The 72,089-nt window shown below is 35.9% G+C and overlaps 4 protein-coding genes and 1 long non-coding RNA gene across 6 annotated transcripts in view; 4 read left to right on the top strand and 1 right to left on the bottom strand.

Moving 5' to 3' along the window:
- LOC110722130 (DUF21 domain-containing protein At4g14240-like) overlaps positions 1–7,276 on the top strand; it is a 9,698-nt gene extending 2,422 nt beyond the window's left edge. The window contains exons 4-13 of the mRNA XM_021901382.1: positions 1–59; positions 1,856–1,939; positions 2,111–2,182; positions 2,629–2,696; positions 3,505–3,592; positions 3,742–3,815; positions 3,899–4,268; positions 5,714–5,760; positions 5,848–5,929; positions 6,928–7,276. The exon at positions 1–59 is cut by the window's left edge and continues 55 nt beyond it. Coding sequence (XP_021757074.1) covers positions 1–59; positions 1,856–1,939; positions 2,111–2,182; positions 2,629–2,696; positions 3,505–3,592; positions 3,742–3,815; positions 3,899–4,268; positions 5,714–5,760; positions 5,848–5,929; positions 6,928–7,002 — 1,019 coding nt within the window. The 3' untranslated portion in view covers positions 7,003–7,276. The remainder of the gene's footprint in view (positions 60–1,855; positions 1,940–2,110; positions 2,183–2,628; positions 2,697–3,504; positions 3,593–3,741; positions 3,816–3,898; positions 4,269–5,713; positions 5,761–5,847; positions 5,930–6,927) is intronic.
- Positions 7,277–18,843: 11,567 nt separating this feature from the next.
- LOC110722169 (probable F-box protein At1g65740) lies at positions 18,844–20,418 on the top strand. The gene has a single exon (XM_021901435.1). The coding sequence runs from the start codon at positions 18,844–18,846 to the stop codon at positions 20,416–20,418; it is 1,575 nt and encodes a 524-aa protein (XP_021757127.1).
- A 3,542-nt stretch (positions 20,419–23,960) lies between these two features.
- On the top strand, positions 23,961–27,988 carry LOC110722168 (DUF21 domain-containing protein At4g14240-like). The gene is made up of 13 exons (XM_021901434.1): positions 23,961–24,210; positions 24,579–24,655; positions 25,037–25,120; positions 25,210–25,323; positions 25,425–25,508; positions 25,599–25,670; positions 25,813–25,880; positions 26,238–26,325; positions 26,439–26,512; positions 26,606–26,954; positions 27,058–27,104; positions 27,216–27,290; positions 27,796–27,988. The coding sequence occupies exons 1-13, from the start codon at positions 23,961–23,963 to the stop codon at positions 27,986–27,988; spliced, it is 1,575 nt and encodes a 524-aa protein (XP_021757126.1).
- Positions 27,989–55,022: 27,034 nt separating this feature from the next.
- LOC110722129 lies at positions 55,023–58,659 on the bottom strand. The gene is made up of 3 exons (XR_002511542.1): positions 58,601–58,659; positions 55,204–55,301; positions 55,023–55,125 (listed from the first exon to the last, which is right to left on the bottom strand). It is a non-coding gene; the product is annotated as an uncharacterized LOC110722129 (long non-coding RNA).
- A 654-nt stretch (positions 58,660–59,313) lies between these two features.
- On the top strand, positions 59,314–68,005 carry LOC110722128. 2 transcript variants are annotated; one of them, XM_021901380.1, is made up of 11 exons: positions 59,314–59,704; positions 63,824–64,136; positions 64,230–64,435; positions 65,172–65,264; positions 65,376–65,513; positions 65,641–66,567; positions 66,643–66,796; positions 66,997–67,299; positions 67,387–67,573; positions 67,658–67,765; positions 67,875–68,005. In XM_021901380.1, the coding sequence occupies exons 3-6, from the start codon at positions 64,289–64,291 to the stop codon at positions 66,190–66,192; spliced, it is 930 nt and encodes a 309-aa protein (XP_021757072.1). In that variant the 5' UTR covers positions 59,314–59,704; positions 63,824–64,136; positions 64,230–64,288; the 3' UTR covers positions 66,193–66,567; positions 66,643–66,796; positions 66,997–67,299; positions 67,387–67,573; positions 67,658–67,765; positions 67,875–68,005. The 2 variants fall into 2 exon arrangements, with proteins under 2 accessions (XP_021757072.1, XP_021757073.1); XM_021901381.1 differs by having other exon boundaries at positions 64,222–64,435.
- Positions 68,006–72,089: the final 4,084 nt, after the last annotated feature.

Here is a 72,089-nt window from a genome sequence, read left to right as displayed (position 1 = left end):
TATGGCTTGTACGCATATTGATGATTATTTGCTACCCAATCGCTTATCCTATTGGAAAGGTAAATTTTCTTAGTTTTAGTCACGGCTTCTTCGTAGCTAGGAAATATAATGATTGTGCCAACGTTTTTTCCAAAATGTGCTTATAAAGTGTCTTACATTCCATATTGCAAATTTGCAATCTTTCTAGTCTTGTAAATAAAAAAGAAAATAATTACTTCATCCGTTCACGTAATCTTGCAACACTTACCATTTAAAGAAGTTAAACAAATACTGCGATATCACTATGTTGGGAAATTTTTTGCTAAGAAAATATCAACTTTTACTTCATGGATTTACATTTCTCTTTCTTATTGTAGTTATTACTAATTTTTAATTTTCCTTTGAGGTACTCCGTAAATTTTTAGAAAGGGAGAATTTCGTGAAAATTTATTCTCCAGTTATTGACCAATTATGCACATTAATCACTTAGGTTTATTCTAAGCGATTTATTTTGTTTAGTTTTTATCGTATTTGAACTTTTCTTAACTTATCTAAACTTCCCAAACTTACATTACATTTACTTCTCTATTTTTTTTTTCCTTTGCAGAATGACTTTTTTACTTCTCTATTTTTTTTTTCATTGTAGAAAGACTTCTTTTGAACTTTTTTGTGCGCGCTTATGAACTTATTTTCTTAGTATATAGTTTATTTAGAGAGGATGATATAGTTGATAAACATAGCTTATATCTATGCTATTTGTAGCAGAAATTTAGAGAGGATGATAAAGTTGATAAATATGTTTATGTGGACACCAGAAGTAGTATTATTATAAGTCTGTACAGTGTAAGCCAATGAGCTAAGTGTACCACTTAGTACTAACCATATCTATAAACATTATATACTGTAGCTGGTGGACAACAGAATTGAGTTTAATATGATAAGCAGAATTCATTAGATAGATGTTTGCTGGCAAATTCCACCATTTTTCCAGGTGGATGTAGTGAGGGTTAGAGAAGGGACGTTTATATTTAGCTTCTTATTCTTGTTTTGATAAGTGATGTTTAGGCTACTGTTGACTTCTAACTCTGTTTACCTTTTCTTTTTGGAACATTTAGTTTTCCATGCTAATTTTTCTAATTATTCTTGCTTTCCTTATTATAAATATTTGATTAGTGGAAGAGAAGGCAAGGGAGAAAAATTGTGGCTTTTTAATTAAAAGCATAAGATAAACTAAGTGCTTGTTTGGTTGACTTGGGAATCATATTCCCATAGGAATATTTATTTCATGGGAATTTAATCCTCTTCAAATTCGTAGAATATTTCCTATGTTTGGTTGACATGAAAATATTGCAAATTATGGAAATTTTATGTTGACAAAGGGGGAGGGTTGTTGGGGGGGGAGGGGGAGAGTAGGAGTGGTTGGGTGAGATTTTAAAATATCTATGTTTTGCAGGAATTTCCAATTCCTATAGAAAATGTAATTCCTGCTTTTGCACTTTATTTTGTTGTTAAAGCCCTTTTGTTCACTACATGTGAGTTGTCCCGCATTGGAATAAGAGGGGAGAAAGTACCACCTTATAAGCTAGAGCAGTTACTTCTATCACCAATTGTTGCGTAAGATAGTAGACTGGTTGATTTTAAGTGCGGCTATAGTATGTAACCTCATTTGGGCTTGTAAGTGGATCAAACTCTACTCTTTGTTTGGGTTTTCCATTTCATCTCATCCAAAAATTTCAATTAACCACCCTCTATCCCCAAATTCTCGTGAAGTTTCGATTCCCCTATATTTTGGTCAACCAATTAAGCAGTAAGTGTAAAAGTAACTACCCTTAATTATGAAGGCTATGCCGGAGGGAGTAACTTTTTGCAGTTGTAGGTGTTGGACTGCTTACTAGGACACAATGAAGCACTCTTCAGGAGAGCTCAGCTAAAAGCACTTGTCTCCATTCATGGCCAAGAGGTAATCAGCTGTTTACAAAAATGCTTATTTATGTATTTAATTACAGTATCAACAATTTCTGATCTGTTTGACTTATTTAAAATGCTAAGAATATTTATATGCTTCAATTGTTTTTTTTTTTTTTTTTACCTGGCTTCACTTACAAACTGATTAGATTTTATTGTCTATTAGGCTGGAAAGGGAGGTGAACTTACTCATGATGAGACAACAATTATCAGTGGAGCATTAGATTTGACAGAGAAGGTAGCTGCTGAAGACACCCATGAATCTGAAAGCATTGTCAACTTTTTAATTAAAGTTTCTGTGTGTCAACTTCCTACTTCTGATTACTAGATTGATTCTCCAAAGTGCCTTGGTCTAGTGTAGAATGTCAAATATGTGGGCCTTGCTTTCAAATTTATATTGAGTAGAGAGAAAGAGGAATTGGGCAGTTAACATAATCTACAATTCTTCATTTTCTTGTATTGCTTTTCTTCGCATGTTTTTGTTGAAATTTTTGTATCTCTTTAAACAATCAGTGTATGCAGTTTAAAATGTCTATAATCTCTCTCTCTCTCTCTCTCTCTCTCTCCCCCACCCTCTCTCTCTAGGTGCAATTTTGAGCAATCTCACCCTGCTATATACCTGCTGTACACCCAATTTAATAAGTTCATTTTTATATTATTTAAAATTTTAATTTGGGTGAACAGACTGCTCAGGAGGCAATGACGCCTATTGAATCGACGTTTTCATTGGATGTCGACTCAAAACTAGACTGGTAATGGTGTTTGTTTATCTTTTTTCTCCCTATTACGTATAATTGTCCTCTCATCTAGGCATTAGTAAGTCCAATCTGTCTCTGGACTCTGGTGCTATTAATAATTTTAAAGATACTGCCATATTTTGCACTCTTGAAAGCTATGCCGTTTATTATTTCTTTACTTTATGTTGGATGCTAAATTGCTTTGTTATCACCTACCACATAGCTGATATGAACATTACCTGAGGACTCTACGTATACTATTGGATGATTAAACTAATTTTTAATACTGCATGCAATTGGCATACTTGTTAATATTACTTGAGTAAACTTGCATTTTATATTCTCAATGGTCCATTGGAATTGGCTTAGAAGCCAAGAGAGTATGCTAATTTCTTTCATATAATGCACTCTCTCCTTTCACATTTATTATCTGTCATGTTTAGGATTTTCGGCATTTTTAACAATCTAAGCCAACATAAAATTTTCTCATGACCCCACTCCTAATTTATGTTCTCTACAAATTATCATCTGGATTTATGGCAACATTATTATAGAAATATTCGACAAATATACTGAGACATCTATAACCTTGTGCCTTAATAAGCGTGTTCTGGGAATTTGTGGGCAGGGGCTGGGGGTAAGCTTGTGTTATTCCCACTTTAGTTAGGATTTGAGGTAGGATGTGTCCCTTATATCCTCTCATTTTGGAGTTAGTTGGATAATAAATTGTCTGCAGCCTTCCAATTGCTTTCTCCACCCCCCCCCCCCAAAAAAAAAAAAGAAGTTTTGCAGTTTGTTGATCTGTGTATATTTTATCCTGTAGGGAAGCTATGGGAAAGATCCTAGCTCGTGGACATAGCCGAGTACCTGTTTATTCTGGGAATCCAAAAAATATCATTGGACTTCTCTTGGTAGGTCTCAGAAAGTTGTAGTTCTGAGTTTTTGAAGCATTATCTATACCCATCATATCAATTTACTGAAATAGGTTATTCATGTACTGCTTTCAATGGTCTAAAAGTGTCTTGCTAAAAGAGTTTTATTTTCATTTTTAAATCTATAGGTCAAAACTCTTCTAACAGTACGACCTGAAACAGAGACTCCTGTAAGTGCAGTTTCCATACGAAAAATTCCGAGGTATGCTCTTCAATCTCTATATACATATGCCATTAGTTCCTATAGCATGACTGGGGGAGTGATTTTTCCGGCATTCTTTCCAGGGTTCCAGCAGACATGCCTTTGTATGACATACTGAATGAATTTCAGAAAGGTCACAGTCATATGGCAGCTGTGGTGAAGGCAAAACCAAAGAGTATTAATAATTTACCTGTGGTTGACACTGAGAAATCCAAGTTGAAAGGCACTGATGCTGAGTTCAATTTAGCTACTCCTTTATTGTCAAAACAAAAAGACAATGCTGAGAGTATTGTTGACATTGAAAAAATTTCTAAAGAAAGCAACACCTACAAGCAAATTTCACAACAGGATAATGCATTTCCAAATTTAATGCCACATTCTGTAGAGGATATTGATGAGGGAGACGTCGTTGGCATTATCACCCTCGAGGATGTATTTGAAGAGCTTCTGCAGGTAGCCAAATTTTTTTTGTTAACTATTCTATTTATATATTTATTTACATACTTATCTAGTTATGTATTATTTATTTAAGATTACTGAAGAAACTTGGTTACTCAATATTTAGTACGTAGTATATATATAAAAGGAAGCACACAGTACAATCCTGGAAACAGCTCATCCAAAGCAGGAGTCTCCTTTACAGGAAGATCATCTGAACCTAGGTTGTAAGGACAAGCCTATGATATAAGTATTTTACAACACTACTGAATATATAACTTGTTACAATCTTTCCTTTTGACTTCTAGACATTTATATAGTTGCTTTGCTAGGAATAATCTCTAATTTCAGACTCCAGCACTAGTTCAATATATGACATATTTTGACATAGTTTTTTTCATCTGTGTATCTGTATCCGTCCGCATTGAACACTGCTATACTGCTACATATGGCTGATAAGGGAGCCAAATTGGAGAATACTCTACCATCAAAGCCACTGTCTTTTTACCTTGACCAAAATTGAATATCATCTGAAACCATTTGTAGTTTAGTTTAAGTTAACTTCTAGTAATATAATCAACATTCAAAGAGCAGATGACAGAGAGTCATCAATCAAACTCCACATAGGAAATAAGCAACATCATTCTGGACCCGAATGTTTATTAATGAGACTTGTCCCTCATTTTTTCATTTGGAAACCTTTTCCCTGAATTTTCTTAATTCTAGAATTGTACTTTATGAATGGTATTTGGACTTAGACTTCATTCTTTGCACTCCAATGTTCCTTACTTGGAATTAGACTATATTAGATATACCAGAACTTATCTATCTGTAGTTAAAGGAGTATGTTTTTCTTGAAACTTATATAATTATGAGATTGTAACAAGACCTTAAGTCTTTAATTTGCTAAGTATCGCTTACAAAGTTGATGAGGCAATGCTTGTCCTGTGCCAATCAACCTTGTTATGATCCCCCTGTATTCTGATTGTTCTTACTAGCTGTAATATAGTCGTGGGTAGCTCTTTGTTAATTATTTGCATCAATAATACCAGCAGGAAAGACATTTCTTGCATCACATATTTTCCTCAAGGATTGCCTGCTGGTGAACTTTGTTTTCTATATTCTTTTTTCTGGTACAGATGTGGTAACCAATTGACTTGTAGGGTTATTAAAATTTGAGCCAACAAGCCAAATATAATTTCTTAAAGCTGCAGTTGCAGGCTTGCAGCTATTAAAGTCTTTAACATCTAAAACCAGACCTCCCTCTTATTTGGCCAACTGACTAAGTTTCATGCTTTGAAGGCTGTTTACAATGCTTCTTATGGCCACATTAAGTTAAATTACTTCCTTCTACTGAAAATGGTTCTTTTATCTTTCTTTTTTATTTGTCATTAAATTTTTTTGTATTTTCTATGGAAGCCATAATAAATGCTGTCCTCGTGTTGTTTTTGCAAATGCAGGAGGAGATTGTAGATGAAACAGATGAGTATATTGATGTTCATAAAAGGTATCGGCCATGAACATGTACAATTCAGTGGCAGTTGACTGATTTGGTCATTAAATTGGCACTTACAATTTTACTCACTTCATGCAGGATACGTGTTGCTGCAGTTGCAGCTGCTTCCTCAGTTGCCCGTGCTCCATCTGTTCGGAGATTAACTAGCCAAAAGGCATTGGTAAGTAACCAATTTTAAATGTTGAACGGCCAAATATCTGCACTCAGGGTACTCTAGTTTCTGGCATTTATATCTTCTTAGGTTATAATTTGTACTTGTTTTAAAGTTGATCAGAACCACGTACATTCCAAAAAAAAAAAAAAAAAAAAAAGTCGCCTGATAGATCTATCTTGATTCTTGACTATTGAGGCACCTCCTAAATTCCTCCATCTCTGATAACTTGTACCTGACGCCTGAGTCTGAGGGCCAAAATCCGTCATCTTCACCTCTTCCATGAATCTAAAAGGAAGAGAACTTTCCTTCTGTCCCTCATATTGCTGGAGGGGAACACTTAGTCAAGCTCGCTTTAATCTATTGATTTTATGTAGTGGATTTATTGTGATGGTCACTGTAAAGAGTAATGTGATGCGATTTATAATTGATTGAAAAAGATTTACTTTTTAGGGGCTTTTTTCGCATTGAAAATGTGGATCTTAGTAATTGGTTTATTTGATTTTTTCTAGAATTGTGTTTCATCTCATGACTGTATGGCAGAAATGATGAAATTATTAAGATATCTTAATATTAGTTCAAGTTGGCTTTGCTTTTTGTGCAAGGGAATCTAAGCTATTAGGTATTTAGGTTATTAGGTTGTTTCATAGAGCATGGCTAGAAGCCTATTGCCAAGTTGCATGAATTCGTTGATGAAGGAATTAATCTCTAAGATATACACCGGGAGGTATTGATGTAATAACTCAAAGCTTGTTTGGAAAAGAAGAATGAGCTGTTTTTGCCCTGGTTATTATTTTTTTCCTGCTATATTCTTTAAAAACAATTAATAGCCAAGCATTTCTAAAGTAAATTACTTGCTAGTAGTTAAGATTTAGAAAGTTCTGCACGCTCAAGTGTGTGCAGAAAAATATACGAAAAGATTACAGTAAATCCGTTTTCTGTTTTTCCATATTCCTCTACTTTTTGCGGAATTTGTAACCTTTACTTTCTTAAATGGCGTTTCTCAGGGCCAGGGAGGCTTAAATAGGCAAGGACAAGGCTTGAAGAAGCCCAGTGATGATATTCCTACGTCAACAAAATGATGAAGGACCTTTTATCTGTTGAGCCTGTCTGGGAGAAGGAGATGCAATATTAGACTTGGCATCATTTATTTATGATTCCTATACATATTATCGAAATTAGATTCAGAAGTATGCTGTGTCGTTCAATTTTGTGTCGTTCTGTTTATATTTTTTTCGAGAAAAAACTGTGTTGCTTCCTTTGGTGATTGTAGATACTAGATCAGAGGTACTAGCATGTTGAGTGATTCTTTATTTAACATCTACAACTTTAAATAAAACCAGGTTGTTTTTTGTAGCTTGATAATGCTTCAGCTATTCAGCATCTGTCTTTGTAGTTTATAATTAACAGGCATCAGTTTTTTTTTTTCAAAAATTTTGTATACATCCGGTTTACACTAATATTAGTGTACATCGAACAGTATAAGGGTAACTTTTAGCTAATTTTAGGGTAACTTTTTGTCTTTTTTTGAGTAATTTTAAACATAATACAATTTTTATATAAATCAACAACAAGAAAAGTTTTATAAAGGTAATTTTATTACATTCAATCACTAATAATTGATTTTTAGTCATTTAAAATGTGATTATTTACTAATAAAGCGTAGATAATTTTTATTTGAATTGGATTACTTTAACGCATATTGGGGTAACTTTTATTTATTTCAGGAGTAACTTTTAATCACTTTAGGTTATCTTTGTAATGGATGTACAATAATTATTGTACACCCGATTTTTTTAAAAGTTTGTGTTTTTTTTTTCTAATAAAAGAGTGCGACATATACGCAAGTACACAACCAAAAAACGAGTATATCACTATTACTAGCAAAAGAAGACTACTAACTCTCGTTCTTTAATAAGAGGCCAAAGATTCCTTAAATACACGCACACTCCACTTGAGTGTAGTAGTTACTGCACTCAACACACAAACTGCCCACACAAGCAACAACAGTCACCAAACACTTGTGGATACACCAACCACCTAAGTCGCCTAAAGTCTAAAAATACTTATCAAAATACGGAGTATATACCCAAGATAGATATATCCTAGAGGTGATCAAGGCGGGTTTGGGTTAGGGTGAAAAACTCATTTTTAATTACTAGATATTATGTTAAGGCCCAGCCTAACCCGGCCCGAATTTTGATCACTTCTAATTCCCCTATATCCTAAATTCCTAACAGATTATATTTTTTTACAAAAGTAACAAAACCAATCAAAACAATATGTTCACATTGTGAGTGTGGCCATAAATACTTTTTTAGCTTGCATATGTTCTTTTGGCTTACATAATGTCAGCATCTTGTTCTAATTCAAGCCTTCAATAGCTATAATAGTTTTACAGCTTTTGAAGCAAAATGCAAAGTCTTTCAGTCCAGCCAGTCTGACTGTCTGATTGGCCCGAGTAGGGTTTTTGAGGGTGAAGAATTGGATTTATGTGGTTTATTTCGTGCATAAGACTTGACCACCCATTAGTGGCTCGCCGTCACTTGGGGCACACTGCCTGATGGTGCCATCAAGCAGTTTGTTATGTGGGATACCTTGTTTGTTTTGCATGACAATGTAATGTGCTTTGCTAGTGGGTTGCCCTGGCGTGTCGGTATTGGGATGAATATCACCTTACTCAAGTTCAGAGTAGAGCGTTCCAGTGCTTCCACAATATACGTGACTCCTATCGATGGTCAGCTTCAGCCCTATGAAATTCCTTTCTCCGCTAGAATAACATTCTCCCACTTGATCAGGAGGCTTCCTGCTGATTGGTGGTTTTCGACTCCGATCAAGCTTGTGGTGTTTGTGTCCCTGTGAACCTTGTAGTCTTTTCATTTAAGATGCCCTTTTCATTTTGTAGTCTTTCCATCCCAAATACTTGGAAATGATTATACTAAGCCGGGGACTGAAGAGAGATAAGCTAGTTTTGTGTCTTTCCTCTTATAAATTTCTGAGTAACTAGTTCACTTTAGAGTTTAGTGTAAGTTGTTCCTTTGTGGTGGTCTCTTATGATGTAATTAATATTCCTTATAATTTTACAAATTATACACAAATATACTTCCTCCGTTTTTTTAATCGATACGTTTTTTTAGTCATGTTTGACAATACACAAATTCAACCACTAATATCTTTATTTTTTTTTATTTGACAAAAATTAATATCTTTAATTACCGATAAACAAAAATTATAAAAAGTTGATATTTTGAAAGTATATATCATGACAAATCTAACATGACTATATTTTTTATCACATATAAAGTACAAAACACGGTTAAAGACGGGTGTGTGAATAATGCTAAAGTCGAAACGTGTAAACTAATAAAAAACAGAGGTAGTATACAACAAGATATATCTACTTTACATAAATATATCCTAACAAATTAAATTACAGTAATTGCATTTTACCTTAACACAAGATGAACCCGAACCAAAACTGATTTTCAAGGTCTGGACTAGAATCGGACTTGTTGATTCAGGTCCTGTCTTCGGTCCTAAAAATGATGGTTATGAAGATGGATGCACTAGTGTGCAGATTTTCTTAAAAATTTCTATTTCTTATGATAATTAATTAGTAATATACTAATCAAATTCATTTTTAATATACTAATTGATAAATTTTATAAAACATGTTCACTTTTTAGTACTTTTTTTTTAATTACTGTTTGTTCATTTTTTTTACGTGTTCATAATATTAATACTAAATGTTCATTTTATAGAGTGTGGTGCAATTAAGACCACCTATTGCTTGATCACTATTATAGTATTGGGCCTTTGGCTTCCTAATTCATAAATGTGATACTACCGCTGATTTTTTTTTATAATTGCAAATTTGAAATATTTTATATCTCCTAAATAATACCCTAGAGTTAGGCCCTGTTTGATTAACCTTAATTTTGCTGAACTGAAATTATTTTTACTGAATTGAACTTATTTTTACTGAACTGAACTTAATTTTACTGAACTAAAATTATTTTTACTGAACTAAAACTATTTTTACTGAACTGAAATTATTTTTACTGATTTTCTATTATAATTATTCTTTAAGAAAACTGAATTTTACTTAACTAAACTTATTTTTACTGAACTGAAATTATTTTTCCTGAACTGAAATTAATTTTACTGAACTGAACTTAATTTTACTAAACTGAACTTATTTTTACTTAATATTATTTTTTTTTAAGGTGAAAAGAACAGGGCCTTACAACTAAATAAAATTGATTAATCGAAGGAAGTATATTCAATTTTCACATTGTCTACTTACAAGAGATATCTTCATGTCGTATATGAAGGAAATAACTGATGCTCCAAAAATAAGAATAATTAACCATACAATTGCTCTTAAAGACTATCAATTAAAGACTACGAGTCTAATTCTTTTTTTCCTCCATCTATATATATAATTAGGGGGGCCTCATTTCTGTTGTTCTATTAATGTGTTTCTTCTACTTGTTGTTCTGTTTCTTCTAATTGCTCTGTTCCCAATATTAACATCAAGAATGGAAACACAAAGGTCTTACTCCGGCAAGCAAAAAAGCGTGGATAAATGGAGCAATCTTCCAAGAGACATACTCTTACACATCCTCCAACGCCATGGTTTGAAGCCAGACCTTCACCGTCTTCGTGCTGTTTGCTCGTCTTGGCGAACCGCTCTTTCTCCAAACCCTGAATTTCCTTCCCATCTTACACCCTGTTTCAGGACTCCATCACACCCTCTTTACGGAGACCGCCCTCTTTTCCTCATCGAAACCCGATTCTACTTTCTATCTCCTCTCCCCTCTTCCAGTGTCGATGTCGATGCTGGTGCTTGGGTTGCCAAGATGATTGAACTTGAGCCATCGAAATGGCACCTCCTTAACCCGGTTGATGACGGTTGACCCTAGACTACTTTCACTCGGATCCACCCATTATTGGGAAACTGGGTCTCTATCTGTTGGATTGTCGGGTTCTTGAACTTGATAGACCCATGTACTTGGTTCATCTATCGGACCGTAAAACCCGACCCGAATGTATATCGTACCTAGTTTTGGGTGGTTGGGCATTGAATTCGAGTTATAAGTATGCTGTGTTAGTGCATCGTAAGAGAAAGAACGCGTTGATGTTATGGAGATTGGGTGACAAAGAATGGATTGATATCGAGACTACCCATTGGGGAAGTGTATTTGATATGGCTTTTCATAATGGAAAATTCTATGTAATCTTGTTCAAAGAAACAGGGCATAACTGTCCTAAGTGGAGAATCGGGGTAATCGATCCTCAAAATGAAATGATTTCGATGCATTTCATCGACAGGCCTGATTTTTTGGTACAAAATCAATTGGACAAAGAAATTAATGTCAAAGGGATTTCATACGAGTTACGGTATTTGAAGATGGTGTCGTCGAATGAGGAGTTGTATCTTGCCATCGAAGGAATGTGAGAGGATTATGGTGGAGGGAGTTGCACTAGCAGAATGTTTGTGTTCCTGTTTAAGGAAGAAAAAGAGTGGGTGCGTTTGAAAAACTTGGGCGATCGAGCCTTTTTCCTTGGCTTTGGGCGTTGTAAAGAGAGGTCATTTGTTATCCCATCTTTGAAAGAATATTTACCACAATGGAAGCCGAGTACGATTTGCTATTGGTTTCCTGAGGTCGATGTACAAGAAGGGGTGGAGCGATATGGTGAAGGAAGTAGCAGGCCTGACTGTCCTATGCCAAAGGGACTAGAGTACCTCAACAGTCTGATTTTTCCAACATATGATAAATATTTTCATGTGTTCAACATACAAAAGCAGGTTAGGCTTCTCATGGGCTATCCAAACAAGGACCATAAAATGTATCGAGGGCTGTTCTTTCCGCCTCCACCCTGGGTTAAATGGCACTGCCCTAGCCTTGGGAATGTTGATGTCAGCTTTACTGGTTTGTATATCGATGATCATGATGATGATGATATCACTGAGGAGGAAGAACAACATGCTTATATCACTGATGAGGAACACCAACATGCTGATACCGATGATGAGGAAGAGCAACATGATGATATTGCTGATGAGGAACAACAACATGATGATACCGAAGATGATACTGATGATGATACCAAAGATGATGAGGAGGAACAGCATGATGATGCCAATGAGGAGGATGAAGCTGCTCAAGCATTGATAATGTTGAGCTCAGGTTAAGTGTATGGTTTAATTGCATTTTCACATAAGATAACGCGTAAGGTTGTTTACTAAACTGATTTTGTTGTGTTTTGATTGTGATCTTGCTTGCTGGATCTATGTCATCTATCTAGTGCTAGTGAGTCTATAGACATTGTAGTGTTAGTAGGAATTGGAAATTTGTATGCCAAGGTACTTCATTTTTTCTAGTAATGTAAGAAATTAGTTTTAAGTCTTTGAACATTTACTTTGTATATGTGTCCATGACATTGTTTTTCATTTAAAAGCTTTTCTAAAAAAAAAATGTTATTCATAATATTGAGTCTTCTCCGGATCTTTACTAATCAATTACTAATTAACAAAAGAATTAGCCACATAATCATCTATCAACGCCAAGCTAAGCCACCACCATCGGATAACCTTTGTGGCCGATCATCCTATTTCTCTTCATAATGAGGGAAGATTTTTCAAGTGTTATACTTTCCATTGGCATAATGCTCAATCCTATGCAAGCCTGATTACTGATGCAGGAAAACAATTTCTAAGGAAAAGTGCAACTATACAAGTTATAAACCATGGATTAAAAGTTAACTTAGGAATATTCTTGGAGCTTTGCGATGCATCGACTAGACTATCAATCTACCATTTACAGTATTACGTGTTTACATTTTTAATAAAAAAATTAAAGACAAAATAATGGTCCTTGAGCCAATCATAAAAAGTGATCCAAATTTTCTTTATATTTCCACTGTTTTTCTTAATAATCGCAACGTTTCACTTAGAAAACTGCATACTAGGTATAACATCACTACTTTTGGCTGTAGTTTCTCTCTTTATCTCTGACCTCTCCTAAAAAATAAGAAGTACGGAGTATTAATTTCATTCCTTGGATTAAATTACACGTCTGATTCCCTCCATAAAAAACAGAGACGACTTTCACCAATGCGAGGACATTAATCTGTAGCAATTGTATCCATGACAACATAGCTGAACAGATCAGACAGAGAATTCACTTGTCATTCAAAAGGTGTAATCAGTCATATAAAGATCAGCTGGCAGCATATGAAAGAGATGCAGAACATTACTGAGAGGGTTCTTGATATGATTTTGGAATTGTAACGGTCACCTGCAGCTTCCCAAGTTGGCAGAGTTTTACCGAATTCTTATAAACCATCGTCTTCATCAGGGCCTACGACTCCATCATCTTAATAATAGCATCTTCATTTATGTTGGTTAAATTCACTTCAGCTTCCTCCTGTACTGAAAGACCCTCAACTGTTCCTGTATTGTAACTTTGACCCATGATCACAGGTTATGATCTGGAACTTTTCGTTAGTGAACAGCTAAAATCGGGTGCAGTTTTCCAGTCCACAGAAGGCCAGCTCAGCCAGCTCGATTATGCTCTCTGATATCTGTAAAAAGGGCATTTCCAGAAAGTGCTTCATTATTCTCCAACAATGACAGTCCAGAAGAAAGAGACGAGACTGGCTCCTCAATGGGAACCTTTTCCATATTCTGGCTATTAAGGATGAAAATCTCCCTTTGTAGTTCACGTTGACACCACACTTGCTCACAAAAAAGTCATGAAGACCTGGATAAATAGAGCATACATTTTTAACATTTGTGACAAGCTGCAATGATCAAGTTCGTACTAAATTAGCTTCTTCAATGATCAAGTTCGTACTTTTAACATTTATAACATTTGTTTTGGTTGTTATAAATGAGTATGCAATAGCCGCATAATACAAAAGCAAATGGACAGGTGAAAAAAGCACCGATAAGGGTGATACCGAATGATCTCAAAGATTTCAAAGCATTAGATTGGAAGCTCTTGTAGTTATAATCTTAGAAAGCTTATTGACGAAGAGTCAAACTAATCGGATACAAACATGTGGCTATGGTTTATATGCCTTTGTTTCTCATATTTATTAGTAGTAAATTCTTAAATTTAAGATGCATAATTTAAAGCAAAGTCAAACATCAAACTCACAAAATCACACTGTAGTGGCATAAAACTACACAACTCTAAAAATCACACACAAATGTGTGAAACAAATATAATTATATTACTCATTAAAAAAGTGTCTTGATTATATGATGAAACATCTAAGCCCTCATGCGGCCATGCCTCCTCTAACCCCAACAACAATAACACAAACAATAAGAAACATAGGCATTGAGATGAACGAAACTTTGAATATTTTGAATTTCTGAATGAAAAAGGAAAATCAAGGGAAGTCAATGTACTTACCGAGAACACATTGAAAGCTAGGCTTGAAAAGTTGAAATACTCTTCACGTGACTTCTTAAGCGAGGCACCTGATAAATAAGGACCAAAAGATTCCTTATCAGGAAAAAAAAAAAAAAAACAATCAAAATGAGCAACATTGCTAAATTTAGTACTCAAAGCACAAAATCAGAACCCATTAGATAAAGCCAAACTTGGGGTTCCTTCCCCTTCTTGTTAAATATCTTCACACAGTTGAAAGTTTGAAACCCATAATTTGATTTCTCAATTTATGAAGAATCTGCACCTGTCAAAGTATACTATATAAATTTTAAACAATGAATAACAATACGTACTACTACCTTTGTTACAGGTTACGTGCAACGATTAGACATTTTCCCTCTCTGTTTTATGTCAAATCGTTGCACATAACCTGTAACAGAGGTAGTATATAATCAGGTCATCCCTAATCTGTTCAAAAAAATGAATAACAATGTCAGACTACAGATAATTACAGCAAGGGCAGCTAACTATGCAAAATAAACGAACCCCGAGCTATGAGAGTCCAGTAGAAATCGAAAACAAGATAATAAAAGGCAAATCATAACAACAAAACTAATACTGTTAACCTCCCTTAACTTGTACTACGTATAAAATATAGAGATTATCCCAACTATGGCAAATTGGCAATAACTAATAGTCAAAACTCTAAATTTCACACAAAATCACTGATAATCCGAATTTCAGAAAGAAGTCTTCCAAGAAATGGTGTTAATTAGGGTAACAAATTACCCCAGATAGCTCTGAATAATCAATAAAAGCCTCCCAATTGAATAGTTTGAGCATAAACTCTAATCAATTTTCCAAAATCAAAAGGGTAACAAAATTAAAAGAAAACTCACCTCAAATTTAATCATCAATTTCAATTATAACCAAATATTACTTAAATAAATAGAAAATCTAACAGTTACCCAACAATTCAATCAACCCCACATCAAACAATACCTTAAACCCCCAATTCATAAATTTGATTACCCAAATCTCGAAAAACAATTTGAGAAGAGAGATTACATTCAGGAGGTTGTTGAGGGTGATGAAAATCGGGAGGAGGGAGATTAGTAGAAGAAGCAGAAGATTGTCACATCATAGTAGGAGGTGGGCCCTGGTGAAAGTCCATTCCAGGATGCTGTTGGTGCTGCGGAGGAAGCGGCGGCCGCTGCTTGTACTTCGGCGGAGGATGCATGTGTGATGGTGGTGGGCCATTTCATCTCTGTTGAAAAATTGGAGTGAAACACAGTTAGAGGAGAGAGAGTGAACAACCAGTCTCATAGCTTTTCTTTCCATGCAAGCCATATCATGCCATAGAACAAGGTATTAAAAAAAAAAAAAAAAAAAAAAAAAAAAAAAAAAAGGTAAGTCAACAAAGAAAATGGTAATTTCGTAAATACTATGCACAACTCTAAGGTTAAAAGGGCATACACTATGCCCTCAAAGTAGTAACACATGTTATGGATTTTAAAGGATAGGGATGTATCAATTAGTCTAAGGTGCACCCTTGTGCACCTTAAATAGGTGTATCAACGTAGCCCAAAAGCCTAATTACACACAACCCAATTAAAAAAAAGCCTTAAAACTAAAAAACACGAAAACTGCAATACACCCACCCACACCCTATAAACCCACCCACACCTAATAAATGTAACGTCATTTCCAAACTCAAAAATCTTCTTCTTCTATATGATTTTCTCTCTCCTCTATTTCATTCTTTCACTAAAAAACTGCAAAAACTTCGATGGACATTAGGAAAGAGATGCAAAATCATAAGGATTCTCCTCAAAAAGGCAATTTTATGTAGATTTCACTTAATTTTGTTTGAATTTATATGATTATCACTTAATTTTGTTTGAATATTGTTCGAAATTTATTACTGGAATTGTCAAAAAAATTAGTGAAATCAAACGGATATTTTATGTTCACATTTTGAAATGCATATGTTTATATTTTGAATTCTTATGTTCATATTTTGAATCCGTTTGTAAACTTTCTGAAATACTTATATTCACTTTCTAAATTCATATGTTCATATTTTTTTATGTATATGTTCACCTTCTGAAATGCTTAAATATGTTCATACGCATTCAAAAATGAACCAATGCATATGTTCATATTTTGAATTCATATGTTCGTATTTTTAATACTTATGAATTATGATGCATATGTTTCATAACCATATTATTTTTATTTCTTCAATTTTTTATGTTCATAATAAATGCCTTACATTCATAATAATATTTTATATGTTCATAATGTAAATATTCATAGTAAATATTTGTTGTTCTCATTAAGTCAGTTTATGCATATCTTTTCTCTCTTAAATGCATTTGATCATATTTTTTACGCATATGTTCACCTTTTAAATGGTTATATTCACTTTAAGGAAATCAATGCTTACGTTCATATTTTGAATTGTTATGTTTACTTTCTTAAATGCATATGTTCATATGTTTTATGCTTATGTTCACTTTCTGAAAAGCTAATGTTCACACTTAAGGGAACCTATGCATATGTTCATATTTTGCATGATTATGTTCATTGATAAAAAAAATGCAGAAAATCCAATGAAATTCATACACAAATGAAATTGATCGAAGCTAAAAAAAACAAAAAGCACAATTCATATGAATTCAAAAAATCAAATAAACAACCAATTCCATATTGTAAGTAACATATTCAATCATTAAATCGAAAAAATGAAAAAATAAATAAATAAATAAAAGAGGAAAAAGGAATTAAAGAAGGAAGGAGAAAAAATAGAGTATAATTTGTAAATTCAAAGATTCATATATACTTTAATTAATCGAAATTAAGGCACAAAATCGAAATTCACACAAAAATTCATATTTTAATAACTATTTTCATGTTGTAAGAAACAAATTCAATCAAAAAAGTGTAAAAAAGGGGAAAAATAAAAAAAAATAAAAAAAAAAACAGAGGAGAGAGAAAATAAAAAAATGAAGAAGAAAAAATAAAGGGAAGAAATCTAATGTTCACTTTCTGAAAAGCTAATGTTCATATTGTATTGTTGTTACACCTATTTCTAGGTGCATGAGTGTGCACCTAAGAATATGTGAGGGACGTATAACGGATGAAAGAAAATAGAGTAAACTAAACACTTACTCAGGTCTGTTCCTAGCTTTATGGTGGCCTATGGGCGGAATGAGAAATTGGGGCCTAATTATCGAGTAAAGTAAAAAATGTAACTATTTTTTTTTTTTTTTTGGCTTTGCTTTGAAAGGATCGAATTAATAAAATGCCAAATTACAATAAAGGAAAAAAACAATAAAATTAAAATTAAGTAACCAAATCATCATACAAAACATTGTCTCATCATTTCTATATGCAAATTCACAAGTAATAGCGTCTATAATAATTTGTAATGTTCCAACTCCAATTCAGCAAGCAATGAATAAATATATGATAATTTACAGAAAAGAACATATGCAAAATACCACTTTTTCAGCCAAATTTATCAATTGTTTACATTAAAATGGTGGTAATTTGCAACAAAAATTTTAAAATTGGTGGTCTTTTACAACATTTTTTTTAAAAAGATGGGTTATATGCAAAAAAAAAAAAAAAAAAAAAAAAAAAAAAAAAATTTAAAAGGTGATTTTTTTTCAAAATTTCCTAATTTAAATGACACTTAAGCATAATTGACGAATGAGATTTCCCAATTTACACATATATAATTATTTTTCAAAATTCAAATAAAAGTGAATCGCACGGGCTTCATCTAGTGATTATACTAAGCCGGGGACTGAAGAGAGACAGGTTAGTTTTGTGCTTAACCTCTCATAAATTTTTGAGTAACTAGTTCACTTTAGTGTAAGTTGTTTCTTTGTAGAGATCTCTTATGATGTAATTAATGTTCCTTATAATTTTAATAAGAATAGTATTTTAATTACACTAACACAAGATAAACCCGGATTGAAACTAATTTTAAAGAATTGGACCGAAAACCGGACTTGTTGATTTAGGTTCAATCTCCAGTCCTAAAAATCAATTAAGGTTCTGCTTCATTCACGTCCGGGTCAGGTCCGGTTCGATTTTAGCCCGATGTACAAGCTTAATAACATTTAAGGCGCTCGTTAGCAAGATTATTTGAAATATGATCTAATACAGTATTGGGTCTTTGGCTATCCTACCGCACCACGCTGTAGCTAAGACCTATTACTTGATTAGTAATATAGCATTGGGTCTTTGGCTTGCTAATTCATAAATGTGATATATTCAATTTTCACATTGCCTACTTACAAGAGATATCTTCATGTCTTAGATGGATAGGATAATTGATAGTGCTCCAAAAATAAGAATTATTAAAGATACGAGTCTAAATCTTTTTTCCCTCCATTTATACATATATATTTAGGGGGGCCTCATTTCTGTTGTATTAATCTGTTTCTTCTACTAGTTGTTCTGTTTCTTCTACTTGCTCTGTTCCCAATAATAACATCAAGAATGGAAACACAAAGGTCTTACTCCGGCAAGCAAAAAAGCGTGGATAAATGGAGCAATCTTCCAAGAGACATACTCTTACACATCCTCCAACACCATGGTTTGAAGCCAGACCTTCACCGTCTTCGTGCCGTTTGCTCTTCTTGGCGAACCGCTCTTTCTCCAAACCCTGAATTTCCTTCCCATCTTAGACCCTGTTTCAGGACTCCAACACACCCTCTTTACGGAGATCGCCCTCTTTTCCTCCTAGGAACCCGATTCTACTTTCTATCTCCTCTCCCCTCTTCCGGTGTCGATGGTGGTGCATGGGTTGTCAAGATGATTGAACTCGAACCGTCCAAATGGCACCTCCTTAACCCGGTTGATGATCACTTGACCCTAGACTACTTTCACTCGGATCCACCCATTGTTGGGAAACTGGGTCTCAATCTGTTGGATTGTCGGGTTCTTGAACTTGATAAACCCATGTACTTGGTTCATCTATCGGACTGTAAAACCCAACCCAAATGTATATCCTACCGAATTGTAGATGGTTGGGCATTGAATTCGAGTTATAAGTATGCTGTGTTAGTGAATGATAAGAGAGAGGATGGATTGATGTTATGGAGATTGGGTGACAAAGAATGGATTGATATCGAGATTTGCCATTGGGGAGGTGTACTTGATATGGCTTTTCATAATGGAAAATTCTATGTAATCTTGCTCAAAGAAAGAGGGCATAATTGTCCTAAGTGGAAAATCGGAGTAATCGATCCTCAAAATGAAATGATTTCGATGCAGTTCATCGATAGGCCTGATTTTTTGGTACAAAATCAATTGGACAAAGAAATTAATGTCAAAGGGATTTCATACGAGTTACGGTATTTGAAGATGGTGTCGTCGAATGAGGAGTTGTATCTTGCCATCAACGGAATGCGAGAGGATTATGGTGGAGAGAGTTGGACTAGCAGAATGTTTGTGTTCCTGTTTAAGGAAGAAAAAGAGTGGGTGCGTTTGAAAAACTTGGGTGATCGAGCTTTTTTCCTTGGTTTTGGGCCTTATAATGAGGTGTCATTTGGTATCCCATCTTTGAAAGATTATCTACCACAATGGAAGCCGAGTACGATTTGTTGGTGGTTTCCTGATGTCGATGTAGAAAAAGGGGTGGAGGAATATGGTGAAGGAAGTAGCAGACCTGACTGTCCTATGCCAAAGGGACTAGAGTGTCTCAATAGTCTCATTTTTCCAACCTATGATAAATATTTTCATGTGTTCAACATACAAAAGCAGGTTAGGCTTCTCTTGGACTATCCAAACAAGGACCATAAGCTTTATCGAGGGTTGTTTTTTCCGCCTCCACCTTGGGTTAAATGGCACTGCCCTAGCCTTGGAAATGTTGATGTCAGCTTTACTGGTTTGTATATCGATGATCATGAAGATGATATTATCGATGAGGAGGAAGAGCAACATGCTTATATCACTGATGAGGATTACCAACATGCTGATACCGATGATGAGGATGAACAGCATGCTGATATTGCTAATGTGGAAGAACAGCATGATGATACCGATGATGACGATGGTGATGAGGAAGAATAGCATGATGATGCCAATGATGAGGATGAAGCTGCTCAAGCATTGATAATGTTGAGCTCAGGTTAAGTGGCTTAATTGCATTTTCACATGATATTGATTTCGTTGTGTTTAGATTGTGATCTGATTGCTTGCTAGATCTATCTAGTGCTAGTGTAGAGTCAGTAGACATTGCAGTGTTAGTAGAAATAATTGGAAATTTGTATGCCAAGGTACTTCATTATTACTAGTTATGTAAGAAATTAGTTTTAAGTCTTTGAACATTTACGTTGTATATGTGTCGATGATATTGTAATTCATTTAATATAGGAAGTGATTGGTTTGTCATTGAACTAAAAAGCTTTTGTAAATAAAATAATGAAGCTAAACTCTCATCACAAAACAAAAGACTACAAGTTATATTCATTATATTGAGTGTTCTCCTGATCTTTACTAATCAATTACCAATACGGAGTATGATTATTTATACAACTAAATAACAAAAGATTTAGCGACATAATCGTTTATCAACACCAAGCCACCACCATCGGATAACCTTTGTGGCCGATCATCCTTTTTCTCTTCATAATTAGGGAAGATTTTTCGAGTTCTATACTTTCTGTCGGCACAATGCTCAATCTTATACAAGCTGATTACTGTTGCACTATGCATGCTAACAGCCATGGAATTGAAGGATTTGTGACTAGCCCGAAATTTAAAGTACTCATTTTGTTTCATGCCAGGGAATTTAAACTATGCATTACAAATTGTGACTATGCATGCTTACTAATTTTTTTACTAGCAGGGATTGAATTTTACCTTAACACAAAATTAATTAAGTACCATATTGTTAGAAAATTTATTAAATTGTTATCTCATGGCAAGTGTTAGTAAGATTATTTGAAATTTAACTTATTTTTGCACAATTTAAACTTTATAAAAGTAGAAGTAGGGTGGTACGTAGGTGCACTTTAAAAACCAAAAAAAAATTGACGCTTCACACTAATAATTACTCCCTCTATTCCTTATGTTTTTTTGTCTCATTTGACTTTTCATGGTCTCCAAGACATATCTTCAAACGCGTATATCTCGATCTATTTCTATATGTGTAAAAATTATAGGTATTTGATATTAATAAACTATACAAAGAGACAATTCTAACAAGATCTCACATGAATATATTATCACTTATAAATTTATGGTCAAAGTTTTCAAATAGGGAAAAAATTAAGGAACTCAAATAATATTAAGTGATGTCTTTTAGGGAGTATGTAGTTAATACTTGTAAAAATAATTTCAAATGAGTAGAATTTTAGGTGAAAGGAACTCATAAAAATTGGGGCTGCGTCTTAAGTTCTTAACCAAAAAGTTAAGTAATCCATGGTTTATACACATGGGTGTACAGTGCTCATTGTACACCCGGATAAATAAAAAAAAGGCGGAAAGAACATCATGTGTTTCATAAAGAACATACATGCATTTGACAAAGAACATGTTTGTATTTAACAAAAACATGCATTACCAAAGAACATAAAAGATATAATAAAAAGAACGAGATAAAAACTTAATAAAATTTTCTAAAAAATTACACATTATTAACAGAAAAAATTTAGAGGTGGTTAAAAATCAAGTTGGCCGAGCCATATCATAATTTCTCGTGCCCAAATCCTAGAAAAGTAGCGGGTTTTCGGGCTTTTTTCGAACCCTATTCGAGTTTTAACTAAAATGCATTTTTAGGTTTGCCCAAACCCACCCTATTTCGGGGCGGATCGAGTCAGGAAGCGAGTCATGCCAATATTGATCACCTCTTAAAAAATCCTTACCAAAGTTATCATTTCCCCAAAAAATAGTTTTCTATATCTCCAAAAAAAATTCAACTTTCCATAATAATTTAGTTTTTTTACTCTAATATTATTTTCAATTAAAAATAATTTAAGATTTCAATGTCAAATATCAAAATAACATATGTTAAAACTTAAAAGAATATAATTTATATTGTAAAATACATATAGTTAATACCTAAATAACACACTAATCAAACTCAAAGAATATATGATAATAAAAGTAATTTAAATATGATATATGATAATAAAAATAGAATTTGGGCGTCATTACGACCTTAAAGAACATACACACCAAATTCAAAGAACATACTTTGTATTATTAAACCCAAAAAAACATACTGGTATATGTTTATCAACATATGTCAAATAACACAAGTTATAATGTAAAGAACATACTTCGTATAATTTTATTCAAAGAACACTCAAAGAACATATTAAAGGTATGTTGCCAAAAAAATATTAAGTATTACTACAAATGTTTCGAACTCGCAAATCACCAAATGTCTGACTTACCATCTAAACGAAAGTCTTCATTTTTTTTTTTTGACGGAAACGAAAGTCTTCATTAGTTACACCTTCGCATTAAAATTTTTTTATACTTCGTAATAAATATCAAAATTTGGGGCCCCAACTTATGTGAGGTCTTGTGTTGTGGGTTGTTTCATAAATAGCCGACCCTAGATTTACATACTCTTTCATGCTGATCAACTCAACTAAAAGTTTAAGGTTTTTTTTTTATTTTATTTTTTATTTTTATTTTTTTTTTATTTTTTGTTTATGGAAAACATAATCATAAGTTGATGGTTAAGGATCAAAATTGGTTTATATAATCTATCGCACGGATTAAATTAACCAAAAATTTAAGTTGATGGTTACGGGGCATTATATATTACACCCCTTGAATTCATATCATCATATGAGAGATCGTTGGATTTAAAGTGTGGATACAACATGAGTCTCCTCACTTTTGTATCACGTTGGTTTAGATACCATGTCAAGAGATCCACACAACCAAAAAATTAACCAAATCGTTAGGACCCAAGATTGAATTATATATTGTATCACTCATTCACACATATTATAATTAAATTCTCCTCCCCTTATAATATAAAAATATTTTATTAGCTAATTTGCACTATTTATGTATTAGTTAATTTTATACTAACATAATGAAAACATATTTTAATACTATATCCGTTAACTATTATTTACAATATAAAGGAATATTTTATATCTCACAAATAATACTCCTTTGTTGCAAATAATAGTTAAAGGAGATAATATAAAATATGTTGTTAGATAGATATTAAAATAAGGTTTCATGATATAATTATTTAAGTAATATTTATTAATATTTAATTATATAAAATAAAGTCAAATACAGTTGACTAAATCAGTTATTTTGGAGTAAAAGTAAGGAAATGGTAAAAGGGATACAGATAATGATAAAATGAGGGAAAAAAAAAGGAAAATGGAAAAATGAACTGTGAAGATTTTATTGGCCCCACAATCTCGATTCATAAAATCATATTGGCACTATTTAAACACATTTACATACCTTAAATCTTTGGAACCTAGACCTCTCCAAATAAAGAAATAGAATTGCACATTAATTTCCTCCCAATCATAATGAACAAATTTAGCTAATTCAACCCAAATTCATCAAAGAAAATGTCATCAACATTCAAATATACATTGGTATTTGATCAATGAACAAAGAAAAAGATGCACATAATGATGAATGCAATCACATTAGCGCGCACGGCGGCGCGTTGTTTAGGTGCGGTGGAATTGGCGGAGGTAAGCCGGTTGCCGTTCGGGTCAACGTGGTGGATAATATACGCCGCAATATCATTTATGATGGTACTTTTTGCGGGTATAATGTCGGGTCTTACTCTTGGGTTGATGTCGCTTAGTCTTGTTGACCTTGAAATTCTCCAACGTAGTAGTGATCCTTCTGAGAAAAACCAAGCTGGTGATCATTTATTCTTCTCCTCATTTTCGTGTTGTCGATTTCTTATAATGTGTATAATGTTGTCGAATTTTCATTGTTGAAGAATGAAAAATGTATTCGCTATTGCTTTATAAGAAATTTTAATGAAAAATGAACGAATTGTGGACTTATAAAATATTTTCATTGATTAAGGTAGAATTATGAGAATGCACAACAAATATGACAATCATAATTAAAAACAAGTTACTAATTTGTATTTAATTTGGGCAAATATGAATTAGAAACATTTTTTACTAGTCTTCATTTTACTTTAAATTCCCAGCCTTTGTTGTTTTTCCTTATATATATATATATATATAGTAGAGTGATTTGTATGCTTGTATACGCAGCTGCCATTCTTCCTGTTGTTCAGAAGCAACATCAGTTGCTCGTCACCTTGCTTCTATGCAATGCTTGTGCTATGGAGGTATGTACCTACATTTCAACTTCCCTTTTCATGTTTTTAGTAACTTCAAGTTTAATTTTAGATCATCAAACGTATCAAATTTCATGTGTTATAATTGTTGCTGTATACTTTGCTTGATGGTCACCATGCCTAAATACATATGTGAGAAGAATTTTCGATACAATTCTTAGTTTATGATGCTTAAGGAGGCCAAAAAACATGTAGATATAAAGTAATCAACTCCGAGTTGCTCTTAATTGTCAGCATCTTTTAACAATACTGCTTTGTTCTTGTTGCTTTAGTTAGCAAGATGCTGTGCACTTTAGCACTTATTTTCTTATAATTATGTAAAATTTATTGTTAAGTCTTTGATGTGAACAATTTCTAAACTGTCTTTTGCAGGCCCTTCCTTTATACTTGGATAAGCTTGTCAATCAATTTTTGGCTATAGTTCTTTCAGTAACTTTTGTTCTGTTCTTTGGAGAGGTAAAATTGTGAAGATAAACCAACAATGGATAGATAAAATAAATTTTACGATCACATTTATGAAGTTCATGATGAAACATATATACTAGGTTATTCCTCAAGCTATATGCACCAGATATGGACTTGCTGTTGGTGCGAATTTTGTCTGGCTTGTGCGTATATTGATGATAATTTGCTACCCAATTGCATATCCGATTGGCAAGGTATTACCTCAATAAATTTCTATTTTGGAGCTGCCATATGATGCAAATCGGTAATGCAATTTAATATCTAATGTTGGGCATTATATTTTCTTATATGTCAGGTTCTGGACTATTTGTTGGGACATAACGAGGTTCTTTTTAGGCGTGCTCAATTGAAAGCGCTTGTTAGCATTCATAGCAAGGAGGTAAATTAACATCGTGCACACTAAACTGTTTTGATACTAATAACTTGTCCTATCTATTTATGTTCCTGTATTACCTTAATCAAAGTGTAGGCTGGCAAAGGGGGTGATCTTACCCACGACGAAACAACAATTATCAGTGGTGCTCTGGATTTGACTGAGAAGGTATGTCAATGTCATCTCTATGTAGACAGACTGTAGATTCTTTCATTTGATAGATTTGACTGAGAAGGTATGTTCAATTTCATCAGTATGTCAGTCTAGTATCTAAGTCTTCAATTTTATTCTTTTCTGTGGCGGGAGGAAGACTGCCAAGGAAGCAATGACACCAATTGAGTCAACATTTTCATTAGATGTTCATTCGAAGCTAGACTGGTAAGCTCCTGAACATATTATTTGCCTTTTAAGAAGCTGTACATAATAGTTCATATGTAGTATCATATCGTGTTTCTGTATGTAGTCCATACTCCTACCATACTTTCTCTTGAGCCTCGTCTTTTCTTTTAATTTGGGGCATTGTAGATTTTGATTTATGTCTTATATCATAATAATATTCAGAGATTTTTTGGGGTTAGTTCTATGTGGAACTTATGTTGACGGTGATGACTAGTTCTATGAAATCTGAAAAACATGTATTGTGATGCTATTCAAGGTTTATCGCTGTAGACAACTAGATGTATACCATAAACATTGAAATCGGTATACTCCCTAATTGTTTTACTTAAAATACAGGGAAGCAATGGGAAAAATTCTAGCAAGGGGCCATAGTCGTGTTCCTGTATATTCTGAAAATCCAAAAAACATTATCGGTCTATTATTGGTAGGTTTCTTTCATTGGTACACACATGGAATCACAATTTTACATCCATAGATTTACAGTTATATTATCTTCGTAATGGTGCTCATCCATAATGGATTTTGATGCATGTTAAGGTAAAAAGTCTGCTTACTGTTCGGGCAGAAACAGAGACCCCTGTCAGTGCTGTTTCCATCCGCAGAATTCCAAGGTATGCCTACCCTTGCAACATCTTTGAGTTTTTTGCCGTTGCAATGTAAGAAACGATTACAAAATTCAATATTTATTATTCAATCTTTGCTAGGGTACCTTGTGATATGCCTCTCTATGACATTTTAAATGAGTTCCAAAAAGGAAGTAGTCATATGGCCGCAGTTGTAAAGACTAGAGCGAAAAGCAGGAGCCCAACTAGTAGAAACCATGCAGAGAAACCAAGGGACTACAACAATGCAACAATTGAGGATTCCGCATTAACAACTCCCTTGCTTCTAAAGGAAGAAGAAAGCTCGGAAAAAACAGTTATTGACATCGATAAGACTTGGAAGGCTATCACTACGAATGTGCAAGCTGCCACGAATTTTCCATCTGGTGTTGAAGATGGCGAGGTCATTGGCATTATCACCCTCGAGGATGTGTTTGAAGAACTTTTACAGGTATGTATGGACTGTAAACGTTTTTATCCTAGTGTACTTATGTTAACATAACCCTTTATACTGTCTGAAATACACTTGACTAGCTAGTTTTTCGCCATTTCAGGAGGAAATTGTTGATGAGACAGATGAATATGTTGATGTGCATAATCAGTATGTTCAATTTCATGGTTAAAGGTTTCTTTGTAAATTGTAATAGCGTTTGGCATAATTCTTGAATGATGAGATCAACCTTGGCTTCTGTTTGCTTTTAATTTTCTGCAGGATTCGTGTGGCTGCAGCAGCGGCTGCATCTTCGATTGCACGAGCACGTTCAATGAGAAGGCTGAACAAGGCACCAATAAGTTTTCTTTGAATTTATTTATTGCATGATGTTAACTAGTTATTTCACTTCTACAAGACCGCAATACAAGTACATATATATTATCAGCATATGCACATTGATCTTTATATTAATTGAAAAGTCTATAATTTGTTAGTACCTCAAGGGTAAATTACATGCATTTGGATCTCTTTAGAGGCTTAGAGCTCACATTCAGCTCTATCATACTAGGTATTTTCATATATGAGAGTCAATAGTAATGGTTGCAATTTAAAAGATTTTTTTATCCAAAAACTAACAGCTACTAGCTAGTTTTTATTAATTTCATAGGATTTTCAAATGTGTATATGATAAAAGTATGCTTTACAATAGATAATAGATGGTAGATTTATATCAAAGCCCAAAAGTTGATGAGAGGATTTGATGTATGCATTGAAACGATTTTAAGTTTTTAACATGATCACACGTGGTTATATTCCTTAAATCCTAAGAAAGACTGTAATATTTCAATGTGTAATTGTAGGGTGGGTCAAATAAACAAGGACACAATCGGCGGAAGTCTTCTAATGTAGAAAATTGTCTCTCACAATTGCTTTACGATTCAAGTAGGGAAAATTTTGTCTCGTCGACACCACGCAAGTCTTGTACAGAGGTTTGTGTCTCAATGAAATTACAAGAAACCAATACTGAACCTTTTCTTGAAACCAAGAAATGAAAATTTGATCTCCAAATTTTGTAAATGGAATACTAACATATTTCTTTTTATTCAAAGGATTTAAATTTTAGGCCAAATTAGAAAATAACACCTGCAAAAAGACCCGATTTTGATTATAACACCTTAACATTTCGAAATTTTATTATAACACCTACAAAAATCCCAAAATTTTGGTTTCACCACCCACTAACGGATTTTTGGATGGAAACCGCTAGTGGGACCCACTAGGGACACGTGTCAGTTGTTTATTGGCTTAAAAATAAAAATTAATAAAAAAAAAAAACCCTAACCCCCTAACCCAGCCAGCCCCACCATCGGCACCACCTACCCAGCCGCCGGCATCACCTGCCCTCGCATAATCCGGCGATTCAAGAGGTTCGATGGGATTACCAATAGGCCAAAAAGCTAGAATAGGACACCAAATTGATTAAAAGCTACGCGCAGTTACATAGGAATAGGCTCAAAAAGTAGTGATGCAATTTTATCCTGTATGATCTGGTTGACAACAGTAAAACCATCAGTTCTTCCTTTATAGAAGATTTCGGGTGCACGAGCAAGGTTGATGATCCGATTCAATAAAGGCTTTGGGATCGCGTATGGTCGAAGCATTCCTTGATTTAAATCTTTCCATGCATCCTCCACTTTCTTTTCTAGTACTTGATAAACATGTTGTTCGTCTGCAATTCCTGTTTCCTTCATGTAGCATTGTACAGAGGAGACTACATGGTCTCTGCTGTCCTGCTCAATCTGCAATACATATGTATAATAAGTCAATAATTTATAGGCGCAAATTATTTCATACAACTGGAAAACAAAACTAAGAATGTGGCCATGAGTAAATTATATATACCTTGGTGCTTGCGATGTCATTCAATAGCCTAATGATCATAAGTGATGCTTCAACTACCTTAGGCATTGGATCTTGGCACACCCATTCAAAGTCGTCATAGTTGGAATAATTGCCAAGAAATTTCACTTGTGGTTAAACTAATGCCGAATAAGCCCTATTACATTTTTTACAGGGTAAGATACAGCCATACAGGGGTGCCCCTGGCCTCCTATCACAAGAGTGGTAGGGTGAGGATCGAACCCAAGTCACTCCTAGGGTAGATAGAGGGGCAAACTGTCCCTCCACTCCATGATCCTCAACAGTACATGCCCTATTACATAATAACAAATAATTCATGTGAATTGAATTGAAGCAGAACATACCTGCTCTTTATAAATTTGTACACCGTATGATCTGCCTTCTTCAGCTAGCTCTTTCTCAAATCCATCTAATGTTTCAAAAAGCACTTGATACACACTATTGAAATATTCTGGCAGTTGAGCTACATAGCTATAATCCCACCTATGTATTTATTTTGCACAGTTATATTAATTCACCCGAACAATAGTACTATGATATATGATCAATGATCTAGAATAATTTTGATACATGTATAATATGATTGAATTAAAGTACCTATGAACTGCTTCGACGAAGAGTTTCAAGAGAGCCATATGCGTCGAATATGTCATCAAAGACTTCCACAATCATAAATAGTTTGATGAGTATTTGTCTAGCACGACAATATTTAGGTTCATAATAGCATCCCAATATCCAAAAATGGGCCCCTACCAATCTATCTCTTGCAAATGGTGCCTTTGAATACAAGTCTTTCCACCACCTAATTGGACATTCAAAGTCACAACTTGTTGAAACTTGATCCTTAAATTTAATTATGGTCAATGATACATCCATTCACATATTAATATAAAAAGAGAGATGTTCGATTAAGAAGGCTGAAAGGCTACTTCTCTTATTATCAGTAAATAAAAACGAAGGAAATATGTAGGGACTTACCTATCTATATCTTGCAACTCCTTTCGATGCAATAATTGAAGCAAATTGAAGTCTAACTTAGCCAGGTTGAGAAGAATTTTGTTGTGGGAAGCATCTTGTTCATAAAATCCGATGTAATGCTTTGACTCTAATCGAACAAAGCCTAGGTGAAGTGGTTGGTGAAGGGCGTGAACTACTTGTTCAGCCAAAGGAGGACTCAACTTATCGACTATAAGTTTAAGATGAGTTGTTGTAAAGGCGATAGCTTCGTCTAGGATATCATCTCCATGGATACGAACATGGGAGGCCTCGTACAAGCTTAGGATGCCTCGAGTATCGTTGAGTATGCAATCTGTCAAAGCCTCCTTGGTCATTCTTGAACTTCTTGAAAACATCTTCATTATTCATCACCAATCAAGTCAAATAGAACGTCAGTTGTTATAGAATGTCCATTACACATTCGGGGTTACTATAATATTATATACATTTATGACGATTAATAAAATAATACTCTAAAACAAAATTATTGTTTGTTACGTACCACAAGACACATGATAGCCACGTTGCCTTAGGATTCGAAATCAAGTGGAAGCATGGTACAAATCATATTTTTCACATTGATCATGGTAGGTTTCGTACACTTGAAGTAAAGCTTCCTCAATTTCCTTCTCTAAGTAATACGCCAACCTGAGGCGTTCCATTGCATCGATGAAATTTAGCAACTCCAATGGCGTGTTAACATTTGCAACTCTTGCAAGTAGCTCTTTCCTCACTTCCTCTTTTAGATGCTTAGCTTCTTGCTCCTTTTCAAGTTGGGCTGCCTATACCATTCAATAATTAATTTGTTATACAAATTACAATAGATGTATAAAAGGTTCAATTTGTATTACTGGTAGTTAGGTTCTTTTTTTTTTCGTTTACTTAGATTGTAACTAAAAAATCCATAGGGTTTCATTCTTTAAAAAAAAAATTTTGTAAAGAAATTATATACTTCCTCCATTCTTTTTTTATTGCACCATGAGGAATTTCACGCTTGTCAATGCATTACTTTAGCCGTTAATATCTTTAATTATACTTTTATAAAAATTTGATATTTGAAAAGCTGATTTCAAGACGAATCTAACTAGATCCCACATGACCATATTTTTTCTAATGGATAAATCACAAATAATGGTCAAAGAAGATTAAGTGAATAGTATAAAAGTCCTAATGGTGCAATAAAATAAAAACGGAGGAAGTATATCAAGTTGTATTCATGTTTTTAAGTTCAACACAAAGAAAAGTTAATAAGCAAAACAAAACTATTATATTACGAAGTACTTAAATTACATTCAATAAAATTCTTGTTCTCCATTTTTTTTTCCCCTCAACTATGAAAGATTTGGAGAATAAGATTTTAGTCATGCAAGATTAATTTATAAAATTGAAAGACTCAACTACGAAGAGGAAGCATAAATTAAATGAACCGAACCTTATTGAGAGGAGTGAATTCTAAAAAATTGTCACCCCAACGGTTGGATGAAAGTAAGCAATAGGTTGAGCACTAGACATTTTTTCAGCTCTCAAAATGTATATTGGAATTTCTTTGGATATTCTAGGCTTTGATACATTAAAGGATAGTGCCTTGTTTATATAATGTCTTGAAGTGTAGTAACTAGTGTTATACTACTAAGCAATAAAACAGAAATTACTTATCTCTTGATGCGTGAACCAAAATGACAATAGCCGCGTCGTGGAGAACCACTGACCTAAAAGACGATTCCGCGCTACCTCCCGGTGCAGTAGACTAGAAGCGGTCGCCCTCCAAGATAAGCATGGCGCCGGAGTTTATGTGCTCTCACAAACCCGACTGGAACTCAGAATACTTGCCCAGAAAACAGAACAGAAAGAACTCGTGTTTAGATAATTTTAGATAAGAGAGATGACTGATTGTGTTGTGTGTTTGTGAGTGGGAAAAGCAATGAGTATATATAGGCAGTAGAAGGGAGACATGAAACGTAAAACAAGGGACGAATCTGGCTAAGAAAACGACCAGATTCATTCAACCAGTCAACAACAAAAGCATGAGACAAGGAATTAATTAGTGAGCCACAATCAAGGGATTAATGACTAATTTAATTCCGTAACTCCAACAGTAAAAAAAGAATAATCCCAACAGATAAAAAAGAATGTTCTGTTTAACAAAGAAAGGGAAATAAAATTTCTCCAAAAAGATAACAAGGACCCACGCCCGCGCATCGCATCCCCCAAGACCTGAGGCCCGAGGCCTGAGCCCGACCCGACTCGGCTCGGCGCGCGCGCATGTGTGTGTGGAGTAACACTTACCTCCCACTCACTCAACTAAGTAGTGTTAAGACACTACAATATAAAAACAAGGAAAAACCTTTCCCCCCAACCAATGTGGGATTTTCCCCTTTCATTTGTTTTCTCTCTCTCTTGTTTTTTCCCCAACTCTCTTATTTTATATCAAGAACTTCCAACAATAATCCCCCACAGGTTCAAAGATATGAAAAAGAAAGGAAGGAAAAGATGAATTCTGGGCAAAACAAAACAATCGCATAAGTGTCAATGTCTCGCGACTTGAATTAACACATAGTGGATATCAAGCTATGATCCCTCACTTACCAAGTGAATTTCGTCTTGAACTCAATAGGGAGTTAGGGACCCTTCACTTTGAGCCACACAATTGAACATGTATAATATTTTGAAATTCCGCGAATAAAGGTGACGCATTATACTAGCCATACGTCCAGCCTGGATGCTCATAGGTGCTCTAGAGTATAAGCCCACGAAATACTCATAGGAAGCGGCCACACTTTCACACCTAAGTAGGTGAACTCCATCAAGTATGAGCTACAACACACCTCCGAAAAATATGGATATGGGTTCATTAAGAGCCATATGCTCAACCTCCTTCTCATTTGTAGCTAAGCACAACAAACATCTAGAGATGGTCCAATAAAAATAAAAATGTGCTTCCGAATTATTATATAATGTTCCCCTTTGAACTCATGGTGAGTAGGAGTTCACTATTTCACAATTCATACAACGGGCTTTAGCCCCATCTCTTCCGATATTTGCAAAACTAGTTTTTTACATAGGCCTTTAGTTAACGAATCCGCAATGTTTTTTTCGGACTTAACATAGTCCAGTGATATCACCCCTTCAACAACAAATTTCTGATGGCTTTATGCCTCAGACGGATGTGTCTCTTCTTCCCATTATAGGCATGGTTGTGTGCAACAATGTAGACACCTAAAAATGTCTCCCCAAAACCAAACCCGATGATGAACAACCTTTCACCGCCATTATTGGTCGGGTTGAGTATTTAATTTTTGGAGTGCTTAAATCCATATTTCCATTTCATAAACCAAACCATAACTTATTTTCCTCTTTTCGTGCCTTTAAACCCAAAATAATTCATTTCGTGTCCTTTAAAATCATTCATTTCGTGTCCTTTTTATAAAAACGTTTAATCCAGTTTATTTTGGTCCATAATCTGGGTCCAATGATTAAATAATTGGATGGGGATTTAAAAGATCTTTCCAACGATATATTATAAGCCCAAATCCGAGTTATAACAAATAAATTATGGCCAAAATATTAAACTGAGCCCAAATCGAACCTAAATCCACCTTATCTACGACCCAATGATCATGTGGAGGGTCCAAATTATTTAATCCTATTCCTAAACCAATTAGGATTAATTAAAAGCTTCTATAAGTTTCTAAAAGATCCTAATTATCCTTTTTGAAAAGATAAGATTAAAGAGTTTGAAATTGAATAAAACTCCTTTTTTGAAAATCCTATTTCTATCCGAATTGAAAGACATTCAAAGATAGACAGATATTATTTTTGTGCCTCATAGTTTTTATCCAAATTTTATATGGTTGGATATAACTTGAAATTATCTTTCCAATTATATATTAAAATATCAATTCCGAGCTATAACGGAAAAGATATGAATAAAATGTCAAACTCTATCCAAAACTGATGCAGTCTCACTATTTCGGCTATATCATTTTTTATACAAAATATTTTAATCTGATTCAAATTGGGTTAGAAAGTAGACTTCAAGAGCTTTCCAACGATATCTTATTCATATTATTCCAATTTCTGTATTAAAAGATATGATAAAAATAAAAACCGTATAAACTTCAGTCTATCGAGTTTTATTCCGATTTAATTCGGATCTTATCTTAATTTTTTGACCCTTCTTTTTTCTCTATAAATAGAGGTCATATCTCCCCTTTTTTCAAACATCAACAAGACTGATCAAAAAATCATTCTCTTCTCCCTCTTTAGCCTAAACACTAGTCTCCCTATTCTTTCATTCCTTCCCCTAAGCACTCCAAGGAGTCCATACAATTTGAAGTTCTATACTTTAACCAAGGCGTGATAGGTACAAATAACTGAGCGTTTGGACCAAATCAAATCTTCATTTATTTAATTTAATTTTCATTTGATTTTTATTTTTATTGAAGTTACTAACAGTTTATTCATGATGTAGCAATTAAAGGAAATGCGGAAAGTGAGTAGTTAACCATTTAATTACTCTTATTTTTATTCTTGTTGCTAGCATCATGATTAGGTTATTTTATATTTAATTTGACTAATGATATTATGGTTAAATTGCTTCTAATATTAATGTTTATTCTATTTATTGATCACAATATTGCATGTTTAAAGGGAATATGTAATTAAAAATTACGCCCAATAAGATAATTTGGACAACCGGTTTAGGTTCCTTTTTAATCTTGTTAATTAATTCAAGTGATCAAAAATATTTTAGAGTTATGTGTTGCATTAATGTTCAACCAATTTAGCATAATAATAGTTTGGAGCAAATTGAATTTTTGTTTGTATGCCTTTGAGATCGGAGGAATCATTTTTCACTATAAGAATCGGGTAGAGGCCAATACGGGCGAATGTGACTCCATGACTCACTTCCTACCATCATCCCCGATCCTCCTTTCGTGGTTCCGAACCATATGGAGTTAGTAATCTCATGGATTATGAATGGGGTTTAACCTTCACGGGTTAATCGTTGTTGCCTATCGTTGTCCCTTCATCGTGGTTGTCTTTTTATGATCCGTGAACGGTTTACAAGTTCCTTAAAAACTTGTTGGCGGCTCCCTAAGATACTTTCCTTGTCCCTAATCGTATACGTCAACTCCCACTTCCTAAGAGTGCCAAGAATATTCACACATGCTTTAGGCGCGCTTCGAGCGACACCTACAATTTGGCAAGTCCACTGGGGAGGATTCTTGGTTATTTATCGATTTGAGTGATCGGTATTTAATTGAGATGAGTGGATGAGACTTGAAAGATTCTTGAAAAATATTCCTGTGATTTAATTGGCATTGTCACATATGCATATGCATTTTAGCTTACCTATTTTGCCACAATAGTACGTGTTCTACGTATGTGGCTAGCCCGGGGGATTTATGCTCTATCAACCCGAAAACGCTCATAGCAATAAGGGTTCATCCGAGTTTTTAAATTCACCCAAACCATGGAGTCGAGTTCGATTTCATCACGAATTCGCGGAACCTCCCGTTGGCATACACCCTCAAGGGAGGCTTCCTTGCTAACGCGTCCAAACTCTTAACCATGGTACCCTTTGACACCCAAAAGCTTGACCATAGTCGAACATAGAATTTGACTTTAGGTTGCGAACTTCATTGCATCATGCGTGACTATATGCTTATGTGTGCATTTTTTTATTGACCTTTTTTTAATTATTTTTCTTTTCTCTTATCAAACCCCTTTTTTTATTATTAGAGTCGAGCCATAAATTTTTTTTAAATTTTTGAGTCACCCAGATTTTAATTCCCGTATACTGCACAAGAGTCAAATTGTTTTGGTCATATCCAGAGTTCTAGAAAGAGTTACATGTTGTTCCACCTATGGATCTGTAGCCCCGGGTTTTATCTTTCATTTGGCGTTGGTTTTGTCTCAATCAAAGTCACAGATAAAAATTTATAACCGATATACTACAGCCTATCCGGTTTAGGTGTCTTTTTAGCGTCAACTTTCTTTTGTTTTATTTTTAATTTTTTTTAATATATTTTCGTGTCAAGTTAGTATTAGCCAAATCCTTTAATCCGTGTCAAATAGTATAACATAGGATTATAGATTTTTTTTATACCCATGAGTCATACCTCTTCTAGAATTCTAGTCCTATTCCTAGTTTCTTGTGATCAATTTTTGTGCTAACCTTAACATGTGTTCTTTATCTTTGATTGTGGTTGATCTTATTTATGAATAATGATTGCCAATGGACTGTTTTCACCTAGTAAATAGAATAAACATTAAAATTGGACAAAATTAATCAAGTTAGTTTGTCTTTTAGTCTTCTGTGCTATTTGGTCACTGGGTCCTTTGTTTTTCACAACATCCTCGTGTCTAGCCAGCGATCATACCGCGAGTCTTAATAAACTCACCTAGTCACACATGTTGAGTCGTTGCACACACTTTGTCTTCGAGTAATGCACTATATTGTTTATGATCGTATACTAGGACCATGCATGCATCTTTTTCGTCGTAATAGGAATGAGTGGAGTATTTCCCACCAGTTTTCAAAATCGTTTCATACACTCTTCCTTTTCAATCCGAGTATTGAGTGAATGCATTAAGTGAGTTCTTCCTTACACAGTATTTGAGTCTAAAATAACTAGGCAATAGTTGGAAGAATAAGGGGACCGTGACTCCTTCCTTCTTTCCTTCCAATCAAAGCATTAACAACAAGAAACTATTTTCCTCAGCAGGCAGCTAGAAGTAACTCATAAAAAGCCATGAAGACAAAGCACAATGCAAGCTTCTCACCAAGATTTCATGTTTTCTTCTTCTTTTGTTTCAAACCCTTCCCCATAAAAAGTCTAGCATAGGTTCTCCTTATCCATGTGTCTATGTGTCACATTTCTTACCTTTTTCATAAACGAGCATCTCTTTCTTATATTCGATCATGTGATTAGCAAAAAAAAAAAAAAAAAAAAAACCAAAATAAATAAATAAATAAATAGATAAATTGCCGAACTAAACACAAGGTACACCAATGACTTGTGGCACCTTTGCAACCCATTCATTCCCCATTAACCATTCAATCACATATCCATTTTTTCATCAACCACTTTGAGCCTCGTCTAACGTTTGGCCTTCATTTCTTCAACCCACATACACTCAACCCTGGAATTGGAAGATGTGCAATTTGTGTAACATTAAAAAAGCAAGTTAAAAAAAAGCAGCAAAGCAAAAATAAAACAATGTCTAAGGGCAAGTGTTCCAATGTCTTTGATACGAACACGTCTCGAATTGCGTCTCTCATCGAGTGCTTGGTACCGTGCCTGAGAAACATGAATGCTAAGTGAGTGATGGACCGCATGGTCTGAGATTGCCCACATTGATTCAAGAATGAAAAAATAATAATCAAAGCAAAAAAAAAATGTTGAAAAAAAAAACTTGCAAAATTCAAAATTTTCAAATTCACAATTACACATCTTGGGGATTCTCTCGGGTCTTGAGCCTTGTACCCCTTTCTTCCTTAAACCTTCAGTTTAACCACCTTACAACCCTTGAAAGACCTCTTTGAGGTGTACATACACTTGTGCAAAGTTCGGTTAGAGCTACATTCGGCCTGATTCCTAACGGATACGTAGGCAACCTCATATCGAGGTGCGGCCACATTCATATTCATATCCATGCATGATCGAGTTAAAGAATATCCAATGCTTACCCCTACCCATTTAGAGCTAGACTTGGGGGCTTGAACCCACATCATTTAGCCTACCCAGCCTAAAGAGTCATCATCTTTGACTCTTCTCACATCTCTTTCCATCACCATAACCCTTGCAGCAAGCCTTATTATCACATTCACACACTTCACTCACATATCCATATCCATATCAATCATCCTTCCCTTTAAGATCCCTTATCATGAAATCTTGTTTCAACACTGTGCATGTATCATCATATTTAAAGGCAACATTCATTAGAAGAAACATTGTATACTTGCTTAGCTTCCTAACCTGAGCAATATTCATTGTTTCATGCATCACATAATGTGCTGAGAAACATTTATATATCAATGATTTTTAATCATACAAAGCATATCGCGCTTAGCTCCTTGACCTAAGCAACGTTCATTATGCAATAATCACTTCATCTGTATACGTGCTTAGCTTCCAAACCTAAGTGACGTTCAAGATCGTTTCTTTACACCATATATGATGCTTAGCTCCATGACCTAAGTTCATTCATCGTGTCATATGATGTAATTTTCCTTAGCCTCCTGGCCTAAGGACATGCATCATGCATACATTACTTTCAAGAAAAGCAATTCAATCCATGCGATTCATTTTGTCTTGCTCAACGAGGAAGTTCAAAACTTCTTTCCTTTTTTCGCGTCTTTTCTCTTGGGGAAGTTTAAAAAAAAAATTCAAAATTTTCTCATTGAGGGAAGTTAGAAAATAAAAGTTCAGTTTTCACATCTTTCTTTTTCGGGAGAAAGTCGGTACCCTCCACTCATGACAAAAATTGACGGAATTTTTTTTTTTTTGCATCTTCGTTTGCTTGTGTCTGCCACACACATATACACACACACACATTCACAAGTCATACACATGTCATGTCACATCAAGTCAAACTTGGTTAAGTCAGTGGTCAAGTCAATCACAATATATACGAGTCCATTGGCATATTTATTTTTTTGTAGGTCTCATCTACAGCCCACGTCCGGGGACAAGCGGACCATCTACAACCCACGTCTGGGGACAAGCGGACCATCTACAGCCCACATCCGGGGATAAGCGGACCATTTACAGCCCATGTCCGGGGACAAGCGGACCATTTACAACCAGCCCACGTCCGGGGACAAGCGGACCATCTACAGCCCATGTCCGGGGACAAGTGGACCATTTACAGCCCATGTTTGGGGGACAAGGGGACCATCTACAGCCCGCGTTCGGGGACAAGCGAACCATCTACAGCCCACGTTCGGGGACAATCGAACCACCATTATTTCATGGCGCAAGGTTCTCGATACACTGAGACTTGCAATCTCATCATCTGTCGACTTTCCTCAAGCATGGAAAGTATTATCCGGTGGATTTCTTCAAGCATAGAAAACCGCCAAATTCCTTTGTCAGCTTTCCTCAAGCATGGAAAGCATTATCGGTGGATTTATTCAAGCATAGAAAAACGCCAAAATCATATGTCGACTTTCCTCAAGCATGAAAAGTGTCATCCGGTAGGTTTCTTCATGCTTAGAAAGCTACCGAACTCATCTGTCGGCTTTCCTCAAGCATGGAAAGCATTTCAAAAAAGTCATACGGTGGATTCCTTCAACCATAGGAAAATACCAAACTCATTTGTCACCGATACACTGGTGTCAGGTAAGAGTTCTATCCCTTTACTCTTTTATCTGTGGAATCAACATTTTTTGCAGGTATCGGCGTATACAGAGTGATTTAGGATCGCTGAACGTCTTAAATCATTCTCTATCCCTATAGACTCCTTTGAATATTGTTTTCGAAACTGATGTTTCTACAAACTCAGTCAAAGTTGGGGCTTCTGTAGACACCTAAAAATGTCTCCCCAAAACCAAACCCGATGATAAACAACCTTTCACCGCCATTATTGGCCGGGTTGAGTATTTAATTTTTGGAGTGCTTAAATCCATATTTCCATTTCATAAACCAACCCAATTCCTATCCCATTTCCCCAAACCATAACTTATTTTCCTCTTTTCGTGCCTTTAAACCCAAAATAATTCATTTCGTGTCCTTTAAAATCATTCATTTCGTGTCTTGTTTATAAAAATGTTAAAACCAGTTTATTTTGGTCCATAATCTGGGTCCAATAATTGAATAATTGGATGGGGATTTAAAAGATCTTTCCAACGATATATTATAAGCCAAAATTCGAGTTATAACGAATAAGTTATGGCCAAAATATTAAACTGAGCCCAAACCGAACCTAAGCCCACCTTACCTACGACCAATGATGATGTGGAGGGTCCAAATTATTTAATCCCATTCCTAAACCAATTAGGATTAATTATAAGCTTCTATAAGTTTCTAAAATATCCTAATTATCCTTTTTGAAAAGATAAGATTAAGGAGTTTGAAATTAAATAAAACTCCTTTTTTGAAAATCCTATTTCTATCCGAATTGAAAGACATTCAAAGATAGACAGATATTATTTTTGTGCCTCATATATTTTATCCAAATTTGATATGGTTGGATATACCTTGAAATTATCTTTCCAATGATATATTATAATATCAATTCCGAGCTATAATAGAAAAGATATGAATAAAATGTCAAACTCTATCCAAAACTGATACCGTCTCACTATTTCGGCTATACCTTTTGTTCTACAAAATATTTTAATCTGATTCTAATTGGGTTAGAAAGTAGACTTCAAGAGCTTTCCGAAGATATCTTATTCATCTTATTCCAATTTCTGGATCAAAAGATATGATAAAAACAAAAACCGCAAAAACTTCAGTCTATCGAGCTTTATTCCGATTTAATTCGGATCTTATCTTAATTTTTTGACCCTTCTTTTTTCTCTATAAATAGAGGTCATATCTCCCCTTTTTTCAAACATCAACAAGATTGATCATAAAATCATTCTCTTCTCCCTCTTTAGCCTAAACACTAGACTCCCTATTCTTTCATTCCTTCCCCTAAGCACTCCAAGGAGTCCATACAATACCTGAAATTCTATACTTTAACCAAGGCGTGATAGATACAAATAACTGAGTGTTTGGACCAAATCAAATCTTCATTTATTTAATTTAATTTTCATTTGATTTTTATTTTTATTGAAGTTACTAACAGTTTATTCATGATGTAGGAATTAAAGGTAATGCGGAAAGTGAGTAGTTAATCATTTAATTACTCTTATTTTTATTCTTGTTGCTAGCATCATGATTAGGTTATTTTATATTTAATTTGACTAATGATATTATGGTTAAATTGCTTCTAATATTAATGTTTATTCTATTTATTGATCACTATATTGCATGTTTAAAGGGAATATGTAATTAAAAATTACGCCCAATAAGATAATTTGGACAACCGGTTTAGGTTCCTTTTTAATCTTGTTAATTAATTCAAGTGATCAAAAATATTTTAGAGTTATGTGTTGCATTAATGTTCAACCAATTTAGCATAATAATAGTTTGGAGCAAATTGAATTTTTGTTTGTATGCCTTTGAGATCGCAGGAATCATTTTTCACTATAAGAATCGAGTGGAGGCCAATACGGGCGAATGTGACTCCATGACTCACTTCGTACCATCATCCCCGATCCTCCTTTCGTGGTTCCGAACCATATGGAGTTAGTAATGTCATGGATTATGAATAGGGTGTAACCTTCACGGGTCAATCGTTGTTGCCTATCGTTGTCCGTTTATCGTGGTTGCCTTTTTATGATCCGTGAACGGTTTACAAGTTCCTTAAAAACTTATTTGCGGCTCCCTACTTTTCTTGTCCCTAATCGTATACGTCAACTCCCACTTCCTAAGAGTGCCAAGCATATTCACACATGCTTTAACGTAGACGCACTTCGAACTATGCCTACAAACAGCAATAGCAGCTTGCGACTCACAATGAAGTGCAACTGAAGGAGCTGGCTTCCCCCACAGTGGAATATCTGCAAGCATGTTCCTCAACCATTCTGCCTCATGACCTGCCAATTCAAGAGCAATAAACTCAGATTCCATAGTAGACATAGCAGTACAAGATTGCTTACATGATTTCCAGGATACGGGTCCACCCCCAAGGGTGAAGACATATCCACTAATGGATTTAACTTCATCATTATCGGATACCCAGTTGGCATCACAAAAACCTTCCAAAACTCCAGGAAATTTAGAGTAGTGCAAACCCCAATCCGCAGTACCCTTAAGGTACCTAAGCAACCTCCTAAGAGCAATCAATGATCACTGCTTGGGTTATGAGTGTACCTGCTCAACCTATTAACAGAATAAGCAATGTCAGGTCTAGTGTAGTTCATTAGAAACATAACACTACCAATAATTCTAGCATACTCAGACTGATTAACTGGATCACCATTATTTTTCTTTAGGTGGAAACTTGGGTCATATGGAGTCTTGACTGGATCGACATTAAACGAGTCAAACTTCTTAAGAAGTTTTTCAACATATTGTGACTGATTTAGACAGATGCCTTTTGGAGTCCTTTTGATTTTTACTCCCAAAATGCCTCACCCATGTCTTTCATTCAAAATTCGAACTCAAAAACTGTTTTGTCTCATTTACTCGATCCAAGTCAGTCCCAAAAATCAACATATCATCCACATAAAGACAAATAATTACACAACCATGACTATCATGCTTAAAATAAACACAAGAGTCACCTTCATTAACATGAAAACCATTACCAGTCATAGTCTTATCAAATTTGTCATGCCATTGCTTTGGAGCTTGCTTAAGCCCATACAATGACTTGAATAACTTACAAACCTTGTTCTCCTGGCCTGGAACAACCAACCCTTTAGGTTGGACCATATAAATCTCCTCATCCAAGTCACCATTCAAAAACGCAGTTTTGACATCCATTTGATGAACAACAAGATAAAAAATGCAAGCAAGAGCAATTAAAGTCCTAATGGTTGCAATTTTAGTAACAGAGGAGTAAGTATCAAAATAATCAATGCCAAACTTTTGAGTAAAACCCCTTACTACTATCCTTGACTTATACTTGTCTATGGATCCACCGGCCTTTAATTTTTTCCGAAAGATCCATTTACAAGTAATGGGCTTACAACCTCTAGGAAGTTCAACCAATTCCCAAGTGTTATTATTGAGAATTGATTGTAATTCACTATCAATTACTTCTTTCCAAAAAATAGCATCAACTGACCTCATTGCCTCATCATAGGTTCTTGGATCATCTTCCAAAACAAATATATGCACAAAATCATCATCAACTAAGGAAGATTCAGATAAATAGGAAGTAATAAAATCAGGAGCAAAACTGTTTTCCTTTCTTGCCCTTTTGCTTCTCCTTGGCTCCAAAACAGAATCATTATTAGTAATAGGAGAATTATCAATAGGTAAACTAACAGAACTACTAGCAATTAATTCACTATCATTAGAGGGAGATATTTTCCAAGGAAGAATGTTCTCAAAGAACTCAGCATCTCTAGCCTTAATGATATGGCCACCTGCATAAGTGTTGTTAGTACCTTTGACAAAGAAACGATAAGCTGCACTTTGATGAGCATAGCCAATAAAAATAGCATCAACAGTTTTAGGACCAATTTTATCCTTCTTGAAACTAGGTATGCCTACTTTTGGTAGGCACCCCCACTCTTTCAAGTATTTCAGATTTGGCGCTCGACCCTTCCATATTTCGTATGGAGTCTTGTCAAGCTTCTTGTGAGGAATCCTGTTCAAAACATAACAAGCAGAAAGAATAGCCTCCGATCCCTCCACATGTTATTAGGAAGCCCATAACTAATAAGCATAGAATTCATCATATTCTTTAAAGTTCTATTTTTCCTTTCATCTATACCGTTTTGTTCGGGTGAATAGGGAGTTGTTGTCTCATGAACAATGCCAAGTTGTTCACAAAATGCCTTAAGAGTGTCAGGGCTGTACTTACCACCCCTGTCACTCCTAACCCTCTTAATCTTTTTATCCAATTGGTTTTCTACCTCAGCTTTATATTTGAAGAACATTTCCCAGCTTTGTCCTTAGACCTGAGAAGATAAACCATACAAAAACGTGAGCAATCATCAACAAAAGTAATGTAATACTTTTTACCTCCTCTACTTTCGTGATTGTTAAAATCACCCAAGTCACTATAAACAAGCTCTAGTACTTCAATCTGTCTATCTACTGATTTAAATGGCTTCTTTGTAAATTTGGCTTCAACACAAACTTGACATTTCGAAAAATCAGTGTTAGAAAAACTTGGAATCAAATTTAAGTTTTTAAGCCTTTTAATAGAATCAATATTAAAGTGACCTAATCTAGCATGCCATACGTCAATAGACTCAGCAATATAAGCAGAAGAAGTACTAGCATTCTTATTCATAGTGTCAATTTTAACATCAAGAGTAAAAAGCCCCCTATTACAAAAGCCGTTTTTCCACAAATTCCCCATTGCGAGTAAGAACTAATCTATCAGAATCAAAAGAGAGCTTCAATCCATCTTTCATGAGTAAACTGCCAAAAATTAAATTCCTGCACATTTCTGGAACATGCAAAACATTAGTCAGAGTAAGCAATTTTCCAGAAGTGAGAGTGAGAAAGATCTTCCCTTTGCCTTGGATAGAAGCAGAAGCTGAGTTGCCCATGAAAACATTTTCACCTTCAACCTTGTCATAGGTAGTGAACATGTCCTTGTTGGCGCAGATGTGTCTGGTAGCTCCAGTGTCAACAATCCACTCAGCAGCATTACCTGTAAAGTTAGCTTCTAAAACAACAGCAACAATAACGTCAGAATCCTCAATAAGATTTGCTTGACTTTGCCCATTATTCTTTTTCTTGACCCTGCAATCCTTAGCCTTGTGACCCGTCAAACCACACTCAAAACAAGTACCCTTAAACTTTACTTCTAAACCTTCCCTTTAGGCTTAGGAGAACTGTTATTGGCTTTGGACTGGTTGTTGTGTTTGGGTTCAACAAGATTGGCTTTGGCTGAGGAAGAAGAAGGAAAAAAGAAGGGGTTTTGTCTTTGATACGGTTTTCCTCCTCAATTTTGAGGTGAGCAGCAAGTTTCTCTAGGGTTAGGTCTTTCTTTTTGTGCATGAGTTGGTTACGAAAATCCTTCCAAGAGGGAGGGAGTTTCTCAATCAGAACAATAGCAAGGGTGGTATCACAAATAGACAGTGCTTCAGCATATTAATACAAACACTCTCATAAGCACGAATCTGATCAATAATAGGCTTATCATCAACAACTTGAAAACTTAACCACTTACTAACACAATAACGTTTAGTACCGGCATCATCAGTCCCATATTTTTTCTCTAAAGCATCCCAAATATCCTTAGCATGATAAAAACCCATATAAATATCCAACAGACTATTTGACATATAATGCAACAACATGCCCTTACAAGTTTTATCATCCTTAGCAAACTTAACATCAGTTTCAGACAAATTATCCTTATCATCAGGTTCAACAATATCATCAAGAACATATGCAACATCAATTTCCTCCAAATAAAAACGCATCCTAACAACCCAACGTTTATAATTCTTTCCATCAAGAGGTTCTAACTTAGACATTTCAGGAATCAGAAACTTGGAAGCCATAATAGTCTTTTAGATTGTTATACTACTAAGCAATAAAACAGAAATTACTTATCTCTTGATGCGTGAACCAAAGTGACAATAGCCGCGTCGTGGAGAACCACTGACCTAAAAGAAGATTCCGCGCTACGTCCCGATGCAGTAGACTAGAAGTGGTCGCCCTCCAGGATAAGCACGGTGCCGGAGTTTATGTGCACTCACAAACCCGACTGGAACTCAGAATACTTGCCCAGAAAACAGAACAAAAAGAACTCGTGTTTAGATAATTTTAGAGAAGAGAGATGACTGATTGTGTTGTGTGTTTGTGACTGGGTAAAGCAATGAGTATATATAGGCAGTAGAAGGGAGACATGAAACATAAAACGAGGGACGAATCTGGCTAAGAAAACGACCAGATTCATTCAACCAGTCAACAACAGAAGCATGAGACAAGGGATCAATGACTGATTTAGTTCCGTAACTAACAAAGAAAGGGAAATAAAATTTCTCCAAAAAGATAACAAGGACCCACGCCTCGCATTCCCCAAGACCCAAGTCCCGACCCGGCCCAGCGCACGCGCGCGCGTGTGTAGAGTAACACTTACCTCCCACTCACTCAACTAAGTAGTGTTAAGACACTACAATACAAAAACAAGGAAAAATCTTTCCCCTCAACTAATGTGGGATTTTCCCCTTTCATTTGTTTTCTGTCTCTCTTGTTTTTTCCCCAACTCTCTTATTTTATATCAAGAACTTCCAACAACTAGTAATAAAGTATTGACAATAATCGATGTAAATTTTTAGCAAGTGGCATTTTTTTATTTTAAAAAAAGGCTATTAAATATTTTAGTCATAAAAGTTGTTAAATTGCGGCCTAATAAGACTGCCTATCTACGACTAAGATATTGGATTCTTCATATGTTTTTATTTGTTTCGTATTTTACTTAACATTGTCCTTGTACAGTTGTACATCAATCTCTAACTACTTAGTGTTTTTATATATAAAATTTTGTTGAGATAAATCAAACAATCTTCAATAAAAAATTATTCTTATATATGGTTGGTCAGTGGTCACACGGTAGGGTAAACCATTACGAAAGTTACATCGTTATTGTTATAGAGGATATTTAATCAATATTACACAGGTTAATTCATTAGTGTTATATATATAAGAGATACTCAGTCAATATTATAAAATTACTCAATTAGAGTTATAGGGTCATCTTTATTTTTTAAGAGCAGCTACATAGTGTGGCTAGCTGCACACAAAACGAGTTGTTTAATTTATGTATTCTCACAATGTGTTAGATTTATTGGGTGGTTAGTGGTTAGTTGATAAACACCCGTAGTTTGTTGATAACTCTTGAAGTGGTATTCTAGCTTTGTGCTTACCTCACTTTTGTTTGCACTCATAAGTCATAGCCTTTAGCAATTTTATTGAAGTTATTACTAATGTGTTTACTGAGGTGCATAATTAGTGGAAAATAACTGTCATACCAATCCTATGTCATCTATATATGCTTTAATATACTTGTATAGTCTTATGCTCCGACTATGCTAGTTAATTACTACTCCAATAAAATATATAATATACTTGTATAGTCTTTAATATTGTACGAAGTATTAGTTTAATATTATTTAAAAAATTTGTACAAAATATACTACCACTAGTTCAACAAATAGTTTCCTAAAATTCAAATAGAGTTCATACTCCATCCATTCCTAAATATAATTAACACATTTGAACATAATACGCAGTAGTTTAACCTTATATGTCGATGATTAATTTATGATCTGGCATGAACAAACTGAAAACTTTTTGTTGGTATAAAAATTGATATAACATTATATTATATTAGTACCTATTAATAATATATCTTATGATATGATCAAATTTGTTTTATAGGTTATTTCCTTTGTCCTAAAATAATTGACACGGTGAAACTTTGTATACATGTCAATACAGTAGTTTGACGTTATTTTTATATGATTAAATATTAATAAGATTATATTTAAAAAAATTATTATTAAGGGTTCGTTTGACATTGTTGCGGTTTTTAGTTTTTTGGTTTTTTGTATTTTAAAAGTGTATGATATATGTCATATAATGAATAAAAATTAGTCAAACTTATTAAAATCATGTTAATTTTGAAAACTGACAACAGAAAAGTGAAAACACATTTTTCTTGTTTCCTTTTTTGGTTTTTTGTTTTCAAAAAAACTGAAAACTGAAAACAAAAAATAATGCCAAACAAGCCCTAAATTTGTATGTTTTGTTTTTTTTTTAATTTTTTTTTTTTTGGAAAATCTATCTAAAAATATATCTTATGGCAATATATGTTATCCTTATGTCAGTAAACAAAAAACTATAATCAAAGTTAGACGTTGTTCACTTCACCTTATTTTTACTTATCTATTTACCTATATACTATACTAAAACAGGGTACACTAATTCCATGGTTGCCACATGTCCCTGTCTTAGGGTTTTTTTTTTATATGTAGAAATTTGAAAATATATATTCTCTATTAGAATATAAAATAAATATATTCTGTATTTATGTACATCGCTTAATTTTGTTAAGTAAATACTCTTGTGCATAATTATAGCCAATAAATTTCCTTAAATTTAGGGTAATTATGATCTTGTAACTTGTATATAATCCATCCGTTCCTAATGAAAAGGAAAGGATTCAAACTCTTTCATGGTATTATTTTATTATAGATCCTAAAATCCCTAACAATTTGCATATTTTCTTCCCCACCTCTTTCTTCTTTCCGCTGCACTTTAACAAACTTATTAGCTACAATTATGCATAAGAATATTTACTTAACAAAGTAAGCCATATACATAAATATATAATATAATTATCTTATATTTTAACATTCTCTTACTAATAAACTAAGAATACACATATGTCTTGTAAGTATATATTTTGAAGATATAATTTAAAAAATTACCATGTATGACGTTTAACATAATTAATGTTCAAATACCATTGCACGTAATTTATAATACAAAGTATTTGTGTTTAATATCTATGCATCAACAATGCCGTTTGGTAAAAGATTGACAAGTGATTTTTTTTTTTCCTACAATGATAGTTAATAATAGATTTTGAATATAGCCACAAATTATAAGCGTTCTTGATCATTTTATGAAGCTGGAAAATTTTATAAATTATATTAGTAGTAAGTGTGCACAAGAATGATTTAATTATCTATCATACATAAGTTTCCATCATATGAATAAATAAATGCATATAAAAAAATACGAGGCATGTAAGTATATATGTACCATCCTATAAGAAAAATTATAATTTTCATTATTTATATAGAATTTGGTACTAATTTTATATGTGTGTAGCCAACCATCATAGGGTTGTTACTCAGTTAGTGTTATAGAGGTTACTAATTTAGTGTTATAGTTGTTACTTTGTTAGTGTTGTACTTTGTTATTTAAGGGTTACTAAATATCGATAATAAGACTATGTTCACTTCACCTTAAGGATTATATAATATTTGGTAAAAATAATTTAGTTTAGTATAAATAAGTTCAATTTGGTATATTTAATTTTAGTTCAGTAAAAAGAAATTATTTTACAGAATAAATATAATAAAAAAACAATTAAAAAAATTATCAACAAAAATAATTTCAATTCAATAAAAATAATTTATCATCAGCAAAAAAAATTTTAGTTCAGCAAATATAAGATGAAGTGAACAAGGTTTAAAAGTTACTATATCAATATGATAGTGATTATTTTGTGAGTGTCATATGGGTTAAATACTCCCATTTTTTTTACAAGCAGTCAAACAGTGTGACCAGTTGCACATAAAATATGTTGTGGATTTTGTATACGTCGTCACTGGTGATATGTAAGAATGATATTCAATTTTTTTTCTTCTCTTATATGCTTGTATATTTTATTTTTTTTATTTACTATTATATTATATATGCAATAACATATTAAATAATTACATATAACTGATTAAAAAAAAAGACAGATAATCAAACAATTGACAAGCCTAAACATCATTCCGAGGTTAAAATTTAGAAAAAAAAACTTCGTACTAAGCTTTAAGTTAGAGGCTTTGTAGATTTTTGGTTATCGAAGGTCTAATAGGTGTGTGTTGATGATCAGGTTAATTCATCATATAATAAAATTAAGATAGTAAGTGATGGGATCAAAAATCCTATTTTTAAAAATTTCATTTTAAACTTTAACTGTTTTCAGAGGCCATTGAGGAGAAAAAGAATACAACTTTATTTGTGATATAAAATACAATATATAATGATCATATTGTTATTATAATGGTAAACTTTTCCAAAATATACTTTGCATTAAGTTAGAGGACAAAGATAGCCAATTAAAAGCATAAGGCAATTTTATATGTAGCTGGCCACATGTGTGGCAGGGGTTACTCGAGTTACTTGGTCAAGAGTTACTTGAGGAGTTCAGTTTGAAGTTACTTGAGGGGTTCGATCAGGGGTTAGTTAAATACTCAATCATGGGTTAATTAAGAGGTTACTCGGTCAGGGGTTACTCAGTCATGAGTTACTCGAGTTACTTGGTCAGGGTTTACTTGAGGGGATTGATCAGGGGTTACCAGAGGGGTTCGTCTAGGGTTAGTTACTCGGTCATGGGTTGTTTAAGGGGTTACTCGGCCAGGTTTTACTTGAAGGGTTATTCGGTCATGGGTTACTCGATCATGGGTAACTCGAGTGACTCTGTCAGGATTTAATTTAGGGGTTACATTAGGGGCTTGGCTAAGGGTTACTCGGTCATTGATTACTTGAGGTGTTCGGTTAGGGGTTACTCGGAGACGGGTTACTCGGTCAGGGATTACTCGATCAGACCTTTTTGTGGTTATTCTTTGGTTGATGATGATAATGGGGTTTATTTGCTTTCTCTTTAGCAAGATCATCTTCAATCCTAGTAGCCACAGAGTAGAACTTTTGAAAAGTGTCTAAACCAAGGTCGCGTAGATGTTTGTTGTACTTTTCATGACAGTTGTCAATGAATTTTTGTACCAACTCGAGTTCAGGTAGCCTTTAGGCAAGGGGGGCCGCCTTTTATCGCCATCTACCATAGAAAGCAAGGAAACCTTCATCATCGCCTTGCTTAAGCATTTCAAGTTCACGTAGAGTCGATTTGAACTCTACGTTACTCTCATATTGGGTAATGAAAGCCGAAACTACATCTTCCCATGTTGTTTTGAATTTCGAATCTAACCCATAGTACCACTCTATCGCGATTGGGTCTAAAGATAAAAGGAAAGTCAAAGCATAAAGCTTAGGATTAACTCCCTTTAATGCCATGGTGCCAGTAAAACACATTAATTGGATTTGTGGATTATTGGTCACCTTTAATATTGACAAGTCCGTAGCTACAAACTTTCTGGTAAAGCAAGTCCTGAGGGATCGGAGGAGCAAACTTTTCTGCGTCGAAGTACTTGTTCAGTTGTTCCCCATGGTGGAACGAATAACAAGCTTCTCCAACGACTTTTCTTTGACGGATAATTGTTCCATCTTTTGTTGCAAGGCTAGAGTCTCGGCATTTTTCTTTTAAGCTTTTTCAAGTTTCTTAATTCTTCTTTCCTCGGCCTCTTGAGCCTTTTCTTCTCTCAAGCGAGCAATCTCTTCTTGGAGTTGTTCGATGGTTGACATTATTGTTGGACTAGGACTAGTTGTCGAGGGAAGGTGGTTTGAAAGAGGTGGATTACTTGATGGTAAACGTAGAATACGAGAGCCCGAGAGTCTTCGTTCCCAGGCTTGAGAACCGACCCTAAAGGTAGTACGAAAGGATAAGTAAATTGATACGCTTGTTTAGAAGAAAGGGAAAAAAATGACGCAAGATATATTCGAATGGATAACATCACGCTTATACAATTCTTCAATGAAGATATTGTTTGCACAAGTCAATTTGTTTTTTGGGAAATCAAATCTTCTCGTAACAGTGGGCGCGCGGAAGAGATTAAGTTGCACACGGAAGGCGCGCGTAACCAAATCTCTTGCGCTGGTAGGGGTCGCGCAACTTATTAAGTTGCGCGCGCCACCTACTCTCTTCTTTTTTGTTTTGTCATCATTTTTTTAATTTTTTTGTATGTTACCCTTTGAATATGACTCAAAATTACGAAGAGACTACTTCGTAATTGGGAACCTAGACCAAACTAAAAAAGAGAAAAAGGAAGACTATCCTTACACGTTGCATATAGTCATATAAGCACATAAAGCATCTCATAAGCCAAGATTCATGTAATGCCTCTCTAAGGTCAAAGAGGCTTGGGTGTCCAAAGATACCATATCTTAAGAAACGACGCACAAATCAATCGTTCAACGTGTTGACTCATGGCATCGCCCTCCCAACATTTTGTTTGTGATATGGGTGGGATGATTGTTATTGATTTCGGGATAGAAGCCTAGTGTTGGCGACCCCTAATTAATGAGCCAATCCCCAATGGTTAAAGTGTTCTATGCTTATGCATGATGCAATGTTCCTTGTTTGGTTTTTACTTTGTGCGAAAGAAAGATATTATGCGTTTAAGTCTCGCTCTCTAACTAGAGATTATCCAAGTTAATTCCCGTTACAACCCATAGGAAACCTAGTGTTGGAAACCTTGGACCATAACTAAGAGCTAATCATGTAACCTCTAATTCCCTAGTGGAGTCGCCACTGTAAGGAGGGTGTTCCCATCGTAGGGGATCTTCTCCTTAGATGCCCATGGCCCTTTAGAAGCCTAGGTCTTTACACTTGTTAGGGTGTATTAGGATTTGAATTCCTGACTGATTGGGGGACCTTGAATTAGAATTGATTTTATCATCACACTTTTTTATAAGAAACAAGTAGGGAGTCACCAATGAGTTTTAGGAAAACTCATAAACCTCGTTCATGCCTTTCTTCCATGTGGGGTTCATGGATTAATTAGCACGAATAGTAAGTTTACCCATGCCTAAATTGGTCTACATAAACCAGAAATGAGTTCGGGAGTGAGGGTACTAAAATAACGTTCCCTTTCGGGGGCAATACTACAAAAAGTGGAAAAGGGACCACTTTTAACAGACCCGTTGTACAATTTAACAGGTCTATTTTATATAAAAGACTCTACATTACACGTAACATGTCTGTAATAGGACGTTTTTCCAAAGTGAGCCAATTTTGGCAAATATTAACCAAAATGGTTGCGTGGCAAAAGTATTTACCAAACTAAGCTTCCAGGCTAAAACGCTGTCTCGGTCAGCGTTTTATGCCTGGGTTTTTTTTTTAAAAAAATCAACCTAAAAACGCTGTCTGGGACAGCGTCTTTGTTGTTGACCTTTTTTTTTAAATTTTTTTAACTGCCTTTTATTTATAAAAATGTTTTTAAAAAACAAAAACAGTTATACCAAAGAAGCTGTCCCAGACAGCGCTTTATGTACAAACTTCCTTGTACCTAAAACGCTGTCTCAGACAGCGTCTTATTTTCAACCTAAAACGCTGTCTGGGACAACGTTTCTCTGCTGGTGTGCAAAACAGTAGCAGAATCAGCCTTTTGCCACTGATCTGCCACTTTCTTCTGCCCCCACCCACCACCCCCTGCCATGATTCTTGCCACCACAATCCACCAACAACCCCCACCATCGACCACCATCTGCCACCACTTTTGACCTCCAACAACACTTCAACCAGCTCCACCACCAACCCCAACCATTCAACAACCGTCGATAACCACCCACCACAACCAACAACACTAAAACCACCATGAACAACCACATTAACCACCACGGGCCATCCTTTCTTCCCCATTTTGACTATGGATTCCAAATGTCTGTTGTTTAATGTATATTAGCCCTGAAGGATCTATTTTGACTGACATAAATCCGATTTGGATAAATAAGCAAACAAAACTTCAAAACACAAACAGATTCATTCAACCAGCATGTCTTATATTGATAATGCAATCGTTATATACAGCATTCCAGGAAAAAGGACAAAACAATGATACAATACGTTCACTACTCATCAATTTGGTGTAACCCTTCCCAAGCCTCACTGTCGTCCCTTCGTCTTGGACGACGCCGAGTGTAATGGTGAATGGTGGTGAATGGGTTCTGGCGCGGGGGGGGGGGGGAGTGAGCTGGCTGGACGATGCGTCCTCCTGGGTTCTGAAGGGTGCAGAACTGTGGAAGATGTACTCCTCTGCCTCTGTGTGCGACGTAGGATCACCTCCACTGCTACTCTGGCCGGGGTCGAACCGCGAATGGATGGAGTGACCATCATCACCGTCCCGCTGTTGGATGAGATGACCGTGACCATGTCTGCGTAAGGAAGTCGCGGACATATCTCGCATCCGCTGGACCTGGGCTCTGGTGGGTCCGTCTGTAAGGGCGAGGGACAGTGCATCATACATCGCCACCATATCCGCCGCTTGTAGTAATCATCGATCAATCAAGTACATGATATTTAAAAAAGTTAAAAAATGAGGATGATAAGTATAGTAAAAGAAACTCACATATCCGCTAATGACGTCATGTGACGGGTGGTAATGGGTGGACGGTGGTGTGTAGCTGGGGTTGATGAAACGGCCTGTGATAAGCCTGTACCACACCATGTACGGATCGTCATGATCCATAACGCCCTGCATGGAATAACCCTGAACGACATGACCCAACCGCTGCTCCCATAGCTGAAGATACTGCCAATGCTCCAGTGCCCAGTTTGTCTCCGTCTTTCCCCGACGGTCAATGTCGTGAAGGCGCACGACAGTGTCACAGTTCTGGGGAATAGGCTGCTGCAGTCCGAACTGTCGCATGACGCGGTCAGGTAGGTGACTCTCCATAACCTCGAAACAGATCAGGGGGACCCGGGTACGCCACTCTCCCCGATGCTCCAGTAGATGTGCAGGCATGACATCTACCAACTCCGGTACATACGGATCCCATGTGATCTGCAATAACACATCCTAAATAAGTTAGTCCACAATCAGTATACACAGTACCTAAATGATTACAAATGTCTTCAGAGTTTGTACCTGATCCTCAGTGAGTCGATCAAGGGTGTCTCGGTAGTGTGGGAGACCCGTCGCCGCATGTGCCTGTGTGAGTTTGGGGACCATCCACCTGGGGCAACAAATTTGGTAAGTATGTTTACAAAATGAAATCGTATATGGGAAAAAAATGACAATTGTTACAAACCTGCAACCGTAAGCCTCATCAGCTGCAGGGCGAGGCGGAGCGATGTACGGCTCATATTGGTCATCCTGGTCCTGCTGCCCCGGACGATGTACAGCAGGCCTACCTGGTCTTCCTACGTGGATGTGCTCCCAAGCCCATAGCTTCAATAGCAAAACACAAAACTATGTTAAATATGACATTACTCATTGCATAATTCGCTTGTGATAATATACGTAGTATACCTGAAGCACAAACAGAGGTCCTCCAATCTTGAGCGCACCACTCCGTGAGGCTCTGCAAAGTTGGCGATACAACACCGCCAAAGAGGCACTACCCCAGCTGTATCCACGGATATGCTCCCAGTCGTGGTCTAACAGCTGTAGGTAAATAAGCTGCAAGTGGCTCCCGCTCTTGTTGCCGAACAACACGCCGGATATGAGGAAGAACAAGTACGCTCGAGCGTATCTCTGTACTGTGGCGTCATCGGCGTCTGCAGGCAAGCCCTGGAAAGTATCTCGTAACCAGACCGTCCTCAAGGCGGAGCCCCTAACATCGTTGGGACCCGGCTGCACCCCGAGAACCCGCACAACCAATCCAACGAGATCGACTAGAAATGATCTCGTCACCGCAGTCCCCTGTATTGGAAGGCGCGTTAGTATTGCCACGTCCCGCAATGTCACAGTCGCCTCCCCAACTGGTAGGTGGAAGGAGTGCGTCTCCTGCCTTCATCTCTCCACTAACGTCGTGACAAGGTGTCGGTCGATCTCCCTGAATCCAAAGCGATGTACACCGCCAAAGCCAGCGTACGTCACGTACTCAAGGCAGCGATCATGGACAACCCAGGGGGTCCTGTAGTGCCTGCACTGTAGTGGCTTCGCTACGTCACCCTGAAAACACAGGAGCATTTATAAGTAACAAAAGATAGTACATCAAAGAATCCAAAAACGTTAAAGATGAATCATTACCGTCAGGTTCCATACGTCGACGCTCCGATGGGTGTCCTGTAGTGTCAGGACAGAAGGGTCAACAGGTCCGGGTGTCCTATCCCGTACGTCCATGATATCTGTTCATTGAAAACGTTACACACCAAACACTAACACAATATATTGAATACTAATTTCGATTGAAAGGCATAAAAAGGAAATCTCGAACATCCAACGTACAAAATAAAATTCATCGAATTGAACACAATAACACATAATGTAGAAAATTATAACTGTTTCATCAAAATAACACCACTAAATACTACTATATCAAATAACACATATACACTTAGGTCCTATGTTGGTCTAGATGGACAAGTAGTGCGGTTGTGACCTTGCTGGTGACAACGACTGCATTTGGTTGGGGGCCGGTTGCTGTCATCCATCTCATTGCGTATGCGCTTTGACTTTGGACGACCTTTTCCACGTATCATTGTGTCATCCGGAATGAGTTTAGGGCCTACATATTGTGCCCACTGTGCCCAGGTTGTCTCGCAGGGGATCGGCCAGAACTGTGGTGCATAGGTGTTCATGTAGGCGGCCGACTGCAACAGAGGGTCCACTCAAGGTCGTTCTGATAGTGAGTATGTAGCACAGACTCCAAGCACATGAGAACATGGGAGGTGGAATATCTTCGGTTTGTTGCACGTACACGTTCTCAACTGCCAGTTCACCGTATGCTTGTGGCCTCCTTTATTACCAACTCTCTCTCCCCTCTCTGTTGTCACTTGGTAATCATCCACTCTATGATATCTGGCTTTAGCGGTGTTCTTCTCGAGGATGGCAATGACCTTTGGGGGGTATGGAAGTCCCTGATCAGACCTAGCCTCAGAAGACTCCCTTCTCAAAGTGAAATACTTGTTAACTCTGTGGAAGGTTAACTCGACAAGGGACATAATCGGTAGAAACCGAGCTCCTTTCAGCACATTGTTGAATGTCTCCGAGAAGTTAGTAGTACATATACCATACCTGCGACCACTATCGTGAAACAGAGACCACATAGGGAACGGGACTTGAGCAATGTACTCAATGGCCTTGGGACAGGCCTCACCAATGAAACACAGATCAGCTTGAAGTTTTCTTTCTTGCCTTTGGTACGCAGCGGCCTTGAACATGTCTCTCATGTCGTTACTTCGCACGTGAGTCTTTAAGTTAGAGGCTATGTGGCGGACACAAAACCTGTGATACGCTCGGGGCTGGGTGAATCCGACATTAGGATCATTCATTGCTGCAATGATCCCAGGATGCCGATCAGAAATAACACAAAGGCCATCCCGTTGCGTGACACGATCTCGAATACAACCTAGGAACCAAGACCAGCTGGAAGTGTTTTCCCCTTCAACCACCGCAAATGCAATAGGAAATACTTGGAAGCTTGCATCAACACTCGTAGCAACCAACAGTGTTCCTTTATACTTCCCATACAAGTGCGTCCCATCGATATAGATAACAGGCATACAATATTTAAAGCCATCGATACAAGGACCAAAGGCCCAAAACACTCGTTCAAACACTTCCATGTTGCTGTAGTATACACCATCCACTAAAGCTTTGTGTTTCCATACGACACATGTTCCCGGGTTCGACCGTAGGAGTGCTTGCATGAAGTGGGGAAGTTTGCCATATGAACTCTCCCAATCCCCAAATATCTCAGCTATAGCTTTCTCCTTGGCATACCACGCTCGTCGATACGGGACATCGAAATGAAATTGCTTCGAGATCAGTTCCTGTATGAATTCCACTTTCAACGAAGGATCTTTCCGCACAAAGGACTTCACATACTCGGCTATTACGGACGAATCCAAGTGTGGGTGATCATTAGATAGTACTTCAGTGATACATGTCTCCCGATGCGGGCCTTTGTACGTGACTATGGTAAAACCACGTGAGTGCTCACTCGATTTGGTACCCCGTAGCATCCAACCACATTTCTTCTTGCATCGCAGATGTAGGACACCATCATTCGAGGTCACTGTGGTGTAGAATTGATTCCTCTGAATAGAATACATCTTCACCATTTCTTGAAGCAGTTTCTTGCTCTCAAAATACATTCCCTTCTCAAATTCTCCCCCGGGAACAAAAGAGGTGTGGCTACCCGATTCGTCCCAATACTAATCAACTTCATAGTTCTCGGGTACCTCACTGAACCAAGGTATGGGAGTTCTAACCAACGGCTGACCATCTTCCACCTGTGTAGGTTCATCATCCCCCTCTCTGTTCTCGTCCTCATCATCCATTTCCGCATACACATCATACACCGACAATTCATTATTCACAACATCATCAAAATGATTTGGCTCTTCTCGAAACGGTGAACCATCATCACCTTGCATAGGAGAGTAGCTATGCAATTGCATCGGCGAAGATGCCATGGTGTTCGATGACGACGGAGCAGGCTGGCCGAACACTGTCACGCGTCCCCCCGCATGTACTGGTGAAGCTATATGAGAACTAAAAGGCAAGTGAAATTGGTCGTCCTGCATCATTCGAGTGAAAGAACCCATCCCATATGCATTCGATGGATTGTGGTTTGCGAGCTCTAGGAAGGACGCGGTGTTGTAATCAGAGACATATGTAGCTTGCTGTTCTGCCCGATTACTTTGTTGGGTACATATAGGCACTGTTTCTACATATATCTCATTGGGAAAACCCTTCATTCCTACCATGCTACTCAAACCTTTCAAATGTCTGTTCGTAGAGACAGGTAACACTTGCTCCCCATGACCAGTATCACACCTCATTTTAAGGTTCAGTTCAACAGTCATAGGGTTTGAACCAATACAACTGTGAACCTCATTCATCAGATCAGTCACAGTCATGTTCGGTTCAAGTGTTATAAGGTCCATATTCCCTCCACTGTACTCCACATTTGATCCATTACACAAAATTTCACCTCCCCATCGACATAACAACGCTACATTTTGTCCAGCCATATTCTACATAACAACCAAAACACATTTTACGTAAAGCCGTTAAATCATCCCTAAATCACCACAATCAAACAAATTTTTTTTACATACTCTACAAATTAACTACTAAGAACCCCTAAATCACCATTATTACACAACAATGTAGGTAATTACAATTGTTCAAAACCTAATAATTATCAACCATTGTCAACAATTTTCAACAAAACCAACAACAACAATTCAACATTATCCAAACTATTATCAACACTAACAATATCAACACTACCATTATCAACACTAACAATTCAACAATTACCAACACTAATAATTCAACAATACCAACACTAACAATTCAACATTTTTAACACTAACAACTCAACCTCATCAACATTTTAACCCAATTCCAAAAAAATTAGAAATCACCAACATAAACCCTAGAATTTAAAACACAAAGAAAGTTGAATGAATACCTATTTCAGGGTGAGGGGAGTGTATAGTGGGCTACACGGAGGGCGACGGTGGAGGTGACGGCGGGCAACGGTGGAGGTGACGGCGGGCGACGGTGGAGGTGGTGGCGCCGGCGGCGGTCTACACGGAGGAGCACAAGTATGAGAGAGAGGGGGATTAAGTTAGAGTTTGGGAAAGAAGGGGTTTGAGAATGAAGGAGGAGGAAATGAAATGAAATACGCTGTTGGAGGGAAAAAAAAAAACGACAGAAACGCTGTCTCAGACAGCGTTTCATTAATAACCTTAAACGCTGTCTGAGACAGCGTTTATAGTTCCAGAGTTAAACGCTGTCTGGGACAACATCTTTGGTATAACTGTTTTTTTTTTTAAAACATTTTTATAAATAAAAGGCAATTACAAATTTTTTTTAAAAAAAGGTCAACAACAAAGACGCTGTCCCAGACAGCGTTTATAGGTTGATTTTTTTTTAAAAAAACCCAGGCATAAAACGCTGACCGAGACAGCGTTTTACCTTGGAAGCTTAGTTTGGTAAATACTTTTGCCACGCAACCATTTTGGTTAATATTTGCCAAAATTGGCTCACTTTGGAAAAACGTCCTCTGTAATAGTAGGCGCCAAAATATATGTTTTGCGATTTTAAATAACAATGTCATATTAAAGACCCATTGTTATTTACAACGGATCTCTTAGGTAAGAGACCTGTTGTTATGTACAACGGGTCTCATACATATAAGGTAAAAATAATGCTACTATTCCTTTTCTACAGATTTCCATACTTCCATTATTATTGTCGCCTCTTATTTTCCATTCCCTCCCAAAATAAACCCTTCAAATTCATCAAAAAACCCTCTTCAAATTTTCAATTTCACCACTAATTTTCTACAGATTGCCGAACGACATTCATCTCTTCTATTTTTCATCAAAATCCCAAATGAACATTGGATTTCTGGGTTACTGCGGCCACTGATATTGCTAGTTGAGTAGCAGCGTGCCCATCTTTGGGTTTTCTTCGAAATTACAAAAAAAAAGGAACGAAAGAGCAGCTCCTCCATGGCTCCTCCACAACTCCTACACGGCTCCTCCACGGCTCCACCGCAAACTTAAAGGTTAGAATTTTGGCTCAATTGATGCATGTATGCTTTGTTAGGGTTTTATGTATTGATAATTTTTGTTTGTTTCTGACTTTTCTTATTTAATTTTCTTTAGGCTTATTGGTTTGTTTGCGGAAATGAAATATTAAAATAAAAATTGTTCTTGTTCAATATTTGTTGGTGAATCTGCTATTATAGAAATGAGGCAGTAAGTGTATTAAAATTAGTTTAGTTAATAAAAAATTGTTCTTGTTCGACATTTAACATTAACCAGTAAGTCAGCTAATGTTGGCAATCGAAATTTTCTATTATTTTAGTTAATATTGGGTTGCTTATTAAAATTTGTAAGTGTATTCATATTTCTGCTGCTTGAAATTTCATATCAAGTGTTGGTTCATGGTTTTAGTTGCTGTGCTTTATGATGGTTTTAGTTTATGTGCTTTATGATGTTTAATGTTCTGGGTTTTTGTTTTTAGGTTTTATTGTGATGAAGAGAGAGATGATTTGTTGTTTGAATTTCCCTTAAAATTCTTCATTATTTTATATTGTATGACATCTTTAATGTTGGTTGGGATTTCAAATTGTGTTTTTTTTTTTTGTTTTTTTATTAAAAATGCACTATGGAATCATGCATCTACACAAAATCGTGAGTTTTTTTTGCTAATTGGTTCCTGAGTTATGTTTTTTTATCAATTTAATTATTAGAAGATGAGGAGAAAAGTGTAGGGAGAGGGGCATAAGTATATAAAAATTGAATAAAATCATTAGAATGGGATTAATAATTTTAGTTGTTGTTGTGTAGAAAATATTAAATGGATCGAAGTTGGATAACAACAACTAAGCAAGTGACCCAAAATATCAAGTAGGTGTAATAGATTTTGTTAAGTTGCAGTTAAGAATAGTGGAGGCCGCCATAAGCTACCATGCCCTTTTCACATGTGCCATAATTTCTTGTATAAGAGACCCGAAGAGATACTTAATCACTTGGAGAAATGGGAATTTGATAAAACATATATGTGTTGGATTTGGCATAGAGAATGTCGGGATGGAGCTTCGGTGAGTAACTTTTCAGATAATGCTAATGAAGGTCAACATACAAATGAGGGAGATAGATTAGAGGAAATGCTCCATGTAGTACAAGAGAATTTTGATGAAGATCCCACTAAATTTGAGAGCTTATTAAGTGACTCTGAAAAACCTTTGTATGAAAGTTTCACTAAATACACAAGGTTGTCTGTCATACTTAAGTTGTATAACTTGAAGGCGGGTCATGGTTTAAATGATCAAAGCTTTAATATGATTCTATAATTGGTAAAAGACATGCTTCCAGATGATAATGTCCTTCCAAGTTGTACATATAAGGCAAAAAAGACACTAAGTGTCATGGGTTTACCATATGAGAGAATTCATGCTTGCCCTAACGATTGCATGTTGTATCGAAACGAGAATGAATCGTTAAAGAGATGCGCAATTTGTAATGCCTCGCGATACAAAAAGAATGAAGGACGAGTGCCTGCGAAGGTATTATGGTATTTTCCAATAATACCTAGGTTTAAAAGGCTATTTTCTAATGCCGGAGATGCTGAAAAGTTAACATGACATGTCTATGGTCGAGAGGATGATGGAATGCTTAGCCATCCTGCTGATTCCCCACAATGGAGGTTTATTGATGGAGAATTTTCATAATTTGCCAAAGAAAAGCGTAATTTACGCCTTGGTGTGGCTTCAATCCATTTGGATCATTGAGTAGCACTTATAGTACATGGCATGTTGTTTTGATTATCTACAACTTACCTCCTACACTTTGCATGAAAAGAAGGTATATGATGTTATCACTACTAATTTTTGGTCCAAGGTAGCCGGGTAATGATATTGATGTGTATCTGGCTCCACTAATTGATGATTTGAAGATGTTGTGGGAAACAGGTGTAGAGGTGTTCGATGCACATCATAACGAGAATTTCAATTTGAAAGCATTGTTGTTCTGTACTATTCAAGATTTTCCAGCATATGGTAATCTATGGTTTAACGGAAAACTGCTTGTCCCGTATGCATGGAGGGTTTTCCAGGAAGGTGGTTGAGTGCATCTAAGAAGAATATTTTTGATGGGAATCGTATATTTTTGCCATGTACTCGTCACTATCACAACTTGAAAAAGGCCTTCAATGGACATCAAGTTTAGGGTGCGCCCTAAGATACTATCTGGAGTAGCGGTGTTTGAAAAGATCAAAGATCTCAAGATCACATGTGGTAAGAAGCATAAAAAACTTCTTCCTTAACAAGGATTCAAAAAGTGGTCAATATTGTGGAGCTTACCATATTAGAAATTTCTTTTTGTGAGACATACGCTTGATGTGATGGATATTGAGAAAAATGTGTGTGATAGTGTTATTGGTAGACTATTAAATATTAGTGGAAAGACCAAAGATGGGGAGAAAGGTAGAGATGACTTAAAGGAAATGAGGATTAAAGATGAACTCCATGTGGTTGAGAATGAGAATGGTCGAAAGTACTTGCCACCGGCTGCTTATACGCTTTCTTGAAAAGAAAAAATCGAGTTATGTCAGAGCTTGGCGGAGTGAAAGTGCCAGAAGGTTATTCTTCAAACATTCGCAACCTGGTAAACATGGAAAGTTTGAAACCTATGGGCCTTAAGTCTCATGATTGTCATGTTTGGATGCAAAATTTGTTGCCCATAGCTATTCGTTCAATATTGTCTAAAAATGTTCGATATGCCATTACTAGACTTTGTTTGTTTTTTAATGCAATCTATAGTAAAGTCATTGATCCTGAACATTTGAATGCTTTGGAGGAAGAAATTGTTATAATTTTGTGTCAAGTAGAGATGTACTTTCCTCCATCTTTTTTTGATATCATGGTTCATTTGACGGTTCACTTGGTAAGAGAGATAAGATTTTGAGGTCCAATATATTTGAGAGTTCAATGGGCTTTTGAAAGGCAAATGAGAACATACCAAGGGTATGTGAAGAATGCTTATCGACCTGAAGGTTGTATTGCCGAGCAACTTTTCTATGAAGAAGTACTACAATATGCTGGTGATTTTCTGATAAATTCAATGAGAATGGGGATTCCCACATCTCGTTATAGCGGACGAATGGATGGTGTGGGAACCTTAGGTAGTAAGCAACGTGATATGTCTTATGACAATTGGCACAAGGCACACTCATACATTCTGCATAATGAGGATGAAGTTGCACCCTATGTTGAAAGACATATGAGACACTTGAGAAAGTACAATCCAAGAGCAACCGAAAAGGCATTAGCTGACAAACGTCGCAAATCATTCATTTCTTGGTTCAAAGATGAAGTAATGAGGGAGCTCGATGACTCTTCAATAGTAATCTCAGATCGAGTAAAGAGTTTAGCATATGGACCTGACTTTAGTGCAACATACTAGTCAGGATGTGTTATAAATGGTTGCACTTTTTACACAAAGTTCCTAGTTGAACACAGCACTATGCAAAACAGTGGGGTCACTTTAGAGGCTCAAGCTATTCACTTTGCTAGTGCAAAAGATAAGAATCCCGTGTGTGGTACTATGAGATACTATGGAGTCATTGAAGAGATTTGTGAGTTGCATTACACCATGTTTTCGATTCCTGTTTTCAAATGCCAATGGGTTGACAATAACAACGGTGTTGAAGAAAGTAACTTGGGACTTATTTTGGTCAATCTTAACAAGGTTGGTCACAAAATAGGATCCTTTTATTTTAGCTACCCAAGCAAAACAAATTTTTTATATGACTGACCCCTTTGATAAGCGAAGATCAGTTGTCATAACACCAAGGCCTCGACACTCCATTGATGATTGTACTTTTTATAGTGTGTTGGGACTCCTTCTTTGACAAGAAAAGTAGTGGACGATAATGTTGATGACTCTTCAATATATGTGAGAGATGATCATAAAGAGGTTACATGGGTTGAAGATACAAAGAAGCAAAAAAATGTCAAGCGAAAGCTATCTTATAACAAATGTAATTTTTTTTTTAAAGTACTAACTTTTTTTTTTTGATTTTTCCTTAGGATGTCCTACTTAAAATTTTGGTTTTATTATTACAATGATTTTTTGCATTTAACTAACCTATTAAATTTATTTTTCTGATTTTTTTATAGGTTGATGGCTAGAAAGAGAAAACGTGTACGCCTATCCAATGAAGGTGACACACTACATCCTGAGGATTCTGCGAAAATAAGGCATGAGGATGAGAGGGGTCGTACTGTACTTGCTATGGTGGGGAAGGCGATCCAAGAAGGCACCAAGATTCGTTTGGAATGGCATCCTATTAAAAGAATTCCAGTAGGAGAGCACAAGTCTCATTTCTCCACCTACATTGGTGTTGTTGCCCGTGAAAGAGTAACGATTACTTATAAGGAGTGGTCTGACCTTCCAAATGGAGTCTTAGATGAAGTCTACAATGCTATCACAGTAAGCAAACATATTCAGTTCTAAGACATTTGAATAAGTCATACAATATGCTTTTATGTAGGAAGGTTTAATGTTTCAGTACCAGCAATGCAGAAGGGATTTTATGTCATCGAGAATCGCTGAAATTGGATACTGACACAAGCTTCTAAGCGATGGAAGCTTTCAAGACTAGGCTAAGACTTGAATGGATGTATCCAGAAGATGGAGTTGTCAGACAACAACCCCCATGGAAATATCCTTTCATAAAAGATACAGATTGGGAGATGTTCGCCAAATATTGTACTTCAAAAGAGTTTCAGGTAGCTGTTATATTTATAAAATAATTTGAATAAGTTGGACTCAATCCCCTGCCTTGCAAACACCCCTTTTCCCTGCCATTTCCTAAAGTCAGTCCTGAATTTAGCGATTCAGTTCTGAAATCAGTTCTGGAGTTCAGTTCTAAATTCAGTTCTGGAATTCAGTTCCGAGTACAGTTCTGAATTCAGTTATGAAGCTCAGTTCTGAATTCTGTGCTGAGGCTTAGTTCTGAATTCAGTTATGAACCTCAGTTCTAAATTTAGTTATGAAGCTCAGTTATGAATTCAGTGTCGAGGCTTAGTTTTGAATTCAGTTATGAACCTCAGTTCTGAATTCAGTTTTAGAGTTCAGTTCTGAGTTCAATTCTGAAGCTCAGTTCTGAATTTAGTGCTGAGGCTTAGTTCTGAATTCAGTTCTGAACCTCAGTTCTGAATTTAGTTATGGAGTTCAATTCTGAGGGCAGTTTTGAAGCTCAGTTCTGAATTCAGTTCTGAGGCTTAGTTCTGAATTCAGTTCTGAACCTTAGTTTTGGAGTTTAGTTCTGAAGCTCTATTCTGAGTTCAGTTCTGATGCTCCGTTCTGATGCTCCGTTCTGAGTTCAGTTCTATTTTGATGCTTGATAAGTTTATTAGTTTTGATGCTTTATAAGTTTATTAGTTTTAATGCTTTATAAGTTTATGATAAGCTTCCTCTAGCAAGATAGTGTGTACTGAATTTAATCTTAAATTTTTTTTGTAGGAATTGAGTGAAAAAAATCGTGTGAGGGCAAAGAAGAAGACCTTAAAGTATCGAGGAGGCCGACTTGGGTATCAATATTTTGAAGAACAAATAGTAAGTTTGACAAATATTCTATATGTGACTACCATACATACAATATTGGTGTTGAAAATTTCTATTCATATACTTCAAACATAAGTCTAAATTTATTTTGTACAATGGCAGGAAAAAGAACTTGAAAAACAGGGAGTCCATGTGTCACAAGTGCCTCGACACTTGACTTGGATCAAAGCTGACTCTCAGGTCAAAGATGGAATCATTTTTTTTTATAATCCAGTCGATAGGGAAATCCATGAAGCTATAGTAAGAAATCTAATGAAGACTCTTCTGCACAAATTTTATTTCATTAAATTCTTGTGAATGATTGCCTTGATTTGAATTTATTTCACTTGGTTTCATCTATAACGTCCCTTGAAATATTATATTGCAGATTGCAGTGGAGGCTCAAGCTCAAAGAGGAGAATTCGTGTGCAATGGTCGGGATGACATATTAGCAAGAGCATTGAATAAGCGTGAGCATGGTGGTTCAGTGAGGGCATTTGGATCAGGTATCACAATTAAGGAATATTTTGGCTTTAACAAACCAACTGCACCAAGCCAATTGTATGCAAAAATCGACATGATGCAATCAGAGATGGGAACTATGAAAAATAATCAGAATTTATTATTGTCTTTCATCATGTCATGCTTAAATCAGGAGCAATTGAAATCATTCATGGCCATCTTTGGTCAATCAAATGCTTTTGGTCAATTTGGCAGTTTGGGTGGGCTGGTTGGTCAATTTGGCAATGGTGGTCGTCAGCCTGCTTCTGGTGGTCAGTCTATATTTGGTGGGCTGGTTGGCCAATTTGGCAATGGTGGTAGTCAGCCTGCTACTGGTGGTCAGTCTAGTTCTGGTGGTCAGTCAGGTCATGGTCAACAGGTTGGTTCTTCTGGTCAGACTAGTTTTGGTGGTCAGAGTGGTTTTGGTTTTGATGGTTAAGTTGAATTCGGTGCTTTTGGTGGTCTTGATGGTAATAGGTTAGGTTTTACCAAATTAAATAATTTTGTTGACCATGGAATGCTTAACATTCCACTTACACAACTGCTAACTAGAAGGGTTGAGCGACAACAAAGTGAAGGTCATCAATTGTTGGAGTCTCAATTTCAGGATGTTGCTAATGTTTCACGTGGTCATGAGGCTCAAATAAGTCCTCCCGTGAAACAGGATCATCTTTAAAGCTCTGAGGCTAAAATGTACCATGTTTCTTGGCCTCAAACAGAGCAAATTAATCAACCTGACCATGCACTTTAGAATAATCATGATGATATCTCAACTGATCTTGGCCTCAAACAGAGCAATATCACTTTTCCTGAGGTATTGTATTAAAAGTCATACATCTTCGAATATAAATTATGTATATGAAATTTGATTCTGTCATGACTGGTATAGGGCTGGAGTGATTGTCAACTCGCCATTGAGGACGACGATAAAGGACATGTAATTGTTGCTAAAGGGAAAGGCTATCAAGAGAAGGCAGAAGAAGTCATCAGAAATCATGTCCAATCGCTACCCCCTGGTCACCGTCGAGTCTCTATTGTAGAAGGTATTGTGCCGAATGCTCCCTTGCCATGTCCAAACGAAGAATTAATATTTGTTTGCCAAGCTTAGAAGAGTTACACTGCTTGGCCAATTCACTTGATTCTTATTGTTATATCAGTTTTTTTACCAACTGAATTGAGTTCAGAATTGATTTTAAGTTAAGAGTTGCATTTACTTGATATATATTAATTGTTTGTATGAAAGGCTGATGTGCACCTGGAAAAAGACGTGACTACTCCATCCCCATGATCGGCATCATCCCAAACATCAACCACTGACCTGCATCTTTTCGGTGCTAAAGATTGTGAAAAAGTGACTACTAATTGGTTACAGTCGTTAAAAACTCATGCTTTGGGAATGAAAGAGGAGTGAATCCATCTCCTTAAGTTTCCAAAAAACTGTATTTCTGACTGAACATGTGGTTAATGTTACTCTTGACTACGAAGATTTGCTTAGTTGGTGTTTCTAGAAAGAGTTCGGAGCTGCTCACTTGAATATTTTCATGAAGTAAGTTCATTTACATTTTTAAGATTTGAGAATTTCTATTTTCAGTATCTTCTTACATGTTTGACCTTTTATGGATGGCGGGGAAAGGTACTTGAAAATAACGATGTCAAGAAGAAGGAATTTCGGGTATGTATGGATTTTGAGATTCCGTTGTTCTATCCCCAATGAATCCAACAATAGAAGAGGAAAACCCGTCTACATACTTAGCTCGTGTGTTTGGGTGCAGTGAGGGAAAGAATCGTAATCAATTATTCTTTGCACCTTATAATGAAAAGTACGTGCAATATGTGTTTTCTCTACAATAGCTGATAATTATTGATATGTTATTTTATTAACTTTTCGTGTTATTTTTATGTAGTCGGAATTGGATGTTAGCTGTGATTAGCCCTTGAAATGGGATAGTCTATTGGTTGGACCCAGGTGGAGCAGAAAGCATACTTGAGTTTGCTAAAACAGTCATCAATGAGTAAGCAGTAGAGTAATCATTCATTGACTTAATTATATTTGTATTGATGTTCAAGTAATTGGTATTTTTGTTATTATTATTATAATTTTATCTTGTCATAATTATGTAGGGGAATCAAACAATTTAGCGCTGTTGTAGACACCCATTTGTGTCTCCCCAAAACCAAATCCAGTGATGAGTACCTTTCACGTCGAATCATAATCGAATGAAGTGAAAGTGTGAAAAGTTTAGTGTTGCGGATAATTTTATTTTCTTTTCTCTTCTCTCTGTTTTTGAAAACCTATTTTAAGAAAACAGACAATCCAGTTTGGTTGGTCTATGATATGGGTCCAATAGTAGTGTAGTTGGATAGGGCTTGAAAAGAGCTTTCCAACGATATATTATAAGCCCAATTCCGATGAATATTGAGGAAGTTATGGCCAAGTTACTAGCCTGGGCGTGGTTTGAGCCTTATATGTGGCCCAATGATCTAGAGGAGGGCCTAATATGGATTTATCATTCCTAATGCAATTAGGAATGGTTTTAGTCTTCTAGATTCTTCAAGAATAATCTTTTCATTCCTAATTTAATTAGCATTGATAAATTGACTTTTGTTGACTTTTTTTAGAGTTTAAATCAGAATCAAAGAACGTTTTTGAGGAAAATACGATTTTATCCTCCTGTACGGCAATTTCTATCTGATTTTAAGAAAACGCGTCGATTCTTAGTCAGCGCCAAACACCAGTAGCGCCTGACGGTACGCTTCGCGCCTGGCGCTAGCCTTAGCGCCTAGCGTTAAGATCAGCGTTTGGCGCTAATCTGGTTTTTTGCGTCAGAACTCTGTTTTTGATGTTTTATCTTTTTGGCTGATTTTCTCTATAAATAACGTGCTAAAAAATCCGTTTTCATTACGAATTCTCACCAACTCTCATCAAGGTTTTCTTGATATCTCTCTCCCTCTCTCTTTTCTAAACTAGCCTTCTCTGAAATATAAAAATTCCGCATTCGCAAGATTTAGATACACCTAGCCAAGTTTGAATGAAGTTGCTTTCGCCCTAGACGTGAAAGGTTTTAATCTTTCTGAGGTTTGGTCTCAAATCTCTTTCAATTATTTAATTTAATTGTTTTGTTTATTATTTTCCTTGAAGTTACTAACGTGTGTATTTTGTTATTAGAAAGAGGTACGAGGCATCCAAGTAAGTACTTTAATGCTTAAGTTGTTATTATGATGTAGAAATCATGCTTAAGTTGTTATTATGATTCCTAGTATCATGTCTAGGGTAACTTTAATATCAAGTATTATTAAAAGTATGATGCTTATTATGTTCTTCATAATATTTATGGTTGTTAGTATCATGTTAGGGCTAAATATTTAATCTTTATTGTTTAGTGACATGCTAGGGTTTGTTATTAATCTTGTTAGTATCATGCATAGGATCTCGCTATTATTATGCTTTAACATGATTATGATTATGTTGCTTGATTTTTATTGTTATTGCTTGATCACACCTTTTATGCATGTTTAAAGGGGATTTTATACTTGTAGTCACGCTTATATACAATAATTAGAGTTAATATGATTATAATTCAAGTGATCGCCAATAATAGATTTATTTGTGCATTAAATTCAACCAACATAGATAAACAGGTTTAGGGTAAACCTATTGACTGCATGTTAGTCAGAAAGCGCACATGAACACGATCAGAAGAAAGTAGAGGCCTATTATTAGGGCAGGTTTAATCTCTTTTAGGTTGGATTTGTACCTTCATCCCCGAACCCTATTTGGTTCAAGACCTTATGGAGTTGACGATCTCTTGGATCGTTAAAGGGTGTAACCTTCACCTCGTGAACGGTTTACAAGTTCCTAAAAAAAAACTTGTTGGCGACTCTTTTTGCTCTATCTTCTTTCCCTTTGGACGCCACTGTACTTTAGTGTATGATCACAGTGGGGTTCAAACTAGGGGATTAACGCTTGAAATATTCCCTATAGTTTTTGGCGACTCCACTGCGGAGGATTTCTATTTTAATTCCTAAAATTTATTTTTGGCAATGATTTAGAATGAGTGGATGTGACTCGAAACATTCTAAGTATTTCATGTGCGTAATTTTGATTAACATTATTGTCATATGCATAAAAAAAGATCTCATTGGAAAGTCCATCCGTAATGAGTTAAAACATAGGATTTTACACGTAGGAAATTTGAGAAATATCTTTCACAACTAGGACCGAAATAACACTACGCGAAACTGGAAAATTTCATCGAGCACAGAAAGCTGCCGAGGCATGTAGGAATTAGCGTCAGCGAACAAAATATTAGCGCCAGACTTTTAACTGTAGCGCCAGACGACAGTTTTGTTGCCAGGCGCTACAGCTAAAATCCGACGCCAATCTCTGTTTGTTGGCGCCAAATTCTTCCAATACAGAGCCAGAAATATGCGTTCTAATTTTGACCAGTTTTTCGCGTTGTTTGCTCGATCCTACTTCCTGATTAAGTTTTTCTCACTTTTATGAAACTCATATGTGTTCTACATATGGACATAACCCTTTGGGATTTCATGCTCCATCTACCTGATTGAACGCTCTGAGCAACAAAGGGTACATCCGAGATCGTTGAATTCACCAAACCATGGAAGCGAGTTTTTTCTAAAACTCGCGGTGTCCCATCCACTCGCGCCAACCCTTCACGGTTAGGCTTCCGCGCGGTGCATCTGGACAATTAACCATGAACCCTCTATTGACTAACCCATATCCCGAACTTTAGTGAACTAGAGCCATGGTTAGGTTGCAAACTCATTGCATCATATTGTGCCTACTTGACTAATTGTGCATTATTTGTCGTGCATATGATATATGTTTTCCTTAACCGTTTGTTTGACTTGTGTCAAGACTAAATAAATTAATGACTAAAAGAACTTTGCCTAATTAATTAATTAATTAATTTGAGTAAATAAAGTCTAATATTTTGACCAGAATTGACCTAGTACGACTTTAGGCATACCCCTGTTGATTAATAACACCAAAAACAGTCTCAGATCGAAGCTCCAGCATTGGCTCCAAAGTCTGAACTGTAGAGCCACTCTGTGGAGTGTGGCGCCTGGCGACAGCTTTGTCGTCTGGTGCTACACTACAAAGAGTGGCGCCAGTCCTGTCGTTTTGACGACATTTCGGATTATTGATCGAGTCATCACCTAGTGTCTAATTAACCAGTTTGCTAATTAATTCGGTTAAATTTTACTTTGTTAAGTCATTAATTGAGTCTAGGCACTACGTCCAATGGTCTTACACAAGAGTCCAAACATGTCACTTACACTCAACGCACACACCAATACACACACTTTGACTATGTTTAAAAGAGTCTTGGATGCGCGTTTTTTCCGTCATTTTTTTAGGGGGGAAGTCGGATATTAATCCTCCATTTTAAAAACCATACTTAGTTCCCTAAAAATATATACATTATTTTTCCAAAAAAAAATATGCACCTATTTTTTTTTTTTTCCATTTTCCCTCTTTAAAACCGTAAAGTCAAGTCGATTCGAGTCAAGTAATTAAAACGCAAAATGGTTTAAATTACAGCGTGTGGTCAAGAAAGGAAGGACGGTTAATCAAAGACAACCTTTTCGTACAAGTCCAACTTTTCGACAAACCCATAGCTCGTAAGAGGAAAACTAGGAAAATAATGGCAACACAAGAAGAAGTCAATGAGCTTAGGAACCAAGTGGTTACCGTGACTGAGGCATTGAAGCTCCTAACACTTAAGATCGATGATCCCGTGAAACAACAACAAATGGACCTCATGCAAGAGAGTCTAAGCAAGCTATCTAGCGACTACAAATTTCAAGGGATTAGTTCACAAGGGGTCTCGGTGGACAAAGATCTTCTTCCGCAGAAGTTCAATGCGAACGACATCCCCTCTCTGTTCTCACTATCTCTCGAGACAGTTTGCCAACAATGGTTCTTTTCTCTCGAGAAAGAAAAGACCTCCACCTGGGAGTCCATAGAAAACGCTTTCGTTGATAGATACAAATGCAACATTCAAGTTGAGACTGACCATATGGAACTTGAAATCCTCAAGCAGAAAGAGAATGAAGGCTTCACCTCTTTCTTTAACAAATGGAGAGAAACCTCAGCTAAGATGATTGAGGTACCGAGTGAAAAAGAGTCTGTAAGGTTATTCATTAAAAACCTTCAAGAAAAATATTCCAAGCATCTCAAGTATCAAAACAATCTCCATACCTTCAAGGCTGTCTACGACATTGGAATCAATATTGAAGACGACCTAGCTAAGTTAAAAGTTGCCAACAATAACTCCAACAGTGGCTGGAAAGCACAAAAGAACGACAAGC

The sequence above is a fragment of the Chenopodium quinoa genome, unplaced genomic scaffold (genome assembly GCF_001683475.1).
Source record: "Chenopodium quinoa cultivar QQ74 unplaced genomic scaffold, ASM168347v1, whole genome shotgun sequence".
Classification (NCBI taxonomy): domain Eukaryota; kingdom Viridiplantae; phylum Streptophyta; class Magnoliopsida; order Caryophyllales; family Amaranthaceae; genus Chenopodium; species Chenopodium quinoa.
This window is presented reverse-complemented; position numbering and strand designations above follow the sequence as displayed.

Coding starts and splice junctions, on each gene's coding strand:
- LOC110722169 (XM_021901435.1), top strand. CDS start 18,844: ATGGAAACACAAAGGTCTTACTCCGGCAAGCAAAAAAGCGTGGATAAA.
- LOC110722168 (XM_021901434.1), top strand. CDS start 23,961: ATGCACATAATGATGAATGCAATCACATTAGCGCGCACGGCGGCGCGT. Junction 24,656..25,036: donor GCAATGCTTGTGCTATGGAG/GTATGTACCTAC, acceptor TGTCTTTTGCAG/GCCCTTCCTTTATACTTGGA. Junction 25,881..26,237: donor GTTCATTCGAAGCTAGACTG/GTAAGCTCCTGA, acceptor CTTAAAATACAG/GGAAGCAATGGGAAAAATTC.
- LOC110722128 (XM_021901380.1), top strand. CDS start 64,289: ATGGAAGCTTTCAAGACTAGGCTAAGACTTGAATGGATGTATCCAGAA. Junction 65,265..65,375: donor AATATTTTGAAGAACAAATA/GTAAGTTTGACA, acceptor GTACAATGGCAG/GAAAAAGAACTTGAAAAACA. Junction 65,514..65,640: donor GGGAAATCCATGAAGCTATA/GTAAGAAATCTA, acceptor ATTATATTGCAG/ATTGCAGTGGAGGCTCAAGC.